The sequence below is a fragment of the Onychomys torridus genome, chromosome 7 (genome assembly GCF_903995425.1).
Source record: "Onychomys torridus chromosome 7, mOncTor1.1, whole genome shotgun sequence".
Taxonomy (NCBI): Eukaryota; Metazoa; Chordata; class Mammalia; order Rodentia; family Cricetidae; genus Onychomys; species Onychomys torridus.
In genome coordinates this window covers 50,621,589-50,692,002 of record NC_050449.1, presented here as the reverse complement: position 1 = coordinate 50,692,002, position 70,414 = coordinate 50,621,589, and the positions used below count along the sequence as shown (strand labels likewise).

Below are 70,414 nucleotides of genomic sequence, written 5' to 3'. Positions count from 1 at the left end.
TAGGAGACGGAGTATGAGGGAGAAGGGGAAGGGTTATTTGCCTCAGAGGGACAAAGGACTCCTCTGGATAGAGAGGAGACAGATGTGGCCCATAGGCAAATGGCGGTTTATAAAGGTAAAAGGGGAAATCCCATGTTAGGATGAGGTGTTTAACTTTTTTTTTTAAAGATTGGTTTATTTAATGTACGTTGGAGTTTTGCCTGTATGTCTATATGAGGGTGTTAGGTCCCCTGGAATTGGTGTTACAGTCAATTATGAGCTGCCATGTGGTAGTGCTGGAATTGAACCTGGATCCTTTGGAAGAGCAGCCAGTACTCTTAACCACTGAGCCATCTCTCCAGGCCTTAATTGGGCATGTTAATTAGGTGACCCACAGGGGGCTTTCAATTGCTGGACTTTAATACTTTGATAGCTGGACCTTGGTGGTCAACCTTAAGAGGAGGAAGTGGCCAAATTAGGGACTAGATCTTGGTGGCTAGCTTTAGGAATATAATCTAATGGTTTTTAGCAAGGCAGAGGGAATGGGGGAGGGGCAAGGCCTGCCAGAGCCAGGTGTGCCATGCTCAGGCCTGTTCAAAGCCCTTCAGTTCCTGCTCTCAAAGTTCATACTCAGCCTCCTTGCTTTTACTTATTTTTTTCTGATTTGGTCTTGGAGTCTGGAGTATGGTAAGCTCAGCTTCTATCCTCTATCCAGGAGATCCCCAATACAAGAGGGTGGGGTTCCTGGTATGACATGGAGGTCCAGGTATGACATGGAGGAGGCTGCTGAGCAAAGCATTTTATTCTTATAGCTCCAGGAGGGAAGAGGGTGCCTTAAGGATGCAAAAGTTTGCTTCCCATTGCTGCGATAAAGAGTTTCAAAGGCTTATCTGGTTTGCACACCCCAATCACAGTCCATCAGCCAAGAGAGGGACTCAAGCAAGACAGGAGCCTGAGATGAGAACTGAAGCAGATGCCATGTAGGAACACTGCTTACTGGTTTGCTCTCCATGGCTCAGGCAGCCTAATTTATTGTCTATTATTATATATGTGTGTGGGAATATTTTGTTTTGTCTGTGTACCACACTGAATCTCCTGAAATTAGAATTCACAGACAATGATCAGCCACCATACGGGTGCTGGAAACCTGGGGCCTCCAGAAGAGTAGCTACTACTTTATTTATTTGTTTGTTTGTTTATTTATTTTTGGTTTTTCGAGACAGGGTTTCTCTGTGTAGCTTTGGTGCCTGTCCTGGATCTCTCTCTCTGTAGACCAGTAGCCACTACTCTTAATTACTGAGCCGTTTCTCAGGCCTCTCAGCTTACTTTTTTTTTTTTTTTTTTTAAATACAACCCAAGACCATGTGTCCAAGGGTGGTACCACCCACAGTGGGCTGGCTCCTCCCACATCAATCATTAATCAAGCAAATGCACCACAGACTTGCCAATCTGATGGAGGCATTTTCTCAGTTGAGGCTCCCTCTTCCCAGAGGACTGTAGCTCAGCCGATTTGACAAAGCACTAAACAGTACACTCAAAGACAGTACAGTGCTAAAGAGCCAATGGGGAGAGAGTACCAATGAGCAAGCCTTTGGGGGGGAGGGGAAGGGTGTTACCCAAGCAGGTTTTCCTGAGCTCTAATTGGTTAGTTTACAGCGAGCTGCTGAATCATGTGGGGTCATGGTGTCACTGAGATAGTCACCAGCTTATCTGTGCAGTCCTTGCAGGGTGTGAGGTCAGTAGGGCGGGTCCCTTGGCCTGTGTCTGTTTGCCTCTCAGGGAAGTGACTTGTGGGAAGAAGTTATATAAGGGAGATATCTGAATGGGCCACTCTGAGGATGTAGCTGGGAAGAGACAGAGAAGCAGAAACCGTATTGCAGTTGAGTCCAGCTGCTATTCAAATGGGCGAGACAGGATCACCACCTTCTCCTTGCTCCTGGGTGGCTGTGCTCCTCCAGAAGTGTTACCTATACAGACCTATATAGGAGAAGAAGAGAAGGAAGAGGAAGAGGAGGAGGAAGAGGAAGAAGCAAAGAAAGAAAAGGAAAAGAAAAAACAATAAACAAAATCCCCCCTCTCTAGCAGACAGACACTAATGAAGTGGCGTCTGACTTGGTTTGTGATGCCTAAGGCCTAATGGCCCTGGCGCCTCACCCCAAATGGCCAGGCTCCGGACAGGAGAAACAGTATCAGAAGATTTAATACCTCAGGGTACATTGTTGGAGAAATGGAGAAAGGCCCTGCTTTGGCCGGTGTTAGTAGCTGGGGAGGCTGGGCCAGTCCCCAGGTCCATGTGGAGGGGACTGGAGTAAGCCATGTCCTGTGGAGCCAGGATCTTCCCCTTGCAGGACAGCCTGTGTGTGCTGGTGGGTGTGGTGGGGGATCCCGAACCCTCCAGTCTAGGCCTGCTTCCGTCTAGTCCTAGTGTCTGGGAGGCCTAGGCTACTGCAATAGAGCCCTCAGGGGCAGCTGGCAGGCGGCTAGTAGGCAAGGGGGTTCTTTGAGGAGCTCTTACTTTCCAGTTCTCTTTGGGAAAGCAAAAGCAAGAAAAAAGACAACATAGCTGGCTGATTATCTCACCCTGCAGAGTGAGAAGGGATTCCCACTTTCCCTGACTCCCTGTGTCTTCTATTTCCCCCAGGGCTGGGGCATACCCTTGCCCACTCCCATCTGCCTCAGAGGAGCAAGAGCCAGCTTCCACCTAACACGCAGGAGAACTCTGATGGGCAGGCCTGCCAGCCTTGGCTTGCATTCCTCCCATGGCAGTGCCCCTTAGAGACTAGGAAACATGAATAAACAGAGCAGACTTGGGATGTGGTCTAAGAGGTAGTGGCCAAGGAGGATGAAGGGACCTGAGAGCAAAGTGGAACTGGTCGGGCAGACATCATGCCATTAGTCGCACAGCTGTGACAGTTTTTTAGGGTCCCGCCAGCTAACGAGATGTGTTCCCGGGAGGCGGGTTCCAGCTGAAGCACTTCCTCCTAGAACAAGCTTTGTGGGGCACTGATGAGTTCCTTGCTGCTGGAGGATTCGAGTAGAGAGCAGTCTGTTGGGGAGATGGGCACTTCTAGACAACCTTAGATGTACGGGTAGGGACCTGCTCAGGCAGGGTAGCGGGGAAGGCTGTCTCTTCCTAAACTTTTCTTGGCCTGGCTGAAAGGACTGAGGCAGGTGGGATGGGGAAGTGGGGCCTGGGCATTCCCCATCACCCTTCCTTCAGGAGCAGGCCTCTCCCTGTCTTGTCAGTCAGCCTGTATCTGTCCTGTATCACTTGGCTTCTTTTCCCAGGCTGGTGAAGGCAGGCCTGAGGTCTGGAGGCCCCTGTAACCAGCTAAGAAGGCCTCACACCATCCGTCTGGAGCACCCTGCATTTCTCCCGGGTTCTTCAGGGTGGAACTTCATCTTTCTTTGGCCTCTTAGACCCAGTGAGGACTGGCCCTTCTCAGGGTCCAGGCTTGTGTTGGGTAAAGATAGAGTTCAAAACTGAGAACTTCCCCTTCCTTTTACAGGGGGCTAAGGAAGAGCAGGCTGCTCCACAGACAAGGCACTGAGAGCCCACTGGAGTTTCTGAAATTGCACTGGGGGTGGGGTGGGGTGGTGGTAGTGGTGCTTGAGGACCGAAAGGGATCTTCCTGAGTCCTGGGATCCTATAGGTCTGTCTACGCTTAGTATGAGACATCAGATGCCTGTTCAAATGAGCTGCAAATAAACCTTGCTCAGGCTCAGCCTGTCCCTGCCCCCACACACTCTGTCTAGTGGGCCCAGAAGAGGTAGCTCTGAACAGTCATCCTCAAGAGACCATCCTACCCTTTCACACCTTGGTTTTCCCATTCAAATCTTCTTTATATGATTTCTCATGTGGACAGATGTCTAGGAGGCCAGAGAAAGAAAGAGGGAATCTTCAGCTATGTGGTACTCAGCCTCAGGCCCAAGGGTGACAGATTTTATTCTAATAAAATACAACAGTGTTTTTCTGTCTTTTATTCTTACCATATACCTGCAATTCTGAACAATGTTAGTACCAAGATACTCTACTCTGAAAAAGTCTGTTATTAGTCAAAATTTGAAACAACTGCTATAATTACTGTTAAATACTAATATTATGTAAATGAGCCTCCAACTGGCATCTTTTATTGCTCATTATGTGACAGATACAGCATTTTACATGAAAGTAGGTTTTTTTTTTCTTTCTATGAAAGAGAATAACTTGGAATTTCCTGCTGTACACCTGTAGCCTGAGCTGCAAGCACATACTTGTAACCTGTCATTTCCAATGGTCTCTCCTTCATGTTAGCTGCTATCCATGCCCCTTTCTAGATGAGTTCTTTTGCAGCAGGGCACTGTGTTCTGTAGAAACTAGATGATCTTGTGATGCTCATTCGCATCCACCCCGATAATGCCATCAGGATCACAGGCGTACACCACCATGCCTGGCTCGTATTCCTGTATTTAAACAAGAAATTCTAAATAAATGGCATGGCACTCAGTCATTTATGATGCAAAGGAATAGAACTTGGAAAAAAACCCACAAAAATAAACAAAAATGAAAGAAAAAAAATAAAACAGAAAACACACAATAAGACACACAGGGAGCAAAAGAGAAATGTATTTTGGACTGCTTCAGTCTATTACTCTCTGTGTTAACAGGGTTTTTATTTGTGTTACATCTTTTTTTGTTGTTGTTGTTTTTGTTTTTGTTTTTCAAGACAGGGTTTCTCTCTGTAGCTTTGAAGCCTGTCCTGGAACTCACAGAGATCCGCCTGTCTCTGCCTTCTGAGTGTTGGGATTAAAGGGTGCACCGCCGCCGCCGCTTGTGTTAAATCTTAAAAAAAAAGTTGAGGTTAAGAGCACAGCTGAGCGGAAGAACGAAGATGAGCCTATGCCATGGTTCATCTTCATCACCAACTTGATTGGACTGAGACACAGCCCAGACGGTAGGGAAACACCTGGGGATGTGTCAGAGACATATTCACCTGGCAGGATTAACTAGGAGAAACACCACAGAGCGAGGGCTTGGTAGGATCCGAGAGAGAAAAGGGGAAAGCAGAGCACAGGCATTCTTTCTGAGGCAGAAGTGAGGAAAGGGTTGCAGTGTAGGCCCCGGAGTGTGTAGAGAGGCTGTGGAACTCAGCAGGTAACCCCTAGGAGGTGAGGAAGTTCCAGGAAGAAGCTGAGAGAGGCCAGGGGAGCAGAGGGGATAAGTTTTGTGGTGACAAGAATTTTTGTTTGTTTTTGTTTCTTTTCTTTCTTTTCTTTTTCTTTTTTTCCCCGAGACAGGGTTTCTCTGTGTAGCTTTGCACATTTCCTGGAACTCACTGTGTAGTCCAGGCTGGCCTCAAACTCACAGAGATCCGCCTGCCTCTGCCTCCCGAGTGTTGGGATTAAAGATGTGCGCTATTACCACCTGGCTGGTGCAAGAATTTTAATCGGGGCACCCTCAAGTTGACTGTGAGACTTGCCAGAGAGGAATGTCCCAAATCCCAGAAGAGAGGCATCCCTTTCTCAGGTGAGAGGAGCCCAGTCGTGTGGCTTTTGTAGTAAAAGTAGACAAAGCAGGCAGCTCCGCGCTGGCACCTAACCTAGTGCAGGAGAGATGAGGGGTTGGTCCAAGCAGCTGGAGGAGAAAACAGCTGAAGAGGTGGCTCAGCAGAGGCTTCTGGGAAAAGGGAGGGCTCCAACAGAGGGAGCGGAGTAAGTAAAGTAACCAGAGAGTTGCCCATGTGGTGGGGCCCTGGAGGGCATAGCAGGGAGATGCCCATGTGCTGGGAGCTCCGAAGGAGGTTGCAGGAAGATGCCCATGTGGTGGGCACCCCAAAGGAGATCGCAGGCTCGAGGCACCAGAGAGAAGACACTCATGGAGTGGGTGAGGAGAGACAAACGGCTGAGGCAGGTGAAGGAGAGAAGGAGCTGAAGAGGCAGACGCCAGAATTTGGACTCACTATGGTAGGTGGCAGAAACAAATGACCTCTACATACCTTAGGAGCGCCAGCTCCTCAGCTTAGTTCAGAGAGGCGGAGTCTGTTGGAGAGAAATCCATATATGCCTGTCCCAGGTTTCTGCACCAGAACGAGAAAGAATGAAGTAAAAGAAGGGGGAAATGACCGCTCCTAAGTGTGGAGAAGATTTTTATAACAGCTGTGAGGGAGAAGTCGGGCAGAGGGAAGAGTCCGAGCTGAACATGGCTGGCAGACTAACCTGGACTACGAGAGGAGGAGGGAGATCAAGAGAGAAGGTGGTCCTGGCCCAGGGCCAAGAGACCAGCATAGCCAAAATGGCTGAGTTATCCAGGGATGAGGCTGGGGGAAGGGAAGGGAAGCCCAGCCCCTGGGAAGGAGAGGCTTAGGGTAGGGGGCGGGGTCAGGAGTGCTGGGAGGAGCCACAGGTACTGAGGGAGTCTTGTCCCAGATTTCTTTGAGACCTAACAAAGAGTGCTAATTATATTTGTGACAGCAGAGCTGCCTTGGCTTCATCACCTCTCCAATGCCTGTTACTGGGAAAGCATATTCTCAGTGTTGCACAGGGCACTCAATCAGAGCAAACGTAACCTGGCAAGGCAATGTCTTTCTGTAAAAAACGGGGCACCACAGCCCAAGTTGTGCTGGCAAGCAGCACACATGGCCACGGTGGCCTTTATCTTTCACCTCTAAGACAAGAGGAGCTTAGCTGTTCGTCACTGAATGAATAAAGGTCAACTTTCATGGGGTACTGATTAGCTATTTGGAAATTGAGGGAGGAAATGAAAGGACGGATGAAGGGGTTGGCTGTTCTGGTTCAAGGTCCTGAAATGGAACAAGGCCTTTGAGTATATAAAGGTCTTACTTTGTGGGGAGATTAAAATATTTGCATGAAAAATTTAAAAGGTGAGGGAGATTTATGGAATATTGGCTGTTGGTGAGCTAGCCACCTTTGATAGACAAAAGAGTTTCTCACACTATCTCTTAATATTATCACTTTGGGAATTAGGTTTCAACAGGTGGATCTGTGAGGACACGCCCACATTCAGGCTACAGCAATTATGAAATTTGTTTGTCTAGTTTCATGATCTTTACTGTGTAACCATGTAGAGGAGAGATCTTTAAATAATGATTCATGAGAGTCATATATGTGGGTGTCCACTAACTCGTACAACACTACTAAGTTACCCATTCTAGGAGACCTTAACTCTACCATTAAGACTAGATCTTTAGTCATGGGCTTCCTAGCCCAGCAGTACCCCTGTCCTAGCTCAGATCCTATGGATGAGTTCTCCTGCAGTAACCTGGAGCAACCACATTGCCTCAGCGTGCAGGGGACAGAATGGCTCTCTGCCCCTAAGCATGCTGATAAGAACCAGAGTCCCTAGTGCTGGACTTCTTCCAGGTAATATGTACTGGACAGTGGCTGGGAAATTGACAGGTATCCAGCCTCTAGCCTAAACAACCTCTCTTCTTTCCTACCCTATCTACTCTTTCCCCCATAGTGATGGGAAAGTACAAAATGTGCCACTGTGGCATAAGGATTTTTTGAACTGAGGACATTTGCAAGTCAATAAATAAAGACTTCCTTCTAACCCCACTCAAAGCAGAGCCTCTCAAAAGAATTTAGATGTCATGAATCTACTCCCTAGGGGCATTGGAATTTCCCAACCAGGGCAGATTGAGACTGTTAAAGGAATAATCCACCAAGATAAGCAATCGCCTAAACAGGCTTGACAATGCTATCATAGCGCCCATCTCTTCTCCTGAGGGCTCCCTCTGCCTTGATTAAGAGGACTGTGTATAAGTCAAATTCTAACTTCTTTGAATCATTGTGAGCACTAGCTTTTTCGAGTACAAGAATGAAGGCATGGAGAGGTGAAGTATGGAGAGGTATGGAGAATGGGGTAGAGCTGCAAGCTGACCCCAGTTGACCCAGAGCTCAGTATATGAGTTTGGGGTAGGCTGAAACTTCTGGGAGTCTTAATTCTAGCTCTGTCTCCGAGGGTAAACCTTGGTCTCAGTTTCGGTCTTCAATGTCTCAGAAGCCTCATTCCCAAGACTGAGGTGCCATTGAGGAGGACACCAGCTTGAGTGGGATCTGTGTGTACAGTCAACAGAAAGAATATCCTACCTTCTGCTGCTTCCGAAGTTGGACGCCAGGCTTTAGGCTTGTGGATGACACCTACCCCCACACTGTGTTGCCTGCCATGTGACTCTGGGACAGTTGCTTAACCCTTTCTGACTCTCCTTGCCCTTTTCTGTTTTCTTCCTGGTCCTTATTGTGGATATTTAGAGGAGAGGTATGAGCATGTGACAACATGAACTGTGAGTCTGAAGTCCTGGAGATATGATGACCACAATATCTTATCAGCTTCCTTGGGGGAGGGTTGCCTAATCTGCATATTTATCTGACTGAGAACCAGATTTCAGGATCTATGAGCAACACATGTTCTAACCCTACCACTACCTACAGTTTAGCTAATTTATATATAAGCAGCTATGGTGAAAAATAATGGTAAAACTATGAGATCTGTGGTATAGTTAAAAATATTACATAAATATATATTTCATATATATGATATTACACACACACACACACACGTGTGTGTGTGTGTGTGTGTGTGTGTGTGTGTGTGTGTGTGTGTGTCCTGGGTTCCTGGGACAGAGCTCCTAAGATCTTGGACTTTCCAGAGTCATGTCCTTTACTTAGAATGCCCCTCTCCATCATATCTGAGTTTATGCTAATAAGGAAGCTTGGGTGGGTCCCAGATAGCTTCTGGATGGGACTGATTATCAGGAAGACCAAATGCATGATTAGAGACTGGGAAGAGGAGGAGCCTAGAGATTGGGTTTTAAAAATTTGACCAAGCAAGGTGGTTCACACACAATCCCAGGCACTCTGATCATCTAGACACCAGTAACCACTAGATAAAACTCTTGAACCATGAGTCTCGCAGGCCTTCTAGGTTACTGAACACTTGGAGGTGCTGGGTGGTGGGGTGTGCCCAATGAAGCTTCACACCTTTTCCCAACTGCTGCTCCCTAACTGCCTCTTCCATTTGGCCACACATTTGTATTTCCTTTATATCCACTTACTGGTAAATGTCAGGAAAGGGTTTATACAAATACTGTGAGTTGTTCTAGTGCATTTGCTGGATCTAAGGAGGAGGTTATGGAAACCTTCAGTGTGTAGGTGGCCTACCAGAAATATGGGTAATCCAAAAGTAGCACATTCCTGTAATCCCAGCATTCAGAAGGCTGAGGCAGGAAGATTGTCAATGAGTTCAAGGCCTGCCTAGGATACATATCCAGACCTTATCACAAAACAAAACATGGTAGCCCAAGGGCTGGAGAACTGGCTAAGCGGTTAAAAGCACTTGCTGACCTTCTAGAAGACTGGGGTTCAATTCCCAGCACGTCTGCAGCTCACAACCATCTGTAACTCAAGTTCCAGGAATTCTGATGCCCTTTTCTGACTGCCCAGGGCATTGCTCACATGTGGCACACATAGATGCATGCAGGCAAACACCCAAACCCATAAAATTAAAATATAGATAAATCTACCAGCCAGACATGGTAGCACATGTCTTTAATCCCATCACTCAGGAGCCAGCCAGCCTGGTCTACATAGCAAGTTCCAGGATAGCGAAGGATACATACCCCCCCCCCCAACTAAGTAAATAAAAATAAAATAAATAAATCTTAAAAAAAAAAAAAAAAAAAAAAAAAAAAACTGTGGGTAATCAACCTCATTTGCAGCTGGTGTCTTTTTATGTCTGTGTTGTTTATTGAGACAGGGTCTTTCTGTGTAGTTGAGGCTGGCTTAGAATTTACAACCTTTCTGGTGGGTGGTGGTACACACCTTAATCCCAGCACTTGGGAGGTAGAGGCAGGTGGATCTCTGAGTTTGAGGCCAGTCTGGTCTACAGAATTGAGTTCCAAGACAGCCAGTGCTACACAGAGAAACTCTGTCTCATGGGGTGGGGGTGGGGTATTTACAACCTCCCTGTCTCTGCCTCCCAAAGATCACAGATGTATGAAACCACACCTGGCTGTGGCTGGCATCTGAAGTGAAACAGTTGTGAGACCTGATTCTAGTTTCAGGTTGACAGTATCAGAACTCTGACTGCTGGATACCATTTGGTGTATCAGAGTTGACTGTCGATACCAAACACCACCCCCACCCTAGGAATCAATAACGAAAAGAGAGTTAGGTCCCGCCTTAGTCAGGCGGTGATAATTAATACAATACCTCAGACTGGTGTTTATAAAGAATGGAGATGGGTGAGGTATTGTTTTCCTCTAACCCCAGGAGTTGGGAAGCAAAGACAGAAGGTTCAACAGCGTGAGTAAGGCCTGCATGACCTCCAAGGTGAGTTTCAGGTCAACCACAGTTACATAGTAAGTTCCTGCCTCAGAAAAGCAAAACCAAAATAACAGCAGCCCAAACCAGAAACGCTTCTGACAGTTCTGGAGTCCAGGAAGGGTAATGTCACGACAGCAGCAGAGGCTAAGAGATGTGTCTTATTCGCTTCCCTAAGCCCCAGAAAGCCCTAGGTGTGATCCCCAGCACCACATTAACTATGTGTGGCTCTGTACGCCTACAGTCCCAGAATCTGGGAGGTGGAGGCAGGAAGAGCAGAGTTTAAGGTCACCATCAAGCCGGGGTTATGTGATACCCTGTCTCAAAAACAAACACAAATAGCACATTCTGTGTCCTCCCAGACCTGAAAAAGCAAACACGCTCCCGGAGCTGATAAGGAAACTGTCATGTTAATCCTGAGGTCTGTTTGATTAGCTTGTTATGCTTAGAGGATTAGGAAAGAACTCTGGGTACTTGTTGGATCCTGAGAGCTTCGCCTTAAAGAATGGTTTAATCCATTGATGGATTCTAGATTTGAATGCACTGTTGAGAAAGGATGGAACCATGGAAGGTGGAGCCTGGTTGGAGGAAGGAGAGGTTGGGTCTGTGCCTCTGAAGACTATATTTTATCTGGCTTCTTTCTGTCTGCACTTTGATGGCACCATGATGCTTCTGCCTCATCATGACCCCCAAACAATGGAGCCTTGATGACTGACCACAAACTGAGACCTTTGAAAATGTGAGTTAAAGCTGGATGTGGAGGTGCATGCCTTTAATCCTAGCACTTGAGAGGCAGGGTAGACAGATCTCTGTGAGTTCCAGGCCAGTCAGGGATGCCTCAAAACAAAACAAACAAACAAACAAACCAAAAACCAAACAACATCAACAAAGAAAGAAAGGAAGGAAGGAAGGAAGGAAGGAAGGAAGGAAGAAAGAAAGAAAGAAAGAAAGAAAGAAAGAAAGAAAGAAAGAAAGAAAGAAAGAAAGAAAGGAAAGAAAATATGAACCAGAGTAAATAAAATCTGCCCACCCCTTCTGATATTCTGAGATCATGTAGACCACTTAGCCTAGTAGGCCTAGAGCTTAAAAGTAGCCTGGACTGACCTTGGACTCCTAATCTTCCTGAGTCCACCTTGTAAGTGCTGAGATTATAGCATGTTCTACCACGCCCAGCTTCTCTCTTCCTTTCAAGTCTCTAAGGAATTTGTCACAGTGAGAAAAGCTAACACAGGCACCATCCTCCCCAAGAGCGATTTGCCAGTGGACCACCTCCTTCCTGCAGGCCTCACCTCTTCAAGCTCTTCAGGCTGTTGCAGTGAGGACTAGGTTTCAATGTATCCATTTGAGGGGGACCCCAACATTCAGAGCACAGCAGGTCCCCACTGTGGAGGACAGCACTTGCTCCCACATAGGATACATGCTGTCCCTCAGCAGTCCTAAAGCTTGGCATAAAAGTTATGTCTCAAGCCGATGCAGCTGCCCACAGCTGTAATCCTAGCACCCTGGAGGTGGAAGCCGGGCGATCACGTGGTTAAGATCATTCTTAGCTACACGTTGTTTGAGGCCAGCCTGGGCTACATGAGACCATTTCCAAAACACACACACACACACCCCTAAATAATTAGAAGGCACATGTGTCTGAGAGGAGGCTGTGACAAAGAGAGTCTCAAACCAGATCTGATGCAAGAGACTCAGTAGGTGGCCCCGGGGAGGTGGACAGATGATGTGAGTCACGCGTGTCACTGTCCCCCAAGCTGCAGCTTGGTGCAGGGATGAGGAGGATGCTAGCCTTTCTGGGCCGTGAGGCATAGGTTAGGTCCAGATGCTAAGGCTGAGGGAAAGAGGAAGGCAAGCAGAGTATCCACAGCTTCAGCCTGGGGACACAGCAGGCTCAGAGGCCTGTGGCTGTGTAGACATGTGCCCAGAAGTCAAAAGAGAAATTGTCTCTTGAAGTCTAAGGAGAAGTTACCTACTTAATCCCTTCCTACCCTCTGGTCAAGTTCACCTCCTGGGGCTAAGGGGAGACTCTGTTGTATAATGTGTGTGGGTTCACGAGGGTCTGTGGAAAAAAGTACAGAGGCACCTTAAGGAGGAAGTCTTTAGCCTTTCGTGCTGCAGGGGATCAGTCTCTCCCAACTGACTCACTCGTAGCTTAGCAAAGGGCTTTATTTATTTGTTTGTTTGTTTGTTGTTTTCCAATTTACACCTTTAGCAAGCTAATTTCTGTATCTCCAAACTCTTATCTAAGCTCCCCAAAGGGACAATACCAAATGCAAATTCTCAGTTAAGGAATATCGCGGTTCTCAGGTTGTCCCCAACCAAGTTTTGCATAGGCTTTGCACCTTTAGAAAACTCAAGACAAGATTCACATAGAAGGTACTCAGGGGTTGGGGATTTAGCTCAGCCGTAGAGCGCTTGCCTAGCAAGCATAAGGCCCTGGGATCGGTCCTCAGCTCTGGTTTAAAAAAAAAAAAAAAAAAAGAAGGTACTGAGACAAAAGGTATCAATCACAAAAGGCAAATTAAAGCTAGGTGCGTTATAACATTCTGGAATCAAACCAGCGGCAGCTCTGCAGAAATTTCTCCAAAATTTACCTCCTTCCCACCCCATCCCCTGCCTTAAAAAGATTTGTGTGTGTGTGTGTGTGCCACATGTATGTGTGGTCTGTGGATGTGGGTGGAGTCCAGAAGAGGGTATTAGATCCCTTGGTGCTGGAATTAATAGGCAGTTGGTGAGCTATCTACATAGGTGCTGGGAATCAAATTCGGGGTCTCTGAAAGACCAGCAAGCATTCTTTTCTTTCTTTCTTTTTTTCTTCAGTTTTTTAATTTTTTTTTCTTTTTGGGGAGAGGGGTTTTTGTTTTGGATTTTTGTTTTTGTTTTTGTTTTTTGAGACAGGGTTTCTCTGTGTAGCCCTGGCTGTTTTGGAACTCTCTTTGTTGAGGCTGGCCTCAAACTCACAGAGATCTGTTTGCCTCTGGCTCCTGAGCGCTGGAATTAAAGGCTTGCACCACCACCGCCCAGCAGTAAGCATTCTTAACCACTGAGCTGTCTCTCTAGCTCCTCCTCTTATTCTTTTTTTTTTTTTTTTTTTTTTGGTTTTTCGAGACAGGCTTTCTCTGTGTAGCTTTGTGCCTTTCCTGAAACTCACTTTGGAGACCAGGCTGGCCTCGAACTCACAGAGATCCACCTCCCGAGTGCTGGGATTAAAGGTGTGCACCACCACCGCCCGGCCTCTTCCTCTTATTCTATATTTGCTTTCATTTGCTCATTCATTCATTCCTTTCTCTCTTCTTTGGCTATTGTTTTATTGGAGATAGGGCTTCACTAATAGCTGAAGCAGGCCTTGATCTCAGGATATTGCCCAGAATACCCATCAACTTGAAACACTCCTGCTGGAACGAGAAGTGGAGCCATCTGGGATAGGGATGTAGTTCGCCTGCTTACCGTGGAGGAGGCTAGTCCGTGGAGGAGGCTAGTCTGTGGTGGTGCCCATGCTTGTAATCTCAGCACACAAAAACTGGGGCAGAGGGGTTGGGATTTAACTCAGTGGTAGAATGCTTGCCTAGCAAGCACAAGGCCCTGGGTTCGATCCTCAGCTAAAAAAATAATTAATTAATAAAAAACAAACTGGGACAGAGGCAGGAGAGGGCAGAATCAGAAGTTCAGGGTTATTCTCCCCCTCCCCCCCACCACAGGGTTTTTCTGTGTAGTTATGGTGCCTGTCCTGGATCTTGCTCTATAGACCAGGCTGGCTTTAATTGAAGCACATCTGGGCCACATGAGAGACCTTGTTTCAATAATAATAATAATAATAATAATAATAATAATAGCCGGTGGTAGTGGTGCATGGTGCACACCTTTAATACCAGCACTTGGGAGGCAGAGGTGGGCAGATCTCTGAGTTTGAGGCCAGCCTGGCCTACAGAGCAAGTTCTAGGACAGCCAGGGCTCCATAGTAAAAACCTGTCTTAAAAAAAAAAAAAAAAGAGGGTTGGGGATTTAGCTCAGTGGTAGAGCACTTGCCTAGCAAGCACAAGGCCCTGAGTTCGGTCCTCAGCTGGGGGGTGGGGGGAGGAAAACAAACAAACAAAAGCAAAAAGAAACAACAAAAAAACCCAACAACAACAACAGGGGCTGGAGAGACGGCTCAGCAGTTAAGAGCATTTGCTGCTCTTGCAAAGGGCCCAGGTTTGGTTCCCAGATGGCTCACAACATTCTGCAACCCCAACTCCAAGGGATCTGACACCCTCTGCAGACTTCCATGGGTTCAAGGCGCACACATTACATTCATGCAGACAAAACACCCATATACATAAAACAAATTTCAAAAGCTGTCTGTGGTGGTTCATGATTTTAATCTCAGCATCCAGAAGGCAGAGGCTGATCTCCTCTGTGTTTGAGGCCAGACTGGTCTATGTAATGGCTTCCAGGCCAGGGCTCCACGATGAGACACAAGGGAAACAAAACAGCAGACAAACAAACAAACACTATTTTCTTTTTTGTTTGTTTATTTTGTAATTCTCTTTCTTTTTGGGTGTGTGTTTATTTTTTGTTTTTTGTTTTTTGTTTTTTGTTTTTTTTTGAGACAGGGTTTCGATGTGTAGCTTTGTGCCTTTCCTGGGACTCGATTGGTAGACCAGGCTGGCCTCAAACTCACAGAGATCCGCCTGGCTGTGCCTCCCGAGTGCTGGGATTAAAGGCATGCACCACCACCAACCAGCGTGTGTTTATTTTATTATGTCATTTGCCTCAGCAGAATGCTGAATGCCGTTTATTGAAGGAGGGAGGAGACCTTAAATACAGGCTTACAGCGCAATAGGAGAACTCCAGAGGGCAGAAGTTCGATTCTGATGTTTTACAATCTTGCATCTAAGCTGTTAACGCCCAGTATGCAGAATACACAGACAAGGAACTTCCCTTAAGCATTCAGGAGGGTGGAACCTGGCAGGTCACCTTACCCCTCATGGAGACACCTGTCCAGGCTACACAGGTGCTCTGTCTTAGGTTGGTGGCGCCCCCCAGACCTTACCCGTCTCTGAATACTCATTGTCATACAGGCTCAATTGTGTAAGAGCTGCAGAGTTGACTGTTGCCAGAGATCTCTAAGTGGCGCTGGGCTTGCAATCTGTGTTCGACACAGAAAAGACCAACAGAAGTCCTAACCCACCCATGACCAGTAGGCTAAAGGCAACTGAGCCATTCCCTTCCTTAACATGCCTTACTGACAATTGGAGTCTTTGTAAGATGGTATCCCAAAAGCAAATGGAACTTGAGTTTATAAATTTCTAACTTTCAAAGTCAATCAAAATGTATATAACTATTGAATTACATTCATCATGCCCGGGTTGGGGATTTAGCTCAGTGGTAGAGTGCTTGCCTAGCAAGCACAAGGCCCTGGGTTCAATCCTCAGCTTAAAAAAAAAATTATCATGCCCAATAGAATGAAAGATTAACTATGGTAGCTACTTTTGCTGTCAGGGTCTCCACTGTGCTAGCTGTAGTAACCAGTTATGAGATGGCAATCCCAGAAACAGTCAGTGGTGGCTGCCACTGCTATAACAGCAACAATGGCAGCAGCTATGTCAAATTCTCTTCTGGGGTGTGTGGGCATCCACTGGCATGGACACAACTCCAGGAACACAAACCACCAAGGCCCATTTTTTCTTGATCCCAGCATGACTTAAGCTGGCAGCTCTGCAAAAGAACAACTAAAAACCATAAAGAAAAAACAGGCAGTTCACAAGGAGCAGAACTAATGGTCTCATAATGGCTACATTCAGGCTCACAAATTTTAAGGTATCTTCAAAGGGGGCCAAATGAATTTCAGGAGACCAATAAATGTTGCACAGAGCCACTTCTGAAAAGTAGGTACTGCCCCAGCTTGAAGAGGATTGTGAAAATGAAAAGGCTTAGCTGGCACTGTTAAGAAATGGAGGCCAGAAACAAAACAACAAACAAACAAACAACACTATTTTCTTCCTTAAAAAGAAGTCTACTGAGACCAAATTAGTGGGGCTTATATATGTGGGGACCACCCCGTGACCATATTCCTAACCAAAAACTGACTCTTTCCCCCAGCAGCTGTGCACAGCACTTCAGATAGGGCTGAGAGTTCCTACATCCATGCTGGAATGTTGATTGGTTTGGTCTTGTGCAAACAAGCTCTGTGAGCTCAGGAGTTCAATGGTCCTGTCATGCCCAGAGGACACCGATTCTCTCCGGGTCTAATTATTTATTTATTCTTTTAAAACTTTTCTTACATTTAGTGTGTGTGTGTGTGTGTGTGTGTGTGTGATAACTCACATGGGGAGGTCAGAGGATAACTTTCAGGAATTGGTTCTCTCCTCCCACTATATACATGGGTCCCAAGGATCAAACTCAGGTCTTCCGGCTTGGCAGCAAGTGCTTTTACCACTGACACATCTTGCCAGCCCCATTCATTTATTTTTGAGGCAGAGTGTCAATCATGGTGACAATCAACGCTGGGCTTTGTGGTAATCCTCCTGCCTTAGTTTTCAAGTGCTGGGCTCTTTGGTATGAACCACTGTGCTTAACTTCAAGCAGACTTTTTTTTTTTTTTTTTTTTTAAGCTGAGGATCGAACCCAGGGCCTTGCACCCACTAGGCGAGCGCTCTACCACTGAGCTAAATCTCCGACCCATCAAACAGACTTTTGACTCTTAGGGAGGAAGGAAGGGACCCAGCACATACATGCCTTCTGCCTATAGCAGCTATTCACTGTACATTCCCACTATCGCCTTCTGAGCACACAGAAATATCATATTTGACTACCACTCATAACAATGAGTAGCTTTCTTTTCTTTCTTTTTTTCTTCCTTCTGTCTTTTGTCCCGATGTGATTGGACTCAGAGCCTCAAGCATGCTAGGCAAATGCTCTGCCACTGACTGAGGCTCACCCTCAATCCATATAATTTTTAATTTACAAATATACATATATATACACATATACACACATATAAAGATATTTATTTATTTATTTATTTATTTATCTCATTTTGATATTTTTTTGAGACAAGACCTCACTCTGTAGCCCGGGCTGGCCTAGAACTTGCAGTGATCCTCTAGCCTGAGCCTCCAAAGGCTGGGATTGTAGGTGTGCACCAACACACCCAGCTTTCAAAACAGCTATGTGTCTGATTTATACATACACTTTTTTACATTCTCACCACAACCTTAAGATACACATCCCTGTTCCACTTTATAGATGGGGAAATTGAAATTCAAGGGTGTTCTGGTACTTTCCCAAGATCAGAGTTTGATCTGTTCTTGGTTGTCAAATGGACCACATCTGGAATGAACTAAAATCCATACCTATGAGGGATTTTGTTTAATTTGAAGTAGGTGGATCCACTTTTGTGTTTGTTTGTTTTTTGAGATGGGGTTTTCCTGTTTAACTTTGGAGACTGTCCTGGAACTCACGCTGTAGACCAGGCTGGCCTTGAACTCACAGAAATCAGCTTGCCTCTGCCTCCCAAGTGCTGGGATTATAGGCGTGGGCTACCACCACCCATCGGTAGATCCACTTCTAATCTTGGATCTTTGAGGTGAGAAGACTCACTGAGGCAGGAAAACACACCTTTAATTCAGATCATTTGAGCTGGGAAAAGATAAACATTTAAACAGGACCTTGAGGCAGGAAGACACATCTTTAATCTGGGCCACACCTTCTTCTGGAAGCCTATATGAAGTGGAAGATGGAAGCTTGTGCTCTTTTCCTGCTTGCCCTCACCTTGCAAGCAAGTCCATTCCTTCACTGGCATTAGAACCTACTTCTTCAGGATTGAGGCATATACTGAAGACCAGCTGAGACATTCCACTTTGAGGACTGAACAACTACTGGATTCTTGGACTTTCACTGGATTCTTGGACATTCACAGTCAGCCATTGGTGGATTAGCTGAACCACAGCCTGTAAGTCATTCGAACAAAATCATATATATATATATATATATATATATATATATATATATATATATATATATATTCATTCTGTAAGTTCTGTGACTCTAGAGAACCCTAATACAAGAGGGGTCTGGTTTAGATTCTGCCTATGGGTTGAACCTATATGAGGCTCCCTACTGAAGAACACGCTAGAGGAGGTCGCTGCTCCTTGATCAGGAGGACTTTATGCATTCGCCAGCCTACTGTGTGCAGTTCACCAACACACACTTGTGCGGCTTCCTTCCTGCATGTGTGTGTTCATGTGAGGACTTTCTTGCGGTACTAAGGCCCTTCTGAGCCATGGGCTGAGTTAGGGCTCTCGTTAGCGGACTGTTGCATGAATCCTAATTGGTCTTAATAAAAACCAGGTGTTGGGGATTTAGCTCAGTGGTAGAACCCTTGCCTAGCAAGGGCAAGGCCCTGGGTTCCGTCCTCAGCTCCAGAAAAAAACCAACCAACCAAACAAACACAAAACCTAGAGCCAGATATTGGGGTAAGGGCTGAAGGATCAGAGAGACAAAGGAACAAGTCACTAGAGAAACTTCTCACCACTATTGAATCCTCAGGCTGAAAGGGAGATGAGAGTCTGTCTCCATGAATCCTCAGACTGAATGCCTCTGAGTCCTCAGCCGAAAGGGCCTGAGTTCCTGTCTCCTCCTGCCTTATATGCCTTTCTCTGCCCAGCCCTATCACTTCCTGTCTCAACCGTCCTAGTGATGATAAACGGTGCTGGATACCTCGTGGAAAGGTCACGGTCACGACAGTGTTAGTTTTTAGAGCTTTATTAGGAGGGGAAGGCGGGGTTATGGGGAGGAGTCAGGCCTGGAGTGAGAGAGAGAGATGGTGAGGTGGAGGGGAAGAGGGGAGCAGAGCGAGAGAGGGCAGGCTCTGTGTCAGGCTTTTAAGGTGCAGATGTAATTCCCAGTGCACACTGTTGATGTAAGACGCAAGACCCTGAACTGTGCATGTGCTGGAGTCGGGGCGGGACCCTAAACAGTGTGACTCCCAAACACTGGGATTATAAAGGTGGGAGCCGTCACCGCCTGGCTCCATTTCTCTTTTAGACTGGATTAATTTCCTGTAGTCTAGGGTGGCCTTGAACTCACAGAGATCCACATGGATCTCTGGTGCCCGAGTGCTAGGATTAAAGGTGTGTGCCACCACTGCCTGGCCTCTATGTTTAATATAGTGGCTGGCTCTGTCCTGATCTTCAAGCAAATTTTAGTTGTTAGAGTACAAACAAAATATACCACAATGGACAGATCTCAGAAGTGCAGACTAAGGACTGGATTTCCGTCAATGGCCTGTGAGGTCTTCGTGTTCTTTGTGCTCACAATGTTGCTGCCAGCAGCTGGCTCAGAGCATCTGGCCACACCAGTGAAATGGAACCCATATCACCCTGATCTAGGGCGAGCCTGATACAAGAGCCCTGTCCAATTTCCTATCAGCAAGTCAATGCCAGGAGCATCCTGGTCATTCTCTAGAGAATCAACAATTACTCATGATTTGTGGACATGTTTTTCAAGTCAAAAGGCTACTGCTCTAAGTTTGCTGAAACTGGATCAATATTTGGCTTCTATGCCCAGGGGAAATGTCAATATGGAGAAAACTTGTACAGCATGAGTTCTCTGTAGACCCATGAATGAGACCAGTTATGTGATGTACATCTGGGCCACCAGGTGGGGGCTTGAAAATGTCACCTTTTGTTCTTTGAAAACAAAACAGGCTTGGAGAAAAGCTTTATCCAAGAGAAAAGTGGTTCTGTGCCGACATAAAATGGAGGACTTGGTGGTAGTAGATGCCCAGAATTACAAAATGGATGAAACTGGAGTTTGGTTTCCAGTTTAAAAATGAATTTATTTTGTCTGTGTGTGTTCCGTGCCATGGTGTACATGTGAGGAGGTCAGAGGACACTATGTAGGAGTCCACTCTCTCCTATCATGTGGGAGGGTTACCGGATTCAAACTCAGGTTGTCAGGCTTGGCACCAAGAGCCCTTTACCTGTTGAGTCATTTCTCAGGCAGGTTTTTGACTACGTCATCCTAGTTGGCCTGGAGCTTTCTATGTAGACCAGATTGCCCTCTAACTTTTCATGACCTTGCCTCAACTTCCAGAGTGCTGGGATTGCTAGAACTAGGGTTTGGGTTTTGGGGTGTGTGTGTGTGTGTGTGTGTGTGTGTGTGTGTGTGTGTGTGTTGCTGGGATCAAATCCAAGACTTCACACACATACATGCTAGGTAAGTACTCTACCACTGAGCCCCAGTACTACATTAATTTTTTTTTAAATTTCAACTTTAGTCTAGCAGTGGTCCTTCTGCCCCCATTTCCTAAGTAATTGGATTACAATTGTGTATGTTGAAAGGATGTGTGTGCTAGTCCCCAGTCCCCCTAACCCAGAGTCTTCTGCTTGATAGGCAAATGCTCTACCAGTGAGTTAAACCCAAAGCCCAAGACTGTACTTATTTGTGTGCCATGCTTTTGTCAAATTACAGTACCCTGCAAATACTTCCTCGAAGTGGGGTGATTTCTCTCTGAGGAGGGTGGTTTGTGAGTCCCTTGGCCTTTACTCTTTCCAGAACCAATGATATCTCTGCTATGGACAGTAAAGTTGCTCAGAGGGGGAGGGGGGATGCTGAGTGCCTTCCTTTCACTTGGGATGACTCAATCACTTTCATGGATGTGTAACTAATTTAGCCCCAGACAGGGCCCTGCACTCACAAGGGCCCCTGGTACATTGAATGCATTGGAGTGGATAGTCACCTTGGAATTCTCCATAATTTTATATAAGAATATAAAAACTTGTATTTTGTAAGTGCCAAGGGGGTTGTGGAGCATGCTGGTAGTGTGTGTGTCTGTCTGTCTGTGTGTCCTCTGCTCACATCAAAGTGTTCTGTTGCCTCTTTTTTTTTGTTTGTTTTTTGTTTTTTGAGACTGGCGAGCTTTCCCCCAGTTCCCATCCAGCCACCTAATACATATTGGGAATGCAAACTATTAAGAAGGGAAGATGTCCAATTGCTTTCTGGGGCATCTGTCAGGTGGCTGATGGGAAGAAACCTAATAGTGGTTGGGTTCTACATGTGTGCCCCCCAACTGTGAGAGTGCACAGGACATTTCTCTGTTAGGGATTGTGAGACATTAATAGAAATTTAAAAAGTAAAGCAACAGCAAAACACCCACCACATGGCCTGGAATCCCAGCATTTGGGAAGCTGGGGCAAGAGAATGGCTGAGAGTTTGAGGCCAGCCTGGACTGCATAGTGAGTTCCAGGACAGCCTGGGCTAAGAGAGTAATGCTATCATCAAGAAAAACAACACACCATATCACACCATGAGAAAGGTCATGGAATAAAGGAAGAGCCCACTAGGAAGTGGAGCTTTTTCAACAAAGGGTCCTACAATTTCATTTTGTGCAGGGCTTTGCAAATTATAGAGCCAATCCCACACAGAGAGTTGTGCTGGGGCCAGCCAGCTCTTGGTGGCTCCCAAGGCCACATTCAGTGATGTCATTTTAGTAACTTGACATGGCCAAGCTGATTGTATTAACAGCACAGATACAGGGCAAATGCTGTAAATTCCTTTTTAGAGCGGGCTGTTAAATATTTACCAGCCCACTATTACACTGGAAACCTTCTTGCCTTTGTTGTTGTCAAGTTTCTGGCTTGTTTGCTTTGTTTGTTTGTTTGTTTGTTTGTTTGTTTGTTTTTCGAGACAGGGTCTCTCTGTAGCTTTGGTGCCTGTCCTGGACTAGCTTTGTAGACCAGGCTGGCCTCGAACTCACAGAGATCCACCTGCCTGTGCCTCCCAAGTGCTGGGATTACAGGCGTGCGCCACCACGCTCGGCTTGTTTGCTTTGTTTTTACAACACAGTCTTTTGATAGCCCAGGCTGGCCTGCAACACAATGTCATCCTCTGGCCTCGGCCTCGGCCTCTCAAGTGCAGAGATGACTGGTAGGCACCAAGGCACCTGACTCCCTTTGCTGTTTTTATTTGGGTAAATTGGGTGGTGGGAGAGAAATAAAAGGAAAACTAAGGAAGAAAACAGTTTCCTAAGCACAGGCGCTGATCCAACCATTTCGTCATCTCAGGGGGTGAGCAAGCTCAGAGAGGCAATGGGGCTCACCCAAGACCACACACCCACACCCACTGAGTTGACATTAGGACCTGGAGTCCCAGTTCTCTATCAAGAGGAGGGGTTCATTAGAACTACATATCCTGAGTCCCTTGCACAATACCCAGCAGAGAGCCTTGAATTTCCAGCCATGTAGGTAGGGAAGGAGAGCTAGGGAGGAACCAGAAGTCTCAGCTTTGGCACCTTGGTCTTCTTTCAGACTCTTTACAGCCTGAAGAAAGCTAGCTGAGTGCACAGTAGGACAGAACATTGCAGTACCTACCCACCAGGTAGATCAGAGGCACAAATACTTACTGGGCTGAGGGGCTTCTCAGCCATGCTAGGAGGACCAGGGGGAATAAGATCCAAGGCCAAGGACTACAGGGGAGAGAGAAGCCCCCTTGAGGAGTCTCCCCAGATCCCCGTCTCTTTGTCACACTGGTACATAAATGAACATCTCATGGGCTCAAGTAGGAAGAATCCGAATCACAGATCACCTTCTTTGTCATGGGCAGGACAGGGAAAGGGAATAAGCTCACAGAGAGAATAACATACTCAAAATCAGAGAGCTAGGGAGGAGAGGCAGGACTGACTACACCTCTGCTCCCAATACCAGTGGACTCTTCCGTTTCCCCTGCTTGGAAATTCACCTTGACCCCGCGTTGTGGAGTGTTAGTTTAATTATGTAAAGTTGTGTTGCCTACCTAAGGCACCTGATTGATTGCTGTAATAAAGAGCTGAACAGCCAATAGCTAGGCAGAGAAAGGATGGGGGGGTTGAGGGACAAAGAATAAATAGAATGAGGACTCTAGGCTCGCTCGAGGAGAAGAGAGAGAGAGGAAGAGAAAAGGACACTAGGGGCTAGCCACCCAGTCACCCAGGCCGCCAGCTAGCCACCCAGTCACCCAGGCCGCCAGCTAGCCACCCAGGGAGGAAGCAGGAAAGTAAGACATGGAAGGGAAAAAAAGATAAAAAGCCCTGAGCCAAAATGTAGATGAAGGTTAATTTAAGTTAGAAAAGCTGGCTAGAAACAAGCTAAGTTAAGGCTGGGCATTCATAACTAATAATAAGTCTCCGTGTCTTTATTTGGGAGCTGGGTGACGGCCCAAAGAAAGAGCCAACTACAACCATGGCTGGCCTGGAAAAGGCTGCTGCTTGTTGGCCCTAGACCTGCTGTGAGCCCACCTGCCCGTGTCTCCAAATAGCATCCCCTGGCTAGCTGGGGCCCAGCCTCTCCTGCCCAGTTCCTCATCTGCAACCCACAGGCTCTTGTCCTCTCAGGACCCAGGAGGGACCGGGAGCAGGGGTGTGTGGGTTCCAGTTGCAGCTGTCACTAGACTTGTAAGTCCCCTATGTTAGTGCACCCTGTCCAGGCCTGGATAACAGATGCCAGTGTAGGAGAAGAGAGGTGTGTTCACGCTCACAGCACCCACTGCAGCTGAACACAAATGTCTACCCAGGAGAAAGCAAGAAGAAGCCAATGTGTGGCTGGGCAGCAATAGGTCTGGACAGATCCCAAGCTTGAGCAATGCTGGTGGGCCCTGGCAGCCATGCCCTGTGTCCACTGCCAGGCTTAGGTTCCCAGCAGAGTGTAGATGAGGTGACTAAGGTCCAGAGAGAGTAGGGTGATATGAATTCACAACATGCCCCCACGGTTGGGCATGCCCAGCAGACCATTTGTGTGTGTGTGTGTGTGTGTGTGTGTGTGTGTGTGTGTGTGTGTGTGTGTTGGAAGATCGCCTGGAGTGAGCTAGCTCCGAGGCACTTCTGCCTTCTAGCCCTCTGGGATGTTAACTTTTCCCCATCTACAGCAAACGCCATAGCAGCAAAATCGAAGGGCCCCATAGGAAATGCTAGCCCTCAGCCTCAACTACCCACCTAAGGGAGATTTCTGGATATCCAAGGAAGGGCTCCCCACCATGTCTAGAATCCACGACTGTCTCAGTGCTCCGCTGTGCAGAAACCTTGCTCCTTAGACATACAAGTAAACAGACCCAGTATGACCTGGGGTGCATGGGGCAGTAAGCCACCATGAGATTCGAACAGAGGGCCTTTGTCTTGGCTGCTGGGGATGGAAGCTTCAGGTTTTTACGGTTTGAATTTTACTTTTAACTGTTCTGGGTGTCCCGTGTAGAACACCCGGCGGAAGGCCGGGGCTCAGGGACTTTGCCAGGGCCATCTTGACACGGTCACTGCGCTGGGTCATCAGAGGTTGAAACAGGGCTAGCTGACTTATAGCTGTGAGCACCTAGCCTGCAGCTGTGGCAGCTGGGGTGTGGACTGTGGCAGCGACTCTGCCCGCGCTCAGAGTAAACAACAGCGCACCGCGCCTGGGGGCTTCTGCAAGCCGAGCGCAGAGTTGCATCACGGTTCCCTGGAGCCGCCGCCCTGGAAGCTAGTCCCCGGCGACCCGCGCCAGCCCATGTCCGAGCGGCAGGCAGCTGGCAAGATGCCAGAGTGCGAAATTTTCTCTTGAGGCTTTCGGGGCTTTGTTGAAACCCAAGACAGGAGGAGCGTACGGGGTGCTCTCCCGTGGACAAGCAGGGACTGTGCCTCAGTTTCCCCATGTGTAAGACTAGGTGACAGTGGTAGGCTTCTGGGCCTCCCAGCCAAGGAATAGAGGAAGCAACCAGGGCAGGGGCTGAGATGGGCTCTGACCAGTGGCCAGGTTTGCGTTGTTCACGGAGCAGTTTAGAAGGGTTCTTACAAAAGCCACATGACCTAGGATGCACACCCGCTCCACTCCTTCGAAGGCTCCATGGGTTGTAGAGCTCAGCCACTACGAAGGAAGCTCGGCCTGTAGCAGTTTAGCACCCACCTGTCCTCACTTGCTCTGGGCGTTGACTCTTTAGCTAAACGAAACCTGCCCGCCACCCTCAAAGCGGTTTTGTGCCAACAGTTGGGGAGGTATTGGGTTGCACATCCTGGAGGGAGCTTTCAGATCCATACCAGCAGCTTCTGCAGGAGGAGGCTGCTGCGGAGGTGATGGATACAGGGAGGCTGCTGAGCAAGGTATCACACACAACCCCCAGGGAAACTTACAGGGTCTGCACGGACATCGTCCAATGGGGTAGCCACTATCCAGGTGTGACCACCGAATACTTGAAAGGTTCTGGGGCCCGCTCAGGACCTCAGAGTCCACATAAATGATGTTATGCTGAAGATGTTTGAGATTCAATAGATAAAAAAAAGAGGGCATGCTAGGTGCTTCCTTTATCTTAATAAAAGCAATTTATAGGAAATGAGTATCATAAATTTCCACTCCACTTGTCAGAAGTTTTATGGCCCCAAAAGGGTGGAAAGACCACATACCTACACAGATAGGTCCTCATGAAGTTTCTTATCATCTGCTCTTACGGTCTCCTTTTGTTTTTCCTATTGGTTGTCCTCCCCGCCTTTACTTACCAAGTTAAGTACACAACCCCTTATTATAAGCCCCCAACTTTAGCCAACCAAAGTTCGTTTCAGTCAGATACAGTGGCACACACCTGCATCCCAGCACTCAGAATCTGAGGGAGGAAGAGTGACAGAGTGTGAAGTCAGCCTGAGCTATGGAGTGAGATGCTACCTGCTGGCTCAAAACAACAGAGCCATCCCCTTAAGGCTGCTATGTGCTTAAGTGCATATTTTCCTGTTAATCTGCTCTGCCTACTGAATTTGCAAGTCTTAAAGTACCCAAGAAGGGGAGAGACAGTGCTTCCCTCACCTACAGGAGCTGCTACACATTGCTAAGTGGTTACCCATGTGATTTAGCATGGGCCATAATAACGCAAAATGTCTCCTTAATTATTTTGGTATTTTGTACAATTGAAATAGTAATACTTCAGTGAATGTTGAAGTGATAATTTTTGAGTAAATTAGGTTTAAGTATATTACTCAGACTAATTTCACTTTTTAAAAACTTTTTTTTTTAAAGTTCTTAGTGTCTACGAGAAAATCTCAAATAACACATGAGTTCACATTATGTTTCTATTGGCCAGAACTATTAAATGTCAAGTGACCTTGTATCTTCAGGCTTGAGTTTGCCAAGCAGCTTTAGCAAGTCTCTTTTCACTGAGAGTTCTGTGTCCTGTTCTGAGCAGCTTGGGCAGGAGGGTGGAGGAGAGAGAGACTGCCTGTCCACAGGTTGCTGCTAAGCCCCTCTTGGCCACCTGTTCAGCCTGGCTAGATTGTCCTGCTGTCCTGCCTTCCTTCCGCATGGGGCAGTCAGGACAACGGAAGGCTGGGCAGAGGACTGTAAGGCCGCAAAGGCTCTGGGAGCCAAAGGGAGAAGCTCTGTCTAGGCCAAGAATTCTGAAGACAGTGTGGCCAATGGCCAGGAAGCCTGGCTGCTCCTTGAACCGATCTCATGGCCAGGTCCACAGAGGAACCTTTCATCTGCACAGTCCCAAGGCTCCCTGCCCAGCTCCTTTCGGTTGCTTCTCAGTGGCAGCAAAACCCTGAGTTAACCCTGCCAGCACCAGCTGGTTGTCAGGGTGGTGATGAGCTCCCCAGCTCTCCATCCTTTCTGCCACCTTATGTTTCCCAAGCCCTGATTCTCTGATAACCATCTGGAGATGCAGGCTGAGGTCTGGGAAAGAAAGCTATCTCAGTCCCCAGCAAAATAAATAAGACAGCAGTTTCTGTGGCTGGTATTTCTGATTCACAGCCCACACCTGGCTTTTAAGAGAGACAGTCCTGGTTGGTATGACCTAGTTTTAACCCATGCAGCTGATATGAATGTGACAGCTTTACGGTCCTGTAAAGCTAGCCAGACCTGAGCATATTTAAACAACCTTATCTAACATTCCTTCTTCCTCCCATATATAAACTTGCTCATAATAAACAGCCTGTACTCCTAATGTGCTCTTTGTGTACCAGGCGCTCGCATGTGTTAATCCAGCAACTACCCCATGAAATGTTGCTAGCTGCTGTTCACAGAGGGAAAATCAAAACAAAACAAAAACTGTGGAGCTCAGAGAGGTCAGTTGAACTTGTTCAAGGTCACACAGCTAGACAGGTAAAATGGATCGAAACCCAAGCAATCTGGAGTCAGTGTTTGCGCTCTTGGGACGTCAGAGGAATCAGTGTTTCATTCCCCTTAACTGTTCCCTTATTAACTAGCTCATGATAAACCTGGGACATGTGTCACAAGCCAAAAGGTGTCAGAGATTAACCTAAACACATGAAAAATTATGAAGTGTGAAAATAACCAAACTCATGTGAGAGGAAGTCAAAAACAGCCTGGGAATAACAAATATGTCCTGTGTCTCTGTGTCTATGGAGCTATTTGGGTGGGAATAGGGTATTGAGCATGGATGCCGCTAGTTGAAAGATGATCCTCAGTAAGAGATGGCATTGCCAGGCATCCTTCATCTAGCAAACCACCTAAGTGGGTGCTGAGATGGAGACGCACCTGGCTTGCAGAGGGAGAAGGGTGTAAGCTAAATTGCCAGAGCTAAATATGTAAGATCATGCCCTCCACAGAGGAAAGCAGAGAAGTGTCGGGGGGCAGAGACCCAGGAAGACCTCAGCAAGCTGTGGCACGGCAGGACAGGAAACAGCTGGTGGGTCTTTACACAGGATGGGGCTACAGTGTGAATATGATTAATCTCTCCAAAGCTCACCTAGAAATGTACTCCGGCATTATGACACAGTAAAATGTGGGACCCTCAAGAGCTTCATGTATACCATTTCATCCATGTGATTACAAGAGAGCTAGTATTAGATTACTTCAAAAAGGTCTGCAAAAGCCGTTTTCTATGCGCTCTCTTTTTCTCTCACTGATGCCCTGTGCTGCCTCAGGACAAGAAGGCCATCTTGCGTTATAGCCATGAGCGAAAATAACCCTCTCCCTGTTCATCTAGTCTAGATATTGTGTAAGCAGCAGAACAAAACTGGTGAGACAAATAGCTGCCCTCCAGATGCCCTGTGCAGCGGTGACCAATCTCATGGGAAGGAGAAACAAATTCTAAAGTAAACGACACTTCTGCCATTCTTTGTCCATAGATCTACGGGGAGCGGGGGCAAGAAAGTACTGCCTAAGAAATGAGTGTACCAGCTAAGGAGGAAGCTCAGTTGGTAGAGAGTTTGCTTAGGAAGAGGTGGCACACACCTGTAATCTCAGCACTAAGGATTCAGGATGTAGGCCCAGGAGGGTCAGAAATTCGAGGCTGGGCTGGGGAGACAGCTCAGTGGCCCAAGAGCTTGTTGTGCAAGTGTGAGGATCAGGGTTCTGATCCCCAGAATCCACGTAAATGCCAAGGGGGAATGGCAGTCCACCTGTAATTCCAGCCTCAGAAGGTAGAGACCGGCGACCTCCAGAGTAAGCTAGCTAGCAAAACCAGCCATATTGACAGGCTCTAGGTTTCATTTAGAGACTCAATTGCAATAAATAAGGTGGTAGAGCTACTGAGGATGGCTCCCTATATCAACCTACATGCGTGTGCACTCACATGCACAAGCACCCCCTCACATGTGTACCCACACACATACAAAACATGCACACAGACATACACACACACACACAAGAGAATGGGAAGAAAGAGTTCTGGAGGCTAGCTTAGGATATATATATGAGACTCATCTAAAAAAAAAATCCATGTGTAGTAGCACATATTTGTAATATCAACACTTGGGAAACAGAAGCAGGCTAGCTGGGGCTACATAGTGAGAACCCATATTTTAAAATGCACATACACACATATGGAGGCTGGAGAGACTGTTAAGCTGTTAAGAGCACTGGCTGCTCTTCCAGAGGACCCAGGTTTGATTCACAGCACCACATGGCAGCTCACAACTGTCTATAACTCCGGTCCCTGGCCGTCTTCTGGTACAAGGCATGCATATGGTGCACATACATACATGCAGGCAATATACCCCACACATACAATAAATAAAAAATTAAATATATAAAAGGAATACAAGAATAGATATAGCTTGTTGAACTATAAACAATAGAAAGAATAGAAGGTAGTATGCACTGAACTTCATCCTTCTCTACCCATGAACCTTTGCACAACACAGGTTTGTGTGCCAGTCAGTGATGAGGGGCTGAGGTGGGGGGGGTGAATCCAGCTGGAGAGGAGTGGGTCTGTGGGCCACGGACTCAGCAAGTTGTATGGGAAGATTATTTTCAGAAACAACTGAGATCCTGCCATCCCCAGCATTACTGGGAGAACATGGGCTTCTGCCAGACATAGTCTGGGCAATGCCCAAGTGTGTCCAGCCACAGCAGCATCTAGTCCCTGAAATGCAGGGCAGATTCTGCTCCCACACCAGGCACCTGGTGTGGGACTCTGTGCCAAGAGCTCTGTGGGCTGGCACAGGGCCCTGGTGGAGTCTGCTGACAGCTAAGCCCTGGGCTCTCAAACAGCAGGCACTAGGGTTCCATACAAAGTATAGTGCCAGCACACACATCCTAAGTCAGGGAAACCCTTCCAGCCTCTCAAGGCCTCATCCTGACTCCAACCTCAGCCTCTTCCCCTTGGTAGGGCCAGCCACACCTACCCTTCCTGGATGGCTTGTCTCAGCCTATGCATTTAGTCCCTAGTGCTCCAGAGGCACCAAGATGGGCCTACGACAGGGCTGAATCATTCACTCTCCATACAGAACTTGACTTTGTTAATTGGGGTCATTCGGTTTATTATTTTTTAAATTCTACTTTCTTTCTCTGAGTTTTTGAGACAGGGCCAAACACTGTATCTTAGGCTTGCCTGGGAATCACTATATAGCCCAGGCTGGCCTTGAATTCTCAGCAATCCTTATGCCTGAGCTTCCCAACCAAACGTGGGGATTACTATTATCTTTTAAAAGAGTAAAACTTTTTAAATGATTTTTTATTTTATGTTCTTTGGTGTTTTGCCTGCATGTATGTCCGTGTGAAGGTGTCAGATCCCCTGGAACTGGAGTTATAGACAGTTGTGAGCTGCTAGTTGTGGTGGGAATTGAGCCCAGGTCCTCAGGAAGAGCAGCCAGTGTTCTTAAATGCTGAGCCATCTCTCCAGCCCTTACTATTTTTAATTATGGTTTGCACAAGAGTGTTCACGGAGTGCAGGTGGCTTTGGAGACTTTCTCTCTGGAACTGGAGTTGCAGGTGGTTGTGAGCCATTAGATGTGGGTGCTGGGAACTGAATCTGGGTCCTCTTCTCGTGCAGTATGTACTCTTAACTTCTGAGCCACCACTGCAGCCTGACCTGTAAGTATTTTTATTTTTATTTTTTTTTTAGTTTATGAGAAAAGAAACCGAAGTGCAGAGGGTGGCCAGGGGACAAGCCCTGACTGGACATACCTCTCTTTAGCTTGGGGCTGGTACAAGTACTGCCTGCATTTGGGCCCCCAAGTGGACCAGAGCCTGAGGAAGCAGAGTCTGGGGACTGAGAAGCCACTCAGAGCAGGGGTTGGAGGGAGAGAAGGAGGGGGGGCGCTGGGAACAGGATGGGAAAGGAAGGAGACAGGGTGCCTTTCAGGCTTTGCAGAAGCTGGGGTCTGAGTAGGTGAGGTCAGGTGGGCAGCAGGGTTGGTGGCTAGCAGTAGGCCCCCACAGGGAGGTCGCCACAAAAAATGATTGAACTAGCTGGATGGTAAACTGATTTTCTCTGCACTTCCTTCTCCTGTGGATGAGAGCTAAGCATTCACCTACCCCTAGGGACTCTCCAGGGACTGTGTCCAGAGGGAGGGCCAGGCCTGACAAGCAAGCTCGTAAGTCAGTTTCCCCATCTCCCCTCTCTCTCCCCCTCCTCTCTCTGTTATTGAGATAGAGCCTCGTGCAGCCCAGGCTGGCCTAAAACTTTTATATATATAGTCAAGGCTGGCCTTGAACTCTGGATCCTCCTGCCTTTGCCTCCTGAGTGCAGGGATTATAGGTGTGCACCACCATGCTCGGCATGTTAGTTGTTTTCAAGGTCTTTCCCCTCCATATCTGTTGCATTTATCTGATTATTTTTTATCAACACAAAGTCAGGAGTCAGATATCAGGGTTAGAGCCTGTTATCAGAGAGTCGGAGAAACCACCAGTCACCCGTCTCTCTTCTATTTTTCAGTCCAAAAGGTCTGAGATCCTCTTTCAGCCCCACCTTACTACTTCCTGTCTCCTATCTATCCTCAATCCAAGACCTCTATGGTTAATTTTAGTCAGCTAATGGTTAGCTCCAACCTTGTGACTCCAAGCAAGCTTTATTATCAGAATACGATCAAAATATCACACAACACATACCTAATAAGAAAGATGAAACAGGCTGAGATGGCTAGCTCGGTAAAGGCACTTGCTAGCCGAACCTGTCAAGTCTGATTTTGGCAACTCACAATGGAAGGAGAAGCTGACTTCTGACGCCTAGTACCAACCCCAAAATAAATAAATAAAATTTGAGAAAAAGAACTAAAAATCTAAAAGAAAAGAAGGATGGGATAGCACCATTTTAGAGATGAAACTGGGGCCAGCTGTACCCAGTGGCTTTCTGAGGTCACCACGTTGATTGGACACAGGCAGGATGCAAACTAGACAAACAGGCTGGGGAGTACTTCTGGGGATGGGTAGCGGTGGACAGTTCCACCCACCACCTCCCCCCTACCATCTGCTGATTTGGGACATCCGAAGGGTTGGGGCTTTTCTAGGAACTCTCTGCCCTGGGCAACCAACATGTCCTGTGGACAAACCACAGAAGTTTCACACACCTGCCTGAGGTCGACCTGGCAGAGGTTAGTGGTGTGGGAGGAGAGAAGAAAAGGGAGGGCAGAGGAGGAGGGGAGGAGAGAGGAAGGAGGGAATGGAGAGGTAATGAAGGAAAGAAGGACCTGCTTGACTGTCCCTCATTGTGACCAAGCAGCTCTAGACATGTCCTCGGAAGTGGGGATCAAAGGTAGGCAGGAGGACTGGAAAGGCCGCACAGGGGTGCAGGCTTTGAGAAGGGCAGAGAATTCCCCCAGCAGGCTCTCTTGATTGTCCTGGAGCACTGGTCCCCATCATGCACATGTACACAAGCTGCATGGGCCAGCTGGGCTCCTTCCCTCCCCTCTAAGCTCACTTGCTGCAGGAGCACCAAACACAGCTGCCTAGCTCTGCTTTTCATGTGATCTCATTCGATCTGCTTAGCAATCCTATGATGTGAACTACAGGTGTCTTACAGATTGATTTATTTTTATTTATGTATTTCTGAGATAGAGTCTTATATTGTAACCCAGGCTGATGGGGAACTCAGTATGAAACCTGAACTCAGCTTGAACTCACACAGTCCTGACTCCCAAATTATGAAGCTACAGGTATAATATACCCTTTTTATTTATCTGTCTCTTTGGTTTATGTGTTTGGTTCTGAGGGTCAAGCCCAGAGTCTTTCATATACTGAACACACAGGGAGTTCCTCATCTGCTTCATGCTAAGTTTCATACTTGTGTATTGAGCCTCAGTGAAGTGACTTACCTGGGCATTACAGACAACAAGCAGAGGTAGGGTTTGAACCCAGGAACATAGACACTAATCTCAGTTCGCAGCCCCCCTCAGCACAGATTGTGAGTACCCTGGGTTCTGCCTGTTTCTCAGCCCAGGGTGTTTTCAAGGTCAAGGAGAGCCCGCCTGCTTCTTGTCCCTTTGAAGTCTGAGAAGTCCACACACTTTCCCCAGTCAAGGCTCCCTTACTTTAGAACCAAGGATGAGGGCACATGCCTGTAAGCCCCAGGCCAGAGCTCTGTTGGGGGTTAGTGGCAGTCTATCTCCGCTAAGCCTGAAGCAAAGGCTAGACAGCCAGAGATCACTGGACCTCCACAGGGAGACTGGACATTCAAGGTTTTGTGGGAGTCAGTGAGAGCTATCCAGCACTGGGCAGACCCTGCTTGAGGAACACCATGGACCATGTACCCAGAAGCCCACTCAGGCCTCTCATATCCAAACCCTCTGTATTTAACACCTTCCTGCCACTGCCCACAGCTCCACTGCTTGGCTGAGGAGTACACACACATCTCCCCAGGTACCTCAAGTGTTTCCACTGGCCTTTTGCCTTCAAGAGTTTCACACCTTCCCCTTCAGGGAGCTGACTGGGATCACAGTCCCGGGTGGGGTCCGGCCGACCAAAGTCTCACACTTCCTTTTGTTGTGGTTAGTTTCTCAGCACACAGGGTCCAGGGCTAGGGGTCACAGGAAGTCTTCGTGGCTTTCTGGGGAGGTTCATGTAGAAGATAAAGCATGAATGAGCAAAGAGGAGTGTCAAGGTCCCCCCCCCCCGACAGTGGGGTGCCTCTCTAACTGCCTTTTGAAGGCAAAGAACTCAGGGCCTTTTGTACCTGGTATGATTGCCCTGGTATGTGTCCTGGCCACTGCCTTAGAACTGGGACAGGAAAGAGGCTAGAAATGGACCCCAAAGCTGGGATTAGAATGAGTGGCAGGAGGAGGCAGTGGGCTGGTACAGCTGGTGTGGGGGCACAAGGCTCTGAAGCAGAGGGGCTAAGATTGCCACCCACTGCCCTTGGCTTTGAGCCTCTGGGGGAAAGGCAACAGTGGCAGTGTGGTTTTGGCTTCTAGCATTCCCACTGTGTTCAGAACTTCTCTTCAGGGTAAGGAAAGCAGACTTCAATCCTCACCTTCTCTGAGCCCAGCCACCCCAGCATGCCAGCAGAAAGAAGAGGGACATAGATTCCGCTGGGCCCTCATAGCCTGCCTTGTTATTCATTCCGTGAGTCAGAATTCTGGTCACTGGTCCCCTCCACACACTTTCCCATAGTCAAGGCTCCTCTACTTTAGAACCAAGGATGAGGGCACATGCCTGTAAGCCCAGCACTCTGGAGACAGAGGCAAGGTGAGTGCCACAAGTTCAAGGCCAGCCTGGTCTACATAGTAAGCTCTAGGCTAGCCGGTGCTACAATAAATCAATGAGCAGATACCCTGGATTTTGGAGACAAGAAAGGACCCCCAAACTTCACAGTTGAGTGGAGACTTAGAACCTGAGCCTGGTTTATACCCATTTGTACCCAAGCATCCCTGAGAAGTACCCTGCTTCTCCACGGGCGACACTGGTGGATTCTGTCCCTGTAGGCGATGCAGCAGGTCCCCCCCATCCCCCCCACCCTGGGGCTTTTCTGGCAGAGCTTCTTCCCAGCTGTAGAGGAGCTGTCTGGCTGCTGCTGCTGGGGCTCTAAGCTCAAGACCGGCAGGCAGCTCAGGGTCAGCAAGGGCTGGCCTCTCACTCTGTGGGCCTCGGGTGGTGTGACTGTGACTTCCTGTCCAGCTGGGTCCCTTGTACCTCCCACCCTCCTGTTCAGAGTGGTCATCCAGTCCTGGCATGTACCATCCTCTGAGCCTGAACAATACCCCCGCGACTCCCCTACCCCATGAGACTTCTCTCCCTGGGCTAGCTGCCCTGTGTCTGAGGGATGGAGGAGGGATTAGGTACTTCTCTTAGACATCCTCCCCTCTGGCAGATACCTTTTGCCACCCTCTGTGGGGCATAGGGCTATTTATTGTTTTATTTTTATTTTTTATTCTTTCTTTATATTTATTTTTGGTATTCCTGAGACAGGGTTTCTCCATGTAGCCCTGGAACTCTCCTTGACTCACAGAGATCCACCTGCCTCTGCCTCCTGAGGATTAAAGGCGTCCACCACTGCTTGGCCTTTTTACTTTTACCTTTTTGAGCCAGGGTCTCATGTAGTTCAGGTTAGCTTTGAATTCACTGTGTAGCTGAAGACGATTCTGAATTTCCTTAATCCAAATATGCCTCCACCTCCCAAGTGCTGGGAATATAGGCATATAATCTGATATGCCTATACTCAAAACACACCTGATTCGTGTGATGTTTAAACATAGAACCCAGGGCTTTGTGCGTGTTGGGGTGAGCACTTTACTAAATGAACTACCCCTCCAGTCCAAAGTTGTGGCTGTTAGTATTCCTTCACTTGAGATGGCAACATCGAGCTTAGAAAGGAGACATCTCAACCAGCCTTCTGTGCCATGGTGCCCACACTACCCCTGGCACCAGTCTTTCTGCCTTGGCAGGTCTGGAACTGTCTACCCATCTGCCACAGCTTCCTAAGCATGCTGGGATTACATGTGTATGTACTGAGCTACTGTCAGAAAAGATATGCCTGAACCCTGCCCCCTCTCCAGTTCCTTGTGTCTCTACAGTTCCTGGCTGTGAGGCTGGGGTGAGGGCACTCAGCCTGCTCCCTTGAAGGAGCTGTGAGGTGAAAGGCTGATTCAGAGGGCTGAGGGCTCATGAAAAGGGTGAAAATGAAGCTAGAGTTGAGGGCAGAGAGACCCGATTCAAGGGGGAAGCCAAACTAAGTTCTAAACCCTGAGCTGTATACAGCCACCTGGGGGACTTTTGGAGAGCATCTGCCTACCACTTGGTGACTTGTCCCCACTGGGTTTGGGATATTCCCTAGCTCTGACATCTCCTGACACTCTGGCTGCTTGGGGTCACCAGATGAATGAGGGGTGGTAGGGGTGTGTTAGGTGCTGGTTCAGGGTCTGAGGGACTGCTTGAGTAGGGATCTTCTCCTTCCTAACCCTGTACCCACTTTCTGAGGGATTTTTCAGTCCCCTGTTCTATGCTGAGAGGCACCTAAGGGAGACTGGAACTGTGCAAGTCTAGACTTGTAAGACTTTGGGACCTGAGGTCATGGAGACCTCCTGAAGCCCCTTCCCAGGGGGGTTGTTCAGAGGCAGACAGGTCTTGATGAGGTGCTAATTGCTGAGCTAATTGGAGCCAGAGTGAGCTACAGATGGCCTGGATGACAGGAGGTAGGGGCTGCGCAGGGAGCCAGGATGGGGCTGCAAACAGAGAGAGGAAGGCCTAGCCCTGGGCTGGTATCGACGAGCGGACTGTTTGTTCAGGGAACATCGATTTATTAGAGATGACCGGCCACTTTGAACTCATCCTTGTCTCCACACCTCTGTCCTGGCCCTGGCTTTCTCTCTGTGAAAATATTTGTGTTCTGAGGCCAGTGCTTATTGAGGCGGGTTCATGGAGCATCTAGGGACACAGTACTCTGCTGGGCAGGGAAGTGACCAAGGAGGAGAGAAGGTTCCAGGCTTAGGCAGGCACAGTAATAGGTTGGGATTGCAATCCATTCTATTCTGCTTAGCTCTTGGTTCTAGAAGGTAGGAAGTTCAAGCTGGTGCTGGCTGCTGCTGGGCACTGTACCACACCATGAAGAACATCCCACGGCAACACAGAACAAGTTTGCCGGAGAACTCTGCTTTGAGTGCAGTTCCTCTGCCAAGAGCCATATGTGAGTCGGTCAATCCACTCACGAGGACAGAGTCTTCCTGACCCAACCACCTCCAACCCAAAGGTCCCATCTCCAAATGCCATTAACATCTACATTTGGAGATTAAGCCTCCAACATTTCAAGGGAGAACAGATGCCCCAAAATCAGTGAAAACAGCCTGCAGGTGGTGGGTGATGGATGCCACGGAGCTGGGATGTCTAGGGGAGTGGGGGCAGGGAAGAGGAAAGGAATCGGGGTGGCTATGTTAACCTATGTTAACTTTGGCCTTTTCTGGACCAATGGACTTGGAAGTCTCAGACTGGAAGGATTAGGTTGTCTGTTCTCTAGACACTGGTTAGGGACTCTGAGCTCATCTTGTTACTGTCAGAAAGGATATGCCTGAACCCTCCTCCTCTCCCCAAGATGCCCCATAGCCCACCATTCTGGCATAAGCAATTCATAGTGCTCTGGGCCTAGAGAGGAATTTGGCTACTCAGGCTAGGCTTCAACTCCTAGCAGGGTGGCATGGACTGTCATTGGCCATGCCCTGCTGTAGTATCCCTGTTGACTCCCCATGGTGCCTGGCCACATACACTCTGTACTCTCTGGCCCTTAGCTGCGTCTCTGTCGTGGCCCATTCCTGCCACCCTCTTTCTACTCTGCAGGCTGTGGTTCCGAAGGCATCTCAGACTGTTTGGCTACCTGCTTGAGTTCCCACAGCATCACAGCCATACTCTGCCATGCCTGCCGGCTGTAGAGAAAGCTAACCTCTGCCCCCGCTGCATGCCCGCTCCTTTCTCTTCTCAATGAGGAGGCACTGAGGGCTAATGAGGTTATGGGTAGGGAAGGGCTTGGGTGGTAATCAAGGTTTAGTAACTGTGATGCTAATTGCTCAAGCTTTATGGGTCCCTAATTCTGAGCCAGGCATCAGGCATTGTATTTTCCACGCATAATTCTTCCCAGCACGCCTCCAGGGCTGGAAGTTTTCTTATCTCCATTTTTCAGTAAGGAAACAGGAACTCTGAAAGCCTTAGCAATGCATCTCCTGTCACACAGCTCAGAAGTGACAGTCTGGGGACTTCAAAGCCACTGCTCACAATGGTGTGGGGAGGGGCTGTTATTATTATTATTATTATTATTATTATTATTATTATTTATTTTATTTTTTTTTGTCAACCTGTTTTCTTCCCCTGTCCCTTCCCTCCCTGCCTGTTATCATCTGCCTGGTGAGTTTGCATCATTACTAGGACCCAGGGGTCCAATTAGGGGCCGCCACCAAGGAGGCTGACTGAGGCAATCCCTGCCCCTAGGAGGCCTTCCTGAGCTAAAATTTTAATTAGCTGTCACTGCTCTTCCTAAAACTCTGACCTGCCTGTGGTTATACCAACCCAGGGACACAGCTCAAGTGCCAGGTTAGGAGGGTGGTGTGGCTGGTCCTCTGTCCTACCACCTCAGGATTGCTTCATTTCATCCAGCAAATGGATTAATGAAATAAATGGGTTAAGTGACTTAATCCGTTAAACAGATTAAATAAATGAGTTAATGTTTTTTTAAAAAAAAAACATGAACTCCATGCCTGTACTTAGAAAAGGCGATATTCTTGTTAAATCAGAAAAACAACACAAGGAATCAGTAGGGGAGTGGAGGGGCACAGGGCTGTCCCTGGACATGATTACATGTTCCTCGGTCACCTGGCACATGGTAGGCACCTGTAGGCTGTGCATAGCTGCAGGGCTACTCCCCTCTGCCTACATGTTGGAAGCTTGGTGATGAGTAATGAACAGCAGGACTGTGTCACAACAGTGCTGCCTTGAGCATTTTTACACCCCGAAAACGGAGATGAGGTCGTCAACCCATGCAGTAGGTGAGCCCAAGGGGGTTGAGAGGCAGTCAGCATGTCTAAGACCAGTCAGGCAAAGTAGCGCATGCCCTTAGTTGAAACACTCAGGCTGTGACAGGATTGCAAATTCCAGGCCACCCTGGACTATATAGTGAGATCCTGTCTCAAAAAACAACAACAACAACAACAATCAAACAAAAACATGCCTAAGCCCATATAAATGTTAAAAAACAAAGTGGACTTTCTATTCAAAGCTTAAGAGCTATATACTGGGAAATGGGACTCTGTGTGTCTCCTACCTCAGGCCACAGGCTTGTGGTTCATAAAGCCACAAGGTTATCTTTCTAGTCCAGAAAGGGGGAGCAATGTCTCCTCAACTTCCACTCATCCTCCCTTCAATCTCTAGGAAGCCTGAGGGCTCTGAGGGTAATGTTTGGGTTCAGAGCTCAGAGACCCTTTACTTGGGCCCGGGCTGTGAGTTTCTAAGCTCACGAGATGACAGGAACTTTCTGAGGCCTCACCCCGAAACCTTCTGACCATGACCTTGGTCAATGGCCTGCTGGCTTCTCCCTCAGCAGCCGCTCTGCAGGTCCAGAGCCGAGCCCTTCTTGGATCTCGTTGCTTAGTAACCAGCCCTAAGTGACAGAAACCCCAGCAGGCTGCTAATGAGGGGGCAGCCACCAACCAGCTACCTGGCCAGATCTTGCAGCCCCAGCCAGCCCTAGGAAGACTTCGAAGACAGTTCCCCTGGCCTGCCCATGGAAGGAAGGGGGTGCCCTGGCACTGGGGGAAGGTGCATGGCAAGCTAAGAAGGAACTGGATTGGCAGCCCCCCTTAAACCTTCACACTGGGGGGGCTGGCAGGAAGGTGATTCCCTCCTGGAAGCCAAAGCTTAACATTGAGGACCAGACACTGGGCTCAGGCAGGACTGAAGGCTTTCTGCCCAAACTGCCATCCTGGAAATAGCTGTGTCTGCCCTTGCCAGGGGCACCTGGGCTTGAGGAGGGAATCCCTGGAGAAAGGCTTGGGGCAGGGGAGAAAGTGATTAGGGTGGCTGGGGTGGGCGCAGGGGAGAGGGCTTGAAGATGGAGACCTCCCACAACACTAATGGGGAAGGGTGTAGCTGCTTCCTCATAGTGGGCGGGTGGCACCCTCTTCTCAATACACACTCTAGCTTCCAGCTGGTGGCCTCCTGGAGGGGACTGCAGGGCACATGAGGCAGGTGGAACTCAACCAGTTGGTTTTTCATCTTGGGTCTAGTCAGGAAGATGGAAACCCTGCTGTGTGGATAACCAGCCCTCAGGAGTCTGGGTTGTAAACACTCCTGCCCAATGTCCTGGGCACAGAACTGGGCCGTTAGGTGTCAGTTGCGCTATATTGCAATAAGGGCAGGAGGCAGGCTACTGTTGGCTTGAAGCTTGGTTAGCATCCTAGAGGCTTAGACTTAGTACCTTACTTAGAGGAAACGCAGACTTTAGAAAAGTGTGGCCAGGTGGGGTTTTCTTGCTACCCCCAAGACAGGATCTCACTCTGTAGCCCAGGCTATCCTGGAACTTACTATGTACCCAGCTAGCTTTGAATTTATAGTGATCTTCCTACTTTAGTCTTCTTGGGATGAACAGGCCTGTTTGTTTGTTTGTTTGTTTTTCCTGGTTTTCTTTGCCTGAACATATGCAGAGTGCATCTGTATTAAATTGTGACTCCACAGCCATGGCCCAAATTAGTCCTGTGTTAGGCACTCCAACCCATGTTCAGACAGCCTCAGCCTGGAGGAAGTCCCTTCCTCGGTCTCATGGGGGAGCCGGAAACCAAGCCATTTGAGCATAGGGAGCTGAGACTAGGCTGGAAGTAGTTTAGAATCTAAACAGCTTCCAGGAAAGATAACTCACACCAGCCTGGGGATCAGGGGAGGCATCCTGGATGCAGCTAGAAGGAATCAAATACAAGACTGACCGGAAGCCAAGGCATATAGGATCACAATGAACTTCTGTTGGCTCCTGGGGTCTGCTGTGGCAGGTAGGCTACAATGTGACAGGTTGATCTAGAGTGGGGGTCACAGGAGACTCTGAGACTGATAAGAAACTGCCTCCCAGCTTCCTGCAGAAGGAAGTCTTGGTTTGCCAGCATGCCTTTGGAAAACAGGTTACCTCACTCAATTGAGACCTATGGCCCAAACCTCCCAAGCTGTGTACTGTTAGACTCCCTAAGGTGCTCTGAGCTCAGGCTAATGGCCACTAGCACAACACCACTTCAGGCTGTGTTTGCTTGACAGGCAGAGGATTTGTGGCCACCAGATGCATCTGAGCCTTGACTCAGGAGGGTTCTTGAGTCATATAGTAATTCCAAGAGGGGAGATCCCACTCCTCCATTTATTGGCTATGAAGAACAGTACCCCAGTCCCCACCATGTCCAGAGCAAGTGGTTCAGAGCTTACTATGAACTAAGCCGTGAAGTCATCAGAGCCCTGTGACATGTCATAATTCTGCCCATTGGGCTGATGTGCAAACTGAAGTTAAGTGAAGTCACACAGCTCAAAAGGTCCAACTCGGTTCACTTGCCTTTTTTTTTTTTTTTTTTTGAGATAGGGTCTTCCATGAACCTTTGATCCTGCTGTCTTATAGCCATCTGCCATCTGTCACTCTGTACTACCGTCCCTGGTGAGTTTGCTTTGCTTCTCAAATTCTTCATCTGGTTCTAAGACTTAAGTGAGACACTACTAAGTGTCTGGCACAGAACCAGCTCCACGTAGGAGCGCCTTGCCCCTCCCCACACTGCAGCCTTCCTCTGCTGACAGGGAAGGATGAGGATGAGAAGGCCGTGCTACTAGTCTGGGTGGCCTCCTTGGAGGAAGAGGCACTTTCTGTGTGTTTTAGGTTTCTCTAGTTTTCTGCCTGTAGGATGGCTTGGCTTCCATCACTGCCTCTCCTCTGGGGTGAGATAGCTCCTCTGAGGAAGGAAAGATATTTGTAAATAGCAGGTATGACGTCATTAGTGGAAGGGACATTTTTATTAATAACCATAACATGACAAGCTGCAGTTCAGGAAGCTGACCTTTAACCTTGCCTTTCTATGGAGTAATCTGTGTCAGTGAGGGAGGGGAGGTGGAGGGCATGCACCCCTTTCAAGCCTGTGTAGGGCTGGGGTGGGGTGGAGGATAGAGCCCTCTTTGAACTTTTCTGTTCTACTTTGTGATGTATTTAATTTTGCTTTGTGGACAGATGTTCACATTGTGGCCCAGGCTGGCTTGGAACTCGCTATATAACAAACCTGCCTTGTACTCGGTAGATCCCTGTCTTAGTCTTCTGAATGTTCAGATTACATGTGCCGGGCTCCTGCTTTCCTACCTTCCCCTCTCCCCCTGGGCCCACATGTTCAACTCTTCTCTTTACGGCTCTGACTCCGTGACTTCACCTTCCAGACAAAACATCACTATCTCTCCAAGGCTGCAATGTTAACAAAAACCCATGGAGCCTCTCAAGTCACCTTGAAAGGACCACCTTTATCTGCTATAGGCTCTGCACATGACCCTTGGGGCGGAGAGGGAGAAGAGTTGCCCAGCACTCTAGAGTTTCCTGCAGTTTACGGCAGTTTCTCACTGGATGTTGCTGGATGCTGACACCATAGACGGCTATGAGGCAGGTGGCTCCCTGGCTCTGTTTTGTGCTGATCGAGTTAAGGCCCAGGGAATTGCAAGCAGCTCTCGAGTCCTCCACGCCGTGTCCTTTCTTTGGAGATCCAGAGTGTTTGAGTGATGTCAAAAAGGACCAGACAAGCTGACCGGTGGGACAACTGTCTTTGAGAGATGATTCTGAATTACGACAAAGTAACAGGGCTGAAGATGTAGCTGGGCCCCAGGGTCTTTCAGGCTCATCCTGGCCTGATGGGGGGGGGGGGTCTTACCTGGACCCACAACCTGAGAGTTCTAGACCACAGAGCCAAGGACATTGTCTTCCTTCCTCCCAGCTCACAGCAGGTGAGGAGTGGGGGTACACCCTATGCAGTAGCGAAGGAAGGGGCAGAGTTAGTGATGTGTGAGAGGAAACAACCGCTTGAGAGAGGGCTCTCAACTTTGGCATGACCCAGAGCTGTCAGGGCACAGACTCACCTTCCTGGTGTTAGAGAGAGACTGTAGGATACACAAAGCAGGCAGTCTGGGTCCTTGTTCCAGCCTGTATGTAGTGTGACTGGGAAAGCCCCAACCCCTCAGAGTCTCCCCTTCCTTGGCAGCCTCTATTTGTAAAAAAAAAATCTTCCAACTCTAATCCAAAAGACACCCCCCTCTCTCCTTGGGTGACCTCACTTCCTCTTCCTAGTCCTACGTGGTGCCTGGCCCCTCCTCCTCAGTGCCAGCTGCTCCCACACCTGTACACTCAGCCCTGCTTTGCTCTGACTCAGGCAGTCCTGACCTGTGTGGTTCAAGGTGGTGTCTTGAGTGGTGTTGGCCCATAAACTCATTTTGATCTGTATGGTGTTCACCCGTTCTTCTCCCTCACTGCCTGGCCCTGCCTTGGCCTTTGGGCAGTCTTCGAAATATAGGCATCAGATTCCTTCCAAAATAGGAGTAGTGTTGAGGGGTTCCACATCCCGGTGGCTAAAGTCTGGGTGAACAGAGACCGTTGGTCTCCCAGGCCCCTTTCTGGCTAGGGATGCTTCACCCCATTAGCCTTCTAGGCTGTTCATGCTCGGCCTCATGCTCTGGCTGGTTCTGGTGAGAGGCATTTGCAAAATGGTTCAGATGCCCACCGAGGCCACTTGGCAACACCTCCAGAGCCTCATTCCTGGTCCACTCGCGGTAAAAAAAGAAAAAAAAAAATCATTTCCTTAGCAATGGAACCCTAAGAGGACTTGAGATACATTTGTCTGTACTTTGTCCCTAGGAGCCTTCCCTCCAACTTCCAAATGTAACTAGTACTGGTCAAGGATGCCAGGGCTCCCTTGTGACATCTTTTCAATTTTTTTTTTTGTTAAGAGTTTTGTTAGGAACCCACGGTGGTGGCCCATGTGTCTTAGCACTGGGGAGGGAGAGGCAGGTGTATTTCTGTAAGTTCGAGGTCAGCCTGGTCTACAGAGTGCAGTTCCCAGACAGATACAGCTATATAGTAAAAACCATTGTTTGGATCTTAGATGGTCTTTTTTTTTTTTTTTTTAACCCGAAGGCAGATGGTCTTTTAATAGAAAATCCAAAACCAGATATCAGGGTGAAAGCTGAAAGATCAGAGAAGCAGAGCAGCCAGCCACTAATTCTTACCTCTATGAAATCCTCAGTCTGAAGAGAGAGAGAGCTCCTGTTTCCTCATGCCTTATATACCTTTCTCTGCCCAGACATCACTTCCTGGGATTAAAAGTGTGTTCCACCACTGCCTGGGGTCTGTATTCAGTATGGCAGATTTCTGTCTATCGAGTGATAGGATTAAGGGTGTGTGCCATCACTGCCTGACCTCTATGTCTAATCTAGCGGATGGCTCTGTCTTCTTCAGGCAAATTTATTAGGGTACACAATATATCACCACAGAAACCCTGTCCCAAACAAAACAAAACAACAAGGAGTATTGCTAGCTATCCCAGGCTCTGCTCAACCCTACGGCAATTCCCAGTGCTAGGCTTTTCAGTTGTATATCACCATGCCCCAATTTATGTGCCCTGTATCTTTTCGAAGCCTGCCAGCTCTGCCATTTCTATGAGATAACACCACTTTTACCAACGAGGAAACCGAAGCTCTTGGAGTTGAAGTGGCAGGTCTAAGGTCACATGGCTAGAAAGTGGCAAGGAATGAATGATCTAACGGAATGACTGAAGGAGGGCTTATGAACGCCCTCGGGGCAGATGTTCCAGGAGCTCGGCGACTGAAGGCGGTGCACAAAGCCAGAGGCCGGGTCGCGGGAAAGTCGTTTCCACTCAGGCCTTCGGCACGGGAGGGCCCAAGGGAGCGCAGGCTCCCAGAGGCACAGCCGGGTTCTGCCCCCACCCAACGGGCCGCCCCGCCCCCGCTCCGCCCCTGGCCCGCCCCGCCCGGGACCACAGACGGCGCCCGGCGGCGGCGCGAACGGCAGCGCGGAGCGTGGCTCTGGGCTAGGTGCCTGGCGCGACTTCCCGCGCAAGGCCGGCCGGACAGCGACCCGCAGCCTCGGCGGCGCTGGAGGATGCGGCCGTGGCCCCGGGTGGCAGCCGCCAGAAGCTCGGTGCTCTGAAGGTAGGAGCTCGCCTTGCCCGGCGGGCGCGGAAACTTGGGCCGAGTTTGCGGGCAGCGCGTGGGCAAGGCGCGGGTGGCCCTGCCCCAGGGCGCCCCTACCGGCCGGCCCCGGGACGGAGCGCAGGGGCCGGGGCCCAGGTGCTGAGGCTTCGGGCGGTCAGGCTGCGGGGCCCGGTCATGGGGGACTTTGCCAGGACTTGGATGCTCCCTGGGCCTGGTAGAGCCCCGGAGCCCCAGCAGTGCCCGGGCGTAGGACTGGCGAGGAGTCAGGCGGATCCCTCGGGCCTCTCGCGGGGCCGGGCTCACGCGGATTGCCGGGCGCAGACTCAGGGTGGGGGTGGGGCTTGGGATTGGTGGCGGCGGGCGCAGAGGTGCCGCGGGGCCGTGGACGAGCCCTGTTGGAACAGGACCGCCTGCGGTTTCCTCGCCACCGCTTGACTCACTCTCTGGCTGCAGCCCAGGCTGGCGGGATCGCCCCGAAGGAGGTGGCTGCCCGGACTCTGCGGCGGGACGGGCCCCCTCCCCTCCACCTCCTGGACCTCACTGCAGTCTTCGGGCTTCGATCCGTGGGGGCTCCGAGTGCGAAGCTCCTGGCTTGCACTCGTGTGCCTGAGCTAGGGCGGTGGGGGGCATCTGTGCAGATTCGGGCCATGCACGTACGTGCAGGAACGGCTCTGCGTGCGTGGTGGCAGGCTGTGTGTCAGCCTGCTGGGGTGCACGTGCGTCGCAGAGCAGCAGAGAGGAGAGGTTTGGGGGACACCCGGAAGCCTGGCGTGTGGGTAGGGCGCCAGTTCCTTAGCGAAGCCGGTTGTGGGCCTCAGGCACGATGGTCATGGGCGGGGCCGGTAGAGGGAAATTTAGTGGTGGCGCATCTGGAGACCCTTTCTCCTAAACTGGGAAGTGTGGACTTGCCCCATATTGGGTGTCTGGAGAGCTCAGAGCCTCAGCTGGCAAAGAGTTTTAGAAGACCGGTCTCTTAGAGCTGGAGAATACTGATGCTGGGATCGCGCTCTTCCTGAGGCCCCAAGGATGTGACGCGGAAATGGGAATGGACCCACGGAGTTGTTTGTCTCCCCCAAGGGAAAGGCAGGAGTGTGGTAGGCGCTCGAGCCTGCCCAGGGTCCTGGCTGCGGTTAGAGCGCATGTAAGAACTAGTAGAGCTTGACATCTCAACACCCGTGGACCTACCTTCTCCAAGCGTCCAAGGCCACCTCAGTGTCCAGAAACAAGGCACCTTCATTTTGGCTGCTGTCTGAGTGGGGGTGGGGCCTCCTCTAGGGGAGCTTTCCATTTTTCCTACTGTCAGGACATAATGTTGCCTCCACACCTTTCAGAGCCTTGGGCTGACTCTTTGGAACCCTCCCTCCTACAAAGACTCCCGAGGGTCCCAGGTGGCTGGTTCTCAGGAAGTCTCTAGGGTAAAGGGCATGGGTTGGGCTGAGCCCGGGAGAGAAGGGCTCTTGAGACTGGTGGTTAGAGCAGGTCCCAAGGAGCATTCGTGGAGGTGAGACCAGAGCCAGCCCTTAATTAACCCAGAGCTCCCCAAGGATAGAGTGGGCTAGGTACCCTCCGAAGCATCCAACCAAGCCTTGTGGTGGTGCACATCTTTAATCTCGGCACCAGGGAAGCAGAGGTGGGTGGATCTCTGTTCAAGGACAGTTTGGTCTGCATGGTGAGTTCCAGGCCAGCTAGAGATAAACAGTAAGACTTAGAAAAGGAAAAAAAAAGAAAGAAAAACAGAACAAAACCAGCCATAAAAACACAGCAGTGTCGGATGGGGCTTTCCCCCAGGACACAGGTCCTTGTCTCCAAGGCTTCTGGGTTGCCATCCGCTGGCTGGGAATGGGCCTAGGCCATACTACCCTTCACCTTTTTCTCTTCCCTTGCTGGTCTAACTCTGAGCCCCAGTCCTTGGCCACTGTCCAGAGAGGAGGAGAAAGCTGGTCCCTGCTTGCTGGTGACAGACGCTTCTGAAGCTTGCTTGACCTGTGGCCTACCGTAGGAATATTGATCCCATTTACCTCTTTCTAAGCCATTGAGAGAGGGAGAGGAGGCTCAGTGATAGCCCTAACAGACAAGCCTCAGAAGGAGCCGCCCCGGAAGTCATGGATGCCTGTTGTGTTAAGAAAGTGCCTGTGCTCACGGTGGACATTGATCCTCATCCTTCTTTGGACTTACTTGCCTCTGCTGTGGAGCCCAGATTTATTAAGGAAAAGTGGGAAAGAAGAGTATGAGACGTTCCAAGGGAAGAATACATGTGCATTCTTTTCCCAGCACTTAGTCTGTCCATCAGTAAAGTATGGAGGAAGTAGTTGCCAGCTAGGACTCGGGGCCCTTGGGGCCTCCCATCTCCCCAGGCACGCACCCCCACTCTCCTGGATCCTGTGCACAAGGCCTGGAGATTAACACAGACACTCCTCCCCTGAGCCCAGGACCATCCTGCTGGCTCCACAGCACCACCTGCTGGTCAGCTTTGACCCTCCTGCTGAGTTACCAGGATACCTCTTGGAAGGGACTGCCCTGTCCATCCAAAATTAGTTGTCAGCATTAGTTCTGTGTCTGGGGACCTGGTTTTGAGGTTTTGGTTTTTGGTAAGACAACCAGATCATTAAAAGTGTTAGAAGAAACCAGAATTTGTAGGCAGTGCAGGGATTCCGTGTCTTGGCTGTAGGAGCGTTACAAGACCTCTGTGGCATCTTGGAATAAGAACCAGCCCATTTCTTGTGCCATCCCTTTTCTCCAGATACTTTGGGATAGATAGGTCTTACCTGGGAGGCAGAGCAGCAAGCCAAGGCAGATGACTTTCCAACACTGCCCAGAACCCCAAGGGAGGGTTCTTGGCCATCACATGACAGAATGACCCTTACAATGGAGTGTAGACTTGTATGTAAGGCCACAGTACACATATTTGTTCAGCGGAGTTCTATACTTTCAAAACTATAACCAGAAACAAAACATAGAGTCAGAAACCTGTGCATGTGGCTTCTCCATTTAGTCCGAGTTGAGTATTGCTAAGGGCCAGAGTCTTGGGGGTCATCAAGGCAGAGAGGGGCCTCTGTTGTTTACATGTAGCCTATGCTCTATCTTTCTTTCTCCTCTCTCCCAGGTCAGCAAGTCAAGTGGCAGGGGTTCAGGAGGGCTTGACACCTTCACAGTAATGGCAGAGAAACGGCCCCTGGGGCCCCTGGGGCCTGTGATGTATGGCAAGCTGCCCCGCCTGGAGCCAGACCCAGGGCCTGGACATGGCCTGCCCCTATCTGCTGGCAACCAGGACTCCTGCAATTACAAGGGTGCATACTTCTCCTACCCCATAGGGGGTGCTTCCAAGGCAGGGTCTGAACGGTTGGCATCCTGGACCCCGTACCCACCCTTGTACCCCACTGAAGTGGCAGGGTCTCCACTCCGGGCTGACAACCTGTTGACAAACTGCGTGCTCTACCGTCCTCCGACAGAAGGTTCTGAAAAGATGAAAGACTCCAGTGAGCTCCTGCCCTTTGGTCCCCAGGCTCATGCATACCCAGGCCCACCACTGGCAGCGCCCAAGCCTGTCTACCGCAACCCCTTGTGTTATGGACTCTCCACTTGCCTAGGGGATGGGGGAGCAAAGAGACCGTTGGATGTTGACTGGACCCTGGTGACCGGGCCCCTGTTACCCTCTGCTGAACCACCCTGTTCTCTAGCCCCAGCTCCTGGCAAGGGCCAGCCCCTGGATGGGACGTTCTTACGTGGGCTACCAACTGGGGGACCTAGCAAAGACTCCTCCCTGACTTTTTCCCCATGCCAGGCAATCCTGGAGAAGTATCGAACCATCCACAGCACAGGCTTCCTGCCTTCCAAGTACACGGGTCCTTATTCTGGGGAACCCAAGCAAGCAGTATCTGAGGGACCCTCAGGTCCTTGGACCCACCTTGCCCAGCCCCTCGGACCACCTTGCCAGGATGCAGTACCAGCCCACTACCCACTGCCCCCACCTCCACAGGCCTTGCCCTGCCCTCCATCTTGCCGTCACCCGGAGAAGCAGGGGAACTACAGCTCTCTGCTCCCACTGCCACCACTAGGAACACCCAAGGGGGCTGCATACCAGGCTGGTGGGCTGGGCAGCCCCTACCTGAGGCAGCAGGTGTCCCAGGCCCCTTACCTGCCCCCTGTTGGGATAGACACTTATTCCTACTCTGCCCCTCTCTCGGCACCCTCACCAGGGCTCAAGCTGGAGCCCCCTCTTGCTCCAAGGTGCCCACTGGACTTTGTCCCCCAAACTTTGGGATTTCCTTATGCCAGGGATGACCTCTCTCTCTATGGGGCATCCCCAGGGCTTGGGGGAACACCACCTTCCCATTCTCAGAACAGTGTGCAACCCGTGCCACAGCCCAGTGCCTTCCAGCGAACATGCCAGCCTTTGCCGGCCAGCCAGCCATGCTCTGAGCCCGTGAGACCTGCAGAGAAACCAGCCCCAGAAGCTCAAGAGAAGACATGGCTGCCCAGCTGCAGGAAAGAGCAACTCCATCCCAGGCCCAGTGAGCGTCCTGGGGTACCTATTGTCATTGGAGACAGCCCAGGTCCCCACACTTCACCAGCACTGCACCCCTGTGCCAAGGAGCGCCAGTCTCTTCCACAGAAGGATGCCAAGCCTCCCAGCTCTCCACCAATGCCTGTGATTGACAATGTTTTCAGTCTGGCCCCCTACCGTGACTACCTGGATGTGCAGACACCGGAACCCACAGCTGAGCAGGACTGTGCTCCAGCCGCCAGTAAGAGCCAAGACAGAGATTGCAAGGGAGCCCTGCCTGTCCAGGATGGGACCTCCAGGCCTCACTGCTCTCTTCGTGAAGAAGTGGCTCTGGACTTGAGTGTGAAGAAGTCAATGGCAGAGACTGTCCCTGTCAAGGTCCCTAGTCCTGAGGTACATGATAAGTCCACAGAAGTTGTGAATGGGCCAGGTATGGAAAACACAGTGTCAGGTTTGCCGGGCCTAAAAAAGATGGTCACAGAAATATCTGAAGTGGCCACAGAAGCCACACCAAGGACCAACTTCCACAGCTCTGTGGCCTTCATGTTCCGAAAATTCAAGATACTCCGTCCTGCACCCTTGCCTGCAGCTCTTGTCCCAACCCCACCTACCCTGGCTCCTGCACCTGCCCCTGCACCTGCTCCTGCCCCTGCCCAGCCTGCACCCAACCCCCCATCCGTGCCCGTGGGACTGCAGATTCTCACTCAGCCTTTGCCGGTGGCATGCTTCAACCTAGCCCTGCCAAGTCCGCCAGCCATTGCTGTGGCCTCCCCGGCCCCAGCCTCTGCTCCTGTTCCATCACCAGCTCCGGCCCCTGCTCCGGCCTCTGCTCCAGCCTCAGGCCCTGCTCCAGTCGCTGCTCAAGTTTCCACTGCGACCTCAGCAGACTCCCTAGAACAGCACTTTACAGGGCTGCACGCATCCCTCTGCGATGCCATCTCAGGCTCTGTGGCTCATTCTCCACCAGAGAAACTTCGGGAGTGGCTTGAGACCACTGGGCCATGGGGCCAGGCTGCGTGGCAGGACGGCCAGGGCGTGCAGGGCCTCCTAGGCAAGCTGCTGTCCCAGCTTCAGAGGTTTTTGTGCACACAGCAGTGCCCCTTCCCTCATGTAGTACGAGCTGGGGCCATCTTTGTGCCCATCCATCTGGTGAAGGAGCGTCTCTTTCCTAAGTTGCCACCCGCCTCTGTGGACCATGTGCTGCAGGAACACCGTGTGGAGCTACGGCCCACCACTCTGTCAGAGGAGCGTGCACTGCGTGAACGTGCCCTACATGGCTGTACCTCACGCATGCTGAAGCTGCTGGCACTGCGCCAGCTGCCTGATATCTACCCTGACCTGCTGGGCCTGCAGTGGCATGACTGTGTACGCCGCCAGTTGGGTGAGCATGGGGCAACCCTGTAGCCACTGGAGCTGTGTGAGCGAGTGACAGGTGTGTGTACTGCTTGTATGGACGGTGGGCAAGGGTCGGAATGATTTCAGAAACTTATGCCGGGGGAAGGGGTGGGGTGCCAGGGGCTCTAGGGCCTGCCTTGCCCTCTTGACATCTGGGCATCAGTGAGATCTATTTGCATGGAAATAGTATCGGCTCCCTTCTGAATGGCTCCTCCTCCATCTGTACCTTCTGTGTCTTGTGTAGGCCTCTGGGACTTGGGTCAGGCCGTGTTTCCCACCTGAAGTTTTCTCTTCCGATGTCTTCTGTCTGAACACTAGCCCTGAATAACGCACTGTGTTCTGTCCCTTGGCACCGGGGCCTCCTACTCTATCCTCATTCCAATCCACAGGCCTGAGCTTTGTTCTGAGCTTATTTCCACATGCAACCCCTCCAATCCTGGCAAAGCATCCCTGTTCACCTCCATGCACAGGATCTGGAGGGCCCCATGCCCCACATAAGCACATATCTTTGAATGTACATTTCCTCTGGTCTGCTGGCACTTGTATGCACCCATGTCAGCCTGAACTGGGAATTGTGGTTCTCTTTCTTCCACAGTGATGCATCATCCTGGCTCTTCAGTTGCACACTCATTTTGAAAGTATCTCATATATAACCCAGAGTGTCCTCAAACTCATGATGCTCCTGTCTCCCTAGTACCTGATTACGCATGCCACCATTGCTCAGCTCAGCCATGGACCTTGCTTCCCCCCCCCCAATAATGTGCTAGAAGACACGAGTGCCACAACGTTGTGTGTTGGGGACACTCCAGTTTCTTAGGCCATGACAAGGTGAGGGTGGCATGGTCTTTTCTGTGTCAGTGAACTGATTGCTAGGTTCCGAAGTTTGTCCTGTCTGCTTGCTGTCACACATTTCTGCCACCCAGCCCCTTACCCAGCTATTTCCCTGACGTTCTACTTCCTTAACTAGCTGGACAGCACAGGTCAAGGTGGGGAAGGCCTGAGGTAAAGTCCTGCCATGGAACAGGGCCCCTAGCTGGCCCACATTTCTGATTCTTAGCCTGTCTGGGGCCAAGGACCAGGTCCATTTCCTGGTCTTCCTGCTTGTTAGAACTCTGATCCAGTTAAGGTCACTGGTTAGGTTTGAAGACCCTTGGTCCATATTCCCTTCCTGAGCTCTGAGTACCCTTAGAGCAGTGGTTCTCATGACCCCTGGGGGTTGTCTAATGACCCTTTCATAGGGCGCATGTCAGGTTTGCTTCTGGCCAGGCTCCTGTGCCCTGCTGGCAGCCTGAGGCGCCTGTCTCCACCCAAACTCTTCACAGCAGCCCTGGGGATTTGGTGGCAGGAAGATGGCTCCTGGACGGCATAGCTTTCTCTTCTCATGCTTCGGTTTATTCAGCTAGCCGGTGAGATGCCCAGCCAGTGTTTCCTGACCTACAAGCCCCCTTTTTTCTCATTTTTGCGTCCAAGCAGCCACTTGTGAGCTGCGTCCTCGTCAGGTGGAGCTCTGGTGTCCCTTGGGAAGGAGCGTGTCTTTCCAGCAAGCTCCCGCTGGTCTGGTCAGTGAGCATGTGTGAAGAAGGGCTGGCTGTCTGTGATGGTTGTGACACTGGGTGCCATCTGCAGTTTTTAGAACTGGGACCTAGCTTGTGTTTGAGGGATGTGAGTTAATGTTGCATATCACCCTTCACCAATGGGCTGTCCCCCTTCCTCCTGCCCAGAATGCCCTAAAGGCTTCCAGTGCTCTGCTCTGGGTCACTTCTGGTCCTATAAGCCCTCCTCTCACACCAACTGATAGCCACTACAACCTGGGAAAGACCTCCCTCCCACAACTATGGAGAATCTTGGAGACCGGTGGTCTTATAATCTGTGTGCCTGTCTCCTAGGACTGAAGACATACCTACCTTGTTTTAGGTGACTGGTGAGACCAGGAAGTGGAACCTTGAAGTTTGGATTTGCAGTCTGACTATGCTTTCCTTTTGTAGGTGGCTTTGACACTGAGGCCAGAACTTTGTCCCCTTCAGAACCCACAGTGACCAGAGATGAACCAGAAAACCCCTCCCTGGCTCGTAAGTCACCAGCCCCCAAGGTCAAGAAGCCAGGGAGGAAGCCACCAACTGGCCCTGAGAAAACAGAGACGACCACTGGGGAAGGGTCACGTGATCCCTCACCTAGCTCTGGCACCAGCACCAGCCCACCAGGTTCCACCATGAGGGCACGCTTCCGCAGCCTGTTGGAAACCGCCTGGCTCAATGGTGCGGCACTGCCTACTTGGGGCCACAAGGCCTCCTCAGGACCAGACCGACCTTCACCTCACCCCCAGCTCCTGGGCAGCCAGAGCCATCATCTGTAGCATTGGTAGCTAGTGTTGTTGGGATAGTCAACCATCTGGGGACCACTGTGTACCTGTCCTGACATCCAGCTGCCCAGGGCTGGGCCCACCTAACTGGACAGAGACTTCTGAACTTTGAACATGGGGGTCTTTGTTAGAAGGGATTCCTTCCCATGAGAAAAGCTGTGGGCATTGGAGCCAACCCGACCTGGCCTTGAATCCTGGCTGCTGTGTTCCTTGTTGCGTGTCCTGGGCAAACACTTCACCTCTCATGAGCCCTTGTTCACCATTTGTAAAATAAGACAACGCAGCCTACCTCACAAGGGTTGTAGTGGGGATGATGTCTGACATACACCTATGATGATTTGGTCTGCTTCTTGCCCAGGACAGGCCTTTGACCTCAGTCAGGCTGTGGAATAATAAGACTGAGGCTGGTAGAACCTTCTTGTCAAGTCTTCATGTGTTTGGGGACCTGGTTACCTTAGAGTGGTGTATTGTACAATGTATATGGCTCATACACACTTCTGAGTCCACTGCTGGTGCAGGGACCTGGCCTGGGGCGGCCTGAAGACCCTAAGTCTGCTCTGGATTCCTGTCGGTGACCTACCTGGACTGCATCGCACACCCCAGTGAAGTTGTACCAAGCAGCTACAGGAACCCGGCAGGCTGTGTCAGCTCAATTCTAGGAAGCCTCTGAAGATCTGGACTGTGGACTCTGGTATTTCCCAAGGCTCTTGGGCCACCTCCCTGCAGTGGGACGAGCTCAGCTGGTGGCTGCCAAGCTGTGGCTTCTGCCTTATTTAAGGGTTTTGTTGAGACTGGGCCCTGGGGGCCAGCTATTAAAGCATTGGGTTGTTTTTAGAACTGGAACCTAGCTTGTGTTTGAGGGGTTGTGAGTTAATGTTGCATATCACCCTTCACCAATGGGCTGTCCCCCTTCCTCCTGCCCAGAATGCCCTAAAGGCTTCTAGTGCTCTGCTTTGGGTCACTTCTGGTCCTATAAGCCCTCCTCTCACACCCACTGGCTAGCCACTGCAACCTGGGAAAGACCTCCCTCCCACAACTATGGAGAATCTTGGAGACCGGTGGTCTTGTAATCTGTGTGCCTGTCTCCTAGGACTGAAGATATACCCCATTAGAGTCTGGAACTGTCACCTCTCCCTGTGCGTCCTATCAACCTTACCCACTGACAGTGTTCCAGGTCCCCCTCAGTACCCTCACCCTGGCCGTTTCCCTGCACATGGCCGCCTTTCACCGATGCTCACCATCGCCTGCCCCCAGCTAGCCACCTGGACCAGCCTAGCCTTGAGCACCGGGGGTTTGAAGTGGCAGCTGCCATTTCCCTGTGCCTGTTGTGCCTGAATGCCTTTTCTCTCAGCAACACCACAGGCAAAAAGTTCTAATGATTGATTGTTTGGGTCTAAAAATCAGCAGTCTTTCTGCCCCAGCTTTCTAGTTCTGGGCATGTGTGTTGTGACCACACTCAGCTTTGAGTGGTGGTTCAAGAGGTCCACAGTTGAACAGCCATATCTAATGCTGACATTCTTGTTGGCAGAATCCTGAGGTGGATCGGGGCATCACAGGGCAAGAGAGCACATGCCTGTGTGTCTTCTGGGCGGTCTGTAGAGCTGCCAGTGTTAGATCATGGGGCTCCACCTGGTAATTTTAATCTTAATCGCCTCAAACACACCACCTCTAAGCACAATAACTGGATTAAATTCCTATCCTCCCACCTCACAATGGGGATTAAATTTTAACATGTGAACCCTGGGGGGTCATGTTGAAACTACATTTAGATCCAGCACCTGGCCTTTGGAGTTGGTGGGAATAGGAACTATGACACACCACCATTGTAGGAACCACCAGGACAGGGCTGTCAATCTACCCTCGTCCCCTTGTTAGATGACTGGTCCTTCAGGATACCAGGGCCAGAGAGATGAGTCCTGTCCTCTGCGTCAACATCTTACAGGTAGGTCCTTTACTTGGAACTGGTTTCACAAGCTCCTGATTTTGAGTCCATCACTAGCTGCTGGCCCTGTATGTATGCAGCCTAGGCTGGCCTCAAATGGTTAACTATCCCACCTCATCCTCCAGTGCTAGGAAGGTAGATGTGAGGTTTAATCAGATTTCTAAGCAGACTCAGGGAGCAGGGCCTCAAGAGTACACCACCGCCATGTTCCTTCAAGCTACAGATGGAGAAACCCATGGACGGGATTTGCAGCAGCGTAACATGAAGTTAGTGGCTGTGTGAAGACCCAGAGCCAGCTCTGGACTTGTGTGCCTGCGGGACCCTCTGCATCCTGCTCAGGTCCCTAATGCCTACCCCAGACCTGCCTGAGCAAATCTGCCTCAGGGGGCATGGCTAGACCCACACTCATCACCGGACTCGGTGAATGCCAGGAGCGGGCTCCGGTCCTTGAGGCTCCAGCCTGGGGAAGTTCAAGCCCAAGACAAGAGGCCGAGAGCCCTAGCAGCCAGTTTTGGTGACAAGCAGGGTCTGCAAGGTGAATGGAGGGACAGTTTTCTCCCAAATTGTGGTCTCAGGAGAAATAGGAAGATGGGGTAGCAGCGAAGACTTCATCTTTGCAAGCTTGTATACTCCTTCCCTGGTTTGCTCAGAGGGGTTGGGCTGGATCACTGTCAGCCCCCCAAAGCAGCTGGGAGCATGGCCTGTGTGCCTCTTTGGTTCCCCCTGCTGGAAATGGAGGGGTGCTTCTAGCCCCACCTGCCATTTCAGCTGAGGTGCACTACCAGGGGCATCTAGCCAGCAAGCCCTGGGTTTTTGCCCGCTGTTGTCTTGCATGCGTTCTGGGCTTCCTCCCTGGCTGCCACCTCCAGACACTAACAGTGCAGCCTTGTCGGGACACCCCTTGCTTATTCAGCAGGAAGGGCTATAGAGTCCTTTCTGGCTGGCCAGGGTGTCTGTGCTGTGCTGAGGTTGGCAGGCAGGTGGAGCTCCTTATGTAGCCTGGACACAAATCCTTAGGCAAAGTTGTGAGAACCACCATAGGGGTTCACTGTGCATGAGCATCACGGACACTCAGTGTCTCTAGCCCTGCATGCTCTGTGTATACACATTGGCTCTTGGTCTCTCACCTGCCTAAATGTGGTCCCCATTTCATGGGTAGTGTGTGGTGGCAGCAGGGCCTGACAACATTCTGTGCGACCTGACTCCTTTTGTCCTGACTCATCTGTCCATGCTGTGGGGAGCCTATGGGCTTGGCCTTACAATGTGAAGGGAGTCATTGCCCACCTCTTGGTGAGGTAGTGGGAGCTAAGGGAATGTGAAGCCCCAAACAGGGACTGGCTTTGCAACCATGGACACAAGAGGGAGTGTTTTCCTCAGTTTTATGTAGTGTGGAGGTGAGGCGGGAGCTTGAAGAAAGTCCCAGGCTTGCCTTTTCCGAGCTGGTGTCCTGCAGCTTTACTCTTCGGGGTTGAGAGGTACTATCTGGAAGCCCCAGATGAGGTGAGGTGAGGTGGCCTAGGAGAGGTATGAGATTTGCTTCTCGGTGAAGTGGGGAGCAGCACCAAGGGCCACCTGTGGGTATAGAAAAGAGACAAAAGCCAGGAGTCAAAAGCAATGTCTGGAAACAAAGAAGATGGAGCATGGCAGCACTGTAATCCTGCTTCCTGGAAGTCTAGGCAGGGGGACCACTGCAAATTTGAGGCCAGCGTGGGCTCTGCAGTGAGTTAAAGGCCAATCTGGGCTACCTGGTGAGAAAACTCACTCATGTAATTGTTGGCTGCTGCTGCCCTCCCCCATCTACCTGGCCTTGGGTCAAGGTGGAGGGCAGGCAGGAATTGAGTTGGCATCATCTGAGGACTTGTCGAGGGCCTGGAGTGGTCACTGACAGCATCCTTATGTGGTGGGAGTTAAGACCTCCACTCTCCACATCTCCACTCTCTGCCCCAGTTCTCCCCTTGTGGCCAGAGCTCTGCTTATGTCGCCCTAGCCCACGTCCAGAGCTCCAGTGGCTTCTGGGAGGAGTCAGCCGGGCCACTTCTTGGCTTTTGCCCAAGGTGAGATCCCTGCTGTTATATGGCCTGTACTCCCAGCTCGGTGGCAGTAACTCAGGAGAAGGTTAGGCAGACTGTGCAGAGATAGCTCCTCCACACCGCCTCCCCAAGCCAACCAGGGTGATTAGTCTCTGCTTGCTTGGCAAAAGGGCTACTGCTGTGGGGCTTTGGTCCTCCGGTCGGAACCATGGAGGTGCAGTCATGGGGTCAAACCCGAGCCCCAAGTGGAAAGCACACCATTCTAGCTGGCATGTGAAGAGAACTCAAGTTTAGGTGGGTAGCAGGCTGCTGACCCTTTGTTTGGGCTAAGGTCTCAAAGGCTCAGCCTGTTTCTTAGGAAGAAGCCCTTTCCTGGCCAGACTCACCAGGACAAGGAGAGAAGTGATGAGCTGGAGGTTTGGCGTGAACCCATGGCTGGAGCCTCTGGAGGCTTCGAAGCTGGGGATGCCTGGAGCAGAAGGGAAAGGCTGAGTGGGTTTTTCATCCTCCAAGCCCTCAGGGACCGCTAGGCCTGGTGGTTGTTCCCAGGACACTTGGAGCCAGTGTACCCTGGGGGCTCACAGGAAGGCTAAGAGCAAACAGCCATGCAGTGCTGTGTGCCGGAGGGAAGGCCAGGGTGGCAGAAACAGCAAGGCCGGAGAGCAGGGGGAGGAAGGACATGAAGAGAGGGAGAGGCACTGACCAAGGGCTGGGAGGAGCATCTCCAACTGGAGACCCTCAGTTTCCTGCAGGAAGCTCAGGGCTTGGTGCATGCAGTCTTGAATGATGGCCTGGGCTGGTGCAGCCCCAAAGAAGGCAGCTTGCACTTTGGCAGTCAGTGGTTCCTGCCTGGGAGGACCATGACAGGCTTCAGGGGGCTGGAGAGATGCAGAGAGGCCCTCTCCTCCAGCTGCAGGACCCGCCCGCCGAACTGAAGACTCACTGGAATCCCTCCACCACCACTTGAGCAAAGTTCTGCAGAGGCTGGAGGGCTGAGGTTAGCTGAGGTCAGAAGACAACCAAGAGTGTCAGAGGGTTGCACAGCCGAGGCCAGCCACACCCCCTTTCTCCATGTACCCGTTGCCTCACGTCACCCATTTTGTCAGCCGACCACGAAGCTCCTGGGACTCAGAACGAGTCTTGTTCTCCATGGCCTTGGTGAAGGGGTGACCCAGGATCAGGAGCCAAGTCTCATAAAGCGCCAGCTCTGCTTTCTCCCCTAAGGTGACGGGGTGGGGTGGGGTGGGGTGGTGTCAGCAGCCAGGACTCCTGTCTCCTGAGAGCTCTGGGGTAGGACCACACCCTGGCCAGGGTTGCTTGCACAGACCCACTGCTTCCTTCCCTCCAGTGGTCAGCACACTTGGTCTGAGGTCCTTGCTGCCTGCTTTTGTTAGACTAATGAGGTAAGGTGGACTTACATGTTTAAGTGGATGGAAAATGTCAGCAGTGTGGTATGAAAAGAACGTGATACACAATTTCCATGTTTGTATATGAAATTGTGCGGGAACACAGCCAGCTCACCTACTGTGAGCTACCTAGGAGGGCTGGCTCTGTTCTCCCTCGAAGGGAGGAGCCAGGAGCCACCAAGGGCAAAAGAATATTTACTCTCTAGCCCTTTGTGGTCATTCTAGTGGAAGGGTGATGGCCTGCTGGCTCAGACGTCACAGCAGGAGATCTTGCTGGCTACTGTGTCTTTTACAATCCCTAATCTCCCAGGAAGGGCTCCATAACGACTTACAGAAATGCACAGCACAGCCCTTAGTGAAGAGGAGTGGGCAGTCCTAATGTCTGCTAAGGGGATGATGGGTCCTTTGAGGGTCAACACCGATGGGGAAGGCACACCCTATGTTGAAAGTCAGCTCTGAGAAAGATAGGGCAGAGACCCAAACCAAGGCCCGACTCTGGGAGCTACAGAGCAGAGCCCACCGGATGGTGGCACTCAACCTGAGAGACTGCAGAGGGAGGTGGCCGGGACAGCCCTGAAGTGAATCAGCACTTCCTAGGCTGAGGGTCCACCCCAGGACAGCTCCAGGTTGTGGCTTCAGGAGACAGAGACCTTGGATTTCTGGATGGATGTACAAGCTTGCTCAACTCTTCCATTCAGGGGCCTCATGGGACAGTCTTCATGCAATCCTGGCCTTGGTGATAGAGCTGACCTACTGTTGGCTCCTCTCTTGGGACATTAAGGATTAAGGTGACCATTGAGAGTTGACTGGTCCATCTTGTATCTCTGAGCCCAAGCTTCCCACAGAGCTCTAGGCCCACTTTCTCTCTATGAGCTGGCACACAAGCTTTGCTGTTGAAAGTTCTGCCCTTCTCAGAGGGGGCAGTGAGGCCTAGAGAGATAGGCTGACCCAGGGCGTATATGGGGCCCAAGATCACTCACCATTGGCCACCATGCTGGATTTCTGGAGGGTGGGGTCTGTTATGTGATGGGCCAGGTAACTGGCCAGGCCTTTGAGGTGGGTGGGGATGGAACTCTTGAACTTGTATTCCATGTAAATGCTCACCCACTCGTTCACATTGCTAGGGGAGGATGGGAGAGTGCAGTGTCTTTGCCAGTACATGCTTCTAGAAGCAAGTGCTGAGCTCCTAAGTATACACCCTATGTTCCTAACCCCAAGAGCAGAGCTCCATGAGGCAGACTCAGGCCAGCTTAGACAAAGTCCTTGTTGGTGGTCTCCAGCCTACACCTGTACCTCCCGGCTTTGCGTTAGGGGTGGAGTTGCCCTAGTGATATGCCTCCAAGAGAGCAGCCAGGTAGGCTGGGTAAGCGGGGATGGCGTGGCTGGAGGACTGGACAGACTGGATGGGATATTCAACCTACCTGAATAGGAGCAGGGGCTGGTCCTGGGGCTTAGCCTTGTAGAATCTTGACACCTCCTGGGTGACCTATAGGAAGTCCTGGAGGTCAGATTGCCTGCAAGATGCCTGTCCTGAGGCCCAGGATAGGGTGGGGTCAGGCTCTAGATAAGGACCTGAGAGCCTTCTCTAGTGTAGTCTTCTGAGCAGGGCTATCTGGTGGCAGCCTGGCCACTGACACCCCTCAGAGCTTTCTCCTCCTCAGGCAGCTTCCCCTCAGGGCAGGCCTGGGTTCCCTCCATACTTGCCTTCCCACATACGACAAGTGGGTGCCGCTTTCATTGGGACCATGGCACCTACCACTAAAAGCTATTGACAAGGGAGGCAGGGAGAACATCCCAGTCCCAGAAGTAGGGGAGGGGACACCTCACCAGCTGGAGGATCTGCTTCTCCAACAGGATAAAAGGTTGCGAACCAGGCAGAAGCAGCTGGGGCAGGAAGGGCCTCATGAGTGTGAAGCTGATGTTGATGGTTTCCAGGGTAAGGTCTGTCATGTTGTGCCCTGCAGAGCCACATACGGAGTCTGTGAAGTTGGAACAGCCACCTTTCCCACCATGGCCTTCTCAGGGCTTGGGCAGACTGAATTGGACCCCTCCAAGGAGCGGGGTCAGCCTCCTCTTTGGGCGGGTCAAGAGGCAGGGGTCAGGCGTTGCTCTAGACTCACCATCAGCGGAGAGGCTGCTGTCAGCCAGGGACAGGTACCCAAGCAGCCATCTGGAGGCCTTCGCTTTGCGGTACAAAGTCCAGAGGATTTCTAGGGCTGAGGGATCCGGCTGCCCAAACACCAGTGAGGCTTTCACTTCTGTAGAACCAGGCCTGCAGGAGGGACCAGTGGGGGCAAGGTAGGCCTGGATGGTGCAGAAGGCAGGGTGCTGAAGGAGAGAAGCCTACCCCAGCAGCTAGTAGCAGCAGAGAGGAACCTCCCTGCACCACTGAACGGGTCATATGACCCCTGCCGGGTTGGGGCTCCTGGGTAAATGGGGATAAAATCCCCTTCTTAGAGGGCTGCCTGTTGTGAGGCCTGAAGGATGCAGGCAGGCGAGCACACCGCGCGTGCTCGGATAAAGTAAGATCCCTTGGACTCCTCAAGGGCTGGTTCTCACAGGGACACAGGGAATCTCGTCCAGGGAAAGACTGGGGTAAGGTGTTGCTCAAGGAGGCCACCGCTGACTGGGGGCTCTCAGGAGGTCCAGTGGATACAGAAAGCCTCAGCTGCAGTTCAAAAAGTAGGAGACTCTGGAGAGAGGGAGGTGACAGACCTGAGGGATTGCTGAAAGCCTAGAGAAGGGTCAATTGCTCATGTCCTAGGGGAGGTAGCTCCTTCAGACAGCTCTCGGGGAGAGACTTGGAAAAAAACCACCTCAGGATCTAAAAGAACACTTGCCCTTCCTGTGAGCACCTGTGCCATCCCAGGGCTGGGGGATAAAAACGGGCTCAGGGAGTCACAGTTTATTAAAAGGGAAAAAAGTTTTTTCAAGACAGCGTTTCTCGTTGTAGCCCTGGTTGTTCTGGACCTCGCTCTGTAGCCCAGGCTGGCCTCAAACTCACAGAGATCAGCCTGGCTCTGCCTCCCGAGTGCTGGGATTAAAGGTGTGTGCCATCTCTACCCGGCAAAAAGAACATTTTTGAAGCAGCTGTGATCGTGGCCTGGATTCCCTTCACTCCCAACTCTGGAGGTAGTCTACTTTCCTAGCAGCCCAGGAGAGAGTTCGGCCCAAGGATTTACATTTATTTACATATCATTTACATGGCGCTATCCCCAGAATAAGTAGCCTGATGCACCCTTTGCCTGTCTTCTCACTGTACTCAGACAGTCCTGATATAACTGTCCAAACCCAACAGCTGGAGTCAGGAAAGAGCAGGAAAGCCAGCTGAGGTCATGCAGCACAGCTGGACGTAGACACAAACGTGGGCCTCTTATCCACCCATCTGGGCCAAGGTTTCTGGCACTTGGGCAGGGTTGAGCAGCCTGGACTAGGGCTGCTAAAGGCATAGGTCAGTTGAGAGTCATACTCACCGAAACAGCAGGGCACTGACATTCTTGAAGCTGGAGAAGGTCTCATGGTAGATAAGCTGGAGCTGAGGCAGAGGCATGGGGTCAGCCTGTCCACCCCTGCCTTGTGTCCCTCCATCTGCCCTGGCCTCTAAAGTGGTCTCATCCCTGCTCCTGGTCCAGCTGGGCCTTTCCTGGGCAGTTCCCCTCTGGTAGCCTGACGCTTGCAATTACCTTGTGCTGAGATCCTATCCCAGATCCGTCTGTCCAGGGCCTACACATGTACAGGCTTTACCTCAGTAGTCCAGTCACCCTGGGCTCTGCATCCCGCCAGCTGCCAGCCTGGGCTGCCACTCCCGCCCTCATTTACCATAGAGTCCTTTGCCAGCCTCTCTGCCACTTGGGTTCCCCCAAACAGTGTTCCCTCTGCCCTTGGGAAGTCCTTCACTGCTGTGGCTACCCTCTCTCCATTCCCATTAAATGCTAGGTGTAGCAGTTCGTGCCTTTGGCCCCTGCACTTAGGAGGCTGAGGCAGGTTCACGGTCAGCCTGGGCTACATAGTGGGGACCTGCTCAAACAAATAAACAACAAGTGCAAACAAAAGCCCAGCCAACCGAAAAGACATAAAAACCACAGCCAGGCCAGATGTGATAACATTCGGCATGACAGAACTTTAGAGAGGAATGCCCAAGGACCAATTCAAAGCCAGGTTTGGTTACATAAAAACTCTGTCTCAAAAAACAAACGAACAAAAACCAAAAAGAAGGCTGGGTGTGGTGGCACATGAGTTTAATCCCAGTACTTGGGAGGCAGAGGCAGGTGGATTTCTGGGAGTTCCAGGCCAGCCTGGTCTCCATAGTGAGTTCTAGGCCAGCCATGCTGCACAGTGAGACCTTGTCTCAAAACAACAAACTAACTAACTAACTAACTAACTAACTAACTAACTAACTAACTAACTAACTAAAAAAAACCACAAAAGAGGATCCATTGCTGTGGTAGAGTGGTTACCCAGTGTGTGCAAGGCACACCACTCAGCAGTTTGCTAGCTTCCTATGTTCTTTCCCACAGCTTGTTGCGATTATAATCTGGTCTCCGTTAGACCAAAGGACTGTAGCTCCTGCCTCAGGAACAGTCCTTTGGTCCTGTTGTTTCCCGAGTTGCCCACAGAGATGAACCGTTCAGCAAATGGACAAGAAATTGTGCCCTGTATGGCAGGTGAGACATGGTGGTTCTTGACCGGGATACCGACCGTGCTCCTGATTCCAGAATTGAGGCAGGAACTGTGCCCCACTTTGCCAGGGCATCAGGGTTCCTAGTTCTGGATGAGGCTATGTGCTGATAAAAAGCCAGCAGCTGCACTGTGAGAACCTGCCCTATTTCTTGTAGGTGAGGCCTCCCCCACTGTGAGATGTTCCCTCTGTAATGACTTCTAAGAAGTATTTCTGCCTAGCCTCGCCTCAGACTCCTCTCGGGAGCCCAGTGTGGTACTTATTAGGTTTTATTATTTTGTGTGTAGCTGCTCTTAGGAGCCAAGACCTGTATAGCGTGTGTTGTGGCTGTGCCTGGTATACTCAGAAGGAAAGCAGAGCAGGAAAGAGTGTCTTCATCCACCCAGTGAGCAGGTGCCACACCTGGTAGCAGATAAGCTTATTCAGCAGCGGGCACTCCAGGGCTACCAGGTTCCTGACAGCTGTTGTGAGGCATTTGCTGTTGATCCTGAAGGTCACAGAGTGAGTCACATGACTAGGTCCTGGAGTGGAGGAACTCAGGTCCTGCAAAGTCACATCTTGGCCAGGGTGAGGCAGGGCAGAGGACTGGCTAGCATCAGCATCCCTAGATACCTCTGTGAAGCTCGAGCTGTGTGGGACAGAGGGAGGTTTGGAGAAATGTTGGAGGGAGAGGGTGGGCAGGCGGATTGGGGTGGTAGAAACCAATGGCCTAGGGTGGCTGGGTCGTAGGGCCATCAGGGGTGTAAGGTTTGAGGTTTTAATGGAAGAGTCTATAGCTGAGGGTGCAGTCACAGACACAGAGGGTTTAGGAGGGTCCCTGTTTCCTGTGGTGACAGAGGAAATGGGGGCCAGGGTTGAGGATGAAGGCAGGAGCAGTGCCGATGAGGAGGGTGGGGAGTCGGGGGAGGATGGATGTGAAGGTGATGTTGCTGAGAACAACAGCCACACAGAAGCACGGGCTCCTGGGCCTGTGCCCAAAGCTACAGTGTTTTCAGATGACCCAGAAGCCACTGGAAAGGATTCGGAGGTCAGGTCCGGCCCTGATCTCCCTGAGGATGCCTCCAGCCTGGAGTGGCCATCCCTCCATGCAGTGGGACTGGAGGTGTTCCATAACAGGCACAGAGATCTAGAAAATATGGAGAGAAAAGGGAAGCTCTTATTGGATGCCATGTTGGTTTAGGTGCATCAATTGTCTCCAGTGATGCAGAGGCAGGGACTGTTGAACACAACCTGGAGACCTTGCTGAACTTCTGCTTGGATCCACGTGTGAGAGAAGGCTGTGGCGATGACATAGTGATTGTTTCTAGAGTTCCAGAGGCCACGTTTTTCTTTACAGGGTCAGCCCCAGATGACACTGGCTGAGAGTCAACAGTCACGTGGGCTGCAGATGTGGTCAGGGCTGAGGGGATTGGTCCAGGTATGACCCTGAGCAAGGGCCTGGTACTTCCTAAGAGGCCAGGCATTGAGGGGAACTCTTGGCCTCCAACTGCCTCTGTAGAAAGGGCTCCTGCCCTCCTCTCCAGGGCCTCCAGTCCCCTCTCAACTGAGTTGATGTGGCCAACAGTTTCTGTCAGGAAGTCCAGAGGAATGCTGCTGCTTTGCTGAGCAGATGTGCCAGGGGCTGAAGGAAACTGCTTAAGGTCTTCATGCGTAGAAGGAAGGGTCAGGGTAGAAGCTGAGCCTGCCAGCAAGGCTGCAAAGCAAGACAGGCCTGGTTCTCCAGTGTCTGGTGGGCAGGACTGGCCCCCAACCTCTCAGATCTCACCCTCTCACATCTTGCTCACTTAGATACCTGAGAGCAACACCTGGACCTGGTTAGGCCCCAAACCACGAAGCTACTCAGTCAGGTTATCTCCCCTCCCTGACTCTAGCCTGGTTGACACCAGGGATGCCTTTACCTCCACCTAGGAACAGGCATTGTAAGGACAGTGGGACATGTCTTCAAGATTTGTCTGTCTGTCTCCTAACAACCTCCACATCAAGGACCTTCCCAAGGAGAAGTCTCCCAGGCTCAAGTGGTTGCCAGTTGAGAGTCTTGCCTACTCTATTCAAACCATGTCTAAGGCCTAGACTAACCTGATGGTGCTGAAAATACTGAGTGCGTCTCCATTGTGGCTGAGACTGTGACCTGACCATATTCCCTGCATACAGGGTTCTAAGATTCTTAGGGGCTGACTGGGTGGTGGAACACATATGTGGGGAATCTCTGAAGGCTCTGGGGTTAATGCCAAACATACCTATCTACACGTGTATATAGCTCCAAACAGGTAACCCTGAGTGCTGTGAAGGAGCCCGGGGTCTCCAATCTTTCCCTAGCATCCCTTAGGCTGGTCAAGGCCAGAAAAACATGGAGACAGTGAAGGGAAGCCCTGGGGTGGGAGTCATGGAGTTCACTGAGGAGAAGGATTCTGCCCTTCCCTAGCAAGTAAGCAGGTGATGGGGAGAGGGTACCCAGCTCACCTTCCCTTTCCCTACTCACTTACCAGCCAGGAGAATTCCAGCTGCAGGAAACCACTGCTTGTCCATGCTGCAGGCTTCTGCCAAGGCTTCCAAGGATGCAGCGTCAGGTGCCAGACACAATGATGTCCTTTGCAAGTCCCCTTCAGGAAAAGACTCATCAGGTTGGAGTAGAACTCAGTGTAGAGGTCTTGCCTAAAATGCCAGATGCCCTGAGATCCACCATCACTCAGCTGTCCACTTCCGCCAGTAGCTGTCCAGAGTTAAATGTCCTTGTGGGCATGGAGGAAGCCCTGAGTGAGTGAGGTTCGGAGTGGATGTGTGTTGTTGACATGGGCATGGCCATGTGAAGGATGCCAATGTCTCAGCCCCAAGGGACATGGCAAAACCTTCCCTAGGTGAGGCTCCCTCACGGACTGATTCTACTGGGGTTTGTTAAACCTGCCTCCTTGTTTAGCGATATATAATAACCTGACTCCTTGTTTATCTGTGTATTAACCCTACCTCTTAATTCAGCTGTAAGCAGTGACCCCACCTCCCTGTTCAACTGTGTATAATAAACATGATGAGCTACCAGGGTGCTTTGGCTTCTCTCTTAGAGAGCCCAATCCACCCACTCCCAGCTTTTCTGTGCATGTGACTGGGTCTGCCATTTCTTTATTCCCTCACCATCCCAGTCAGGTCAGTTCCTGGAGCTGTGGTGGATGAAGAGCATCCTTTCCCGTCTTTAGGTGAGGAGGGAGTGCTAGTGGTGTTTTGGGGGGGGGTGACAGTTATAGTCAGCGGTGGCTTACGAGGGTGGCAAGGTGCCAGCTGGTGTGGGAACTGTGTGTGTGTGTGTATGTGTGTGTGTGTGTGTGTGTCTCTGTGTGTGTGTGTGTGTGTGTGTGTATGTGTGTGTGTGTGTGTCTGTGTGTGTGTGTGTGTCTGTGTCTGTGTCTGCGTGTGTGAGCTTCTACCCAAAGCCCCTGCCCCAGCTCTGTTCCAGCTCAGTCACTCATTCCAATCCACTAGACAGGGAGGGGCTGGATTATGGCAGATCAGAGAGATAGCCCAGTTCATGCCAGTGGTCCTTCCCAGAGTTCTGATTAGAGCCTTGCATTAGGTAGAAGGAGGTGGCAGGGGCTTTGGGTAGAAGGGTCCTTCCAGACCCCTTTCTAGCTGCAGTTCTGTGTCTGCCCTATGTTGGTTAGTTCGGGGTTTTGTTGTTGGGTTTTTTTGTTTTTTTGTTTTTGCTTTTGCTTTTTCAACTTGACATAAGCTAGAGTCAGTCATCTAAGAAGGAATCTCAGCTGAGAAAATGCCTCCACAATATTGGTCTGTAGGCAAGTCTATGGGGCATTTATTTTTTTGATTAATGATTGACGTGGGTGGTGCCACACCCGGGCAGGTAGTCTTGGGGTGTACTAGAAAGCAGGCTGAGCAAGCTGTGGGAACAAGCCGGTGCATAGCTTTCCTTGGCTTCTACGTCAACTCCTGCCTCCATGTTCTTGCCCTGAGTTCAGCTTTTGCTTTGCCTGATGACAGACTGTAATGCATAAGCCAAGTAAACCCTTTCTTCCCTAAGTTGCTCTTTGGTTGTGGTCTTTCTCACAGCAGTAGAAAGCTAAGACATGCCAGCCACACTGCTGGAGACTGGCATAGGCAGCCTTGAACTCCTTAGCGCCCCTGCTCAGGGATAAACAGGGAGCAGGCTCAGGTCACCTCCTCTAACTCTTGCTGGGACAACTAGAGGCTTGCGGCCTTCCGCCTCAGGTCTCCTGGCCTCCGCTGGACCAACCCGGTCCCAGGGCTCAGTACTGTTATTGGTCAGCAGAGCCGAGATGGGGAGAAAGTAACTAGAACCCCCAAGGAGGGAACCCTCCATTAGCAGTTGGGCCTGGGGAGTCCCAGGCAGGACCCTACCAACCTCTAGCTCCTACTTTGGGCACACTGCTCCTCACCCGAAGGTGTCTGTCTGTCTGTCTGTCTGTCAGTCTGTCAGCCGACTGTTGAAGCAGGACTTTGCCACAGTGCACAGAGGTGCTATCTGTTACAGTCCAGTCCTTTCTTTTTTTTTTTTTAAGTCTTGAGATGTGGTTTCACTAAGTGGCTCAGGTTGGCCTTGAAATCACTCTACAGCCTAGACAGTTCTTGAATTTGCAAGTTTCCTGCTTCAGCCTCCCTAGTAGCTGGGATCAGATCCCTGTATCAATAGGCACAGCTACGAGAAATATTTTCTAAGAGGGGAAACCATCGCCTATGGCACAATTCTACCCCAGGCTTTCCCACTAGCCTGCTCTCTAGGCTTCTTTACCACTTGCCCTCTGTAGGCCGGTACTCTGCTCTACCCCAAGAGTCTGCTGCCTCTTCCCTGCCATCCTTGGAGAGCCATTTCACTGCGGGCTGAGAGGCACTGTGGGAGAGATGCCTCCCAGGGACAGGGACAGGCTTTGACAGCTCCCATCAGCAATCCTGGTTCCACTATGCCCATTCTACCCGAAGCTGCCCTTCCCCAGTCCCCATGACCTGTCCCCAAGCCTGTAAACACACCTCTGTGCCTTTGATCTCCTCCCTCACATGTGTCCCCCGGATGCCCAGGTCTTACCTGGGGTACCTGGTGCTGCCAAGAAGCCTCTGCCCTCGAGGACGGAGCTTGGTGTGATCACCCAACGCTCCACCCCGTCAGGTGGGCGGGACTACAGCCTTCCGGACAGACTCAGCTGAGGAAGATCCTGTTTCTGATGGCTCTAGTATAAAGAGTGAGGCTTACTCATACTGCAGGACACTGGCTTCCCATCTGCCCCTCTGGCACCCTCCAGGCCAGACTGGGTCAAACCGTCAAACTGGAGAAGTTCATTGTCATCTAGTCAGTGATGGCTGACTAGAAAGCCAGGCATGTGGTATACACACACTTCAATCCTAGCACTTGGAAGTCAGAGGCAGGGGGATTACCACAAATATGAGTCAGCCAGCTTGGTCTACATAGTGAGTCCCTGTCTAAAACTGAAATAAGTAAGTAAGTAAATGAGACCAAACCAGTCTGGACCTGCAGGCTCAGAAGCCTAGCTCTCAAGAGGCTAAGGCAGGAAGATCATAAATTCAAGGCCTCAGGCAGATATCTGTGAGTTCGAGGCCAGCATGGTCCACAAAGTGAGTTCCAGGAAAGGCACAAAACTACACAGAGAAACCCTGTCTCGAAAAACCAAAAATAAATAAATAAATTCAAGGCCTGCCTAGTCAACTTATCAAGATCTTGTCTCAAAAGTAAGTCAAGGGCTGGAGAGATGAGATGGCTCATCAGTTAAGAGCACTGGCTATTCTTCCAGAGGTTATGAGTTAAATTCCCCGCAAGCACATGGTGGCTTACAACCATCTATAATGAGATCTGGTGCCCTCTTCTGGCTTGCAAGCATGCATATAGGCAGAACACTGTATACATAATAAATAAATAAATCTTTAAAAAAAAAAAAAAGTAAGTCAAAAAGAGGACTAGGGGTATACTTCAGTGGTAGAGTTCTTGCCTAACATTTACTTTGCAAAGACTCTGGATTCAAAGCCCAATAGGAAGAGAGTGAGATCAGGAGCCATCATGTATGAAAGGTGAGAGCTAATAGCTAGAATCGGTTCTCAGTCTGTGACAAGTGTTGGGGTTCACTGTGAACTAGGGATCAGGGTAGGCAAGTTTAAGCCTGGCAGGGGGGTGCTCTCCCTGCCTACTCTGGTCCCTAGCCACGTGCAATGCCACCTGCAATGCCACCTACACATGGAGTAAATTAGATGGAACCTGGCCTCACACCAATGTCACAAAATGTCAACAAAAGAAGTAGAAGATCCGGAAGTGCTAGACTGTACCAAGGTCTAGGCCATAACATTTTTCTTGTGGGCCAGCTTTGATCATCCAGTAAGAACTCTCTTGGCTCTCTAGCACCGTTCTGTTCTCCTCAAGCTCCATGGCCCTGACAGCCACACTCTAGCCCTGTCACACTCTGGTCCCTATACAGCCAAGTGCTGGGGAGACCTCTTACCTTGGTGACTAAGTCATGGGTTCCCACAGGCTGTATCCTACCTGGTACCCTTGGCAGGAGGAGATGCTGTACACTGTCTTCCTGTGTCCCTGGCTGGAAGACAGAGAGTGCACATACCCAAAGGGTCTTGAGAGATTAGTAGGTATGGTGGAACCTCCTGGGGTTCCGAGCCAGGTAGACATTTGCCTAGACACACAGGCAGCTGGACCAGCCAATGCTAGGCTTTGCCTAAACATCTTCCAACAGGAACCTTCCTGATCGCAGGGATAGGGCACCAAGCTGGGTTCCCTTTTCTGATACCCTCTTCCTGGCTCCAAGCCTAAAGTGGCATGGAGTCTTTCACTACTCAGGAGACCTTAGTCCTTGGATGTCATTTTAGTCATGAGAGAGGATACTATGACAGGCTAAGGCTCAACCCAACAAGGGCAGGACTAGAGTCCCCTCTGAAGACCAGGCAGGAAAGAGTGGGGTGTCTAGGAGGATCCTGCCTAGTCTCTTTCCAATTCTGAATTCTGCATGTGGCACTGGAGGCCTCAGTACTGGGTCAATCCCAGGCCATAACCAGCCCAACTCTTCTTACATGCCCTGGCCATGTTCTTGAGAGAGAGAGAGACAGACAGACAGACAGACAGAGACAGAGACAGACAGACAGAGACAGAGAGAGAGACTCTAATCATTGGTCCACCCCCATGCTTCTGGGCAGGAAGAACAGCAGGAATGAGACCCCACAGGTAAAGGTGAATTGGGTCACTCGTGTGTGTGTGTGTGTGTGTGTGTGTGTGTGTGTGTGTGTGTGTGTATACAGACAAAGTAGGGAAGCCACAATCCCAGGATTCCCCTATCTTTGATTCCCTGCTGATCTTAAGGTTCAAGCCATGGATTCTCCAGAGTCTGGGAAGGGTTTTGGTTAACATCCTGCCATCTTCCTATCTAGCTTTCTGGTTCATCATCCCACCTTCTAAGCTGTCTGCATGAGCTAGAAGCATTGCATGAGGCCTGTCAGCAGTAGGTCAAGTAAGCAGGATGCCTGGTTATCGTCAGGATGTCCTAGCCCATC

At 50.4% G+C, this 70,414-nt stretch overlaps 2 protein-coding genes across 2 annotated transcripts; one reads left to right on the top strand and one right to left on the bottom strand.

The window, feature by feature from the left end:
* Positions 1-44,397: 44,397 nt before the first annotated feature.
* On the top strand, positions 44,398-53,673 carry C7H15orf39 (chromosome 7 C15orf39 homolog). The gene is made up of 3 exons (XM_036193409.1): positions 44,398-44,576; positions 47,683-50,464; positions 52,464-53,673. Exons 2-3 carry the CDS (start codon positions 47,734-47,736, stop codon positions 52,829-52,831), a joined length of 3,099 nt encoding a protein of 1,032 aa, XP_036049302.1. The 5' UTR covers positions 44,398-44,576; positions 47,683-47,733; the 3' UTR covers positions 52,832-53,673.
* A 2,621-nt stretch (positions 53,674-56,294) lies between these two features.
* LOC118587589 (taste receptor cell protein 1) lies at positions 56,295-65,419 on the bottom strand. Its single transcript, XM_036193613.1, is given in 13 exon segments — positions 56,295-56,351; positions 57,196-57,278; positions 57,513-57,658; positions 57,753-57,811; positions 57,904-58,028; positions 59,196-59,335; positions 59,637-59,701; positions 60,043-60,173; positions 60,336-60,487; positions 61,689-61,750; positions 63,296-64,042; positions 64,045-64,586; positions 65,377-65,419. Coding segments are annotated over 13 exon segments (2,352 nt in total).
* Between the last annotated feature and the right edge of the window lie 4,995 nt (positions 65,420-70,414).

What these genes read in the sequence shown, in the direction of transcription:
- C7H15orf39 (XM_036193409.1), top strand. Translation starts at nt 47,734, where the DNA reads ATGGCAGAGAAACGGCCCCTGGGGCCCCTGGGGCCTGTGATGTATGGC. An exon ending in CTGTGTACGCCGCCAGTTGG is followed by an intron (nt 50,465 to 52,463) that starts GTGAGCATGGGG and finishes TTCCTTTTGTAG; the next exon opens with GTGGCTTTGACACTGAGGCC.